We start from the raw sequence: 72,089 nt of genomic DNA, 5'->3' as shown, positions 1-72,089 counted from the left end.
TGGTCAATACTACTTCTCTACATTAATTCAGAAGTTCAAATAGGTTACAATAATCGCATCGCTACCAAGTATAAAATGTTGTGCATGGCAGGGTGTATGCCATGGATTCACTTTAACAATTCAAATCCAACGGGCTTTATACCCAGCATGATGTCTCGGGCTAGCCCACATAAATATGCTTAGGTTTATTATTAATCTTAAGAATATTTAATACTCTGTAGCTGAGTATTTAATTTAATATTGTATGATCATGCATGAAGCGTTCTTCACATTAGATGATTTGTTAATATTCTATATATTGATCAATTTAATATTATCCAACCAAATGCTTATTATTCATTGATAACACATGGATCCCACAATGATCATAATATTTCATGAAACTTACTGATTTACTGTTAACCGGTTCACATTAGAAATCTTCCTAACCTTGAAATTGGGTCGAAATAAGCTTTGCGTGAGAATTATGGGCGAAATATTCTAATGGCACAAAGCACTCCTTAGCTCCTACGGTGTATATTTGAACATGAATAGATACGGTGTCATAGATTTAATAATTTACGTTTGGATTTATTCTTCCATATTGTTTTCATAATACTGAAAGGTGAATTTCAATGTCGAATATATATATATATATATATTTGTATTTTAAAAATCTGTAAAGTTGACACGGAAAATATTCTCTATCAAACATGATTTTGTCTTTTAATTAAACCAATGATTTATATATATATATATATAATATTTTTTTAAAAATATAACATTAATAATAATTTAAAATTTTATTAATTAAATTTTAAAAAATACCTGAAATATATAAGTATTTTTTATATTAATTAAAATGTTAATACAAACTATTATGTTAATTAAATTGTGAACAAAAACTGTTAGAAATAGTAAATAATTTGCTAAACTTTACTTATTATATATTAAAATCTTAAATGTAAATAAGAGAAACATAATCTATTCTTAAACTCAATATGGAAGGTCAACAAACTCATTTTATTTAGCAAAAACATTTCCCTTTCAATCCATTATATTTATGCAATTCTAAAATTTATAGTAACTACAATGTTTATTGAACTTATATTAATCATATAACATGATTAGCAATTGCCAGAAATATTGCATTGTTAAATTTACCTGCAATCAAGTATTTTTATCCATAGAAAATGTTTTATTTTATTAACAATTATACAATTAGAAACTATCACAAAAAATTAAATATTTATTACTCTTTAACTTTTCATTTACAAAACTCATTTTCATAAATACTCACAATGTTGGTAAAACTAAACTAAAAGCTAAAAGGAATGGCTTTATAAAATAGCAAAATTACAAATGATTAATAAACAATTTGATATGACCTTAAATCTTAGATTATTTAGAAATAGTTGTATAAATCTGATACATGAACATGCCTAATGGAAATAAAAATCAAGCTAATTGCAAAAGGATGTTCAATATAAGTTCTCTACAACTTTGAAAGAACATATTGGTTTAATATAAATTAAGGTAGAAAAGATGAAGAAAAAATGGCCAAATCCAATTAATGAGCAACCGTGTTGTTGCCTTAGCTATAAGGAAAGTTCAAAGCACATATTGGCTTAATATAAGTTAAGGTAGGAAAGAGGAAGAAAAAATGACCAAACCCAAATCATGAGCAACCGTGTTGTTGCCTTAGCTATAAGGCAAGTTCAATATGTAAGGTCACTATTTAGATGACTCAAAACTTTATGATTTTTAGTTGAATACTTGGATACTATAATAGTGGGAACTTTGCACTTTAGTTAATTAATTTATTTTGAGAAATAAATAATCACTTAGGTGGATTAGTTAGTTATAAGGATAAACTATGCATTCTCATTTGCCAATAGTACTGGAAAATTAGTATATATATATATATATATATATATATATATGAAGGGAATATATGAAACGGGTGTAGATATAATATTCGAATGAATGCTGCAAGCCACATGAGGCAGTTGAAAAAACCATTTTCCAATCGACACTATTTAAGGAGTAATTACACTCCAAGAGATTGGCAAACAAAGAAAATAGTTCCAAAAAAAAAAAAAACTAGCCAAGGAGAAAGGTAGCAAGGAGAGTAATAGCTGGAGAAAGATGCCACAAGGCTACATATGAACTGACGAAGAAACTAGAAATAATGATGGCTAGAGATAAACACCATTAGTCCAAAATTCTCTTTTCCTTGGAAGCACTGTGGGAGAAAAAGACAATGGCTTCCAAGCCACCGATGGGAGATAAATGCTGGTACAAGACATGTAAAGGATGACAAAGAATGAAACTGAAAAGTGGAGTAGAGATTTCTCTTCTCAAGATTCAAAATGACTAAGTAGATTACATTGTAAACATCAATAATAAATAATTGAAGTAAAACTCGACACCTATGGAGTAGAACTCAATTAGAATTGAATTGTCTATGACACCTAGTAGACAACATACTCAAATGTGATGACACCTAACTCACAACTAACTGACATTGAGATTAATATCTGAACATCCCTTCCTAATCTCAATTGTAGAGAAACTTACAATACCTAATTGTTATCTTTGAAATTCAAATACATTCTTGCCCAATGGATTTGTGAAAATATTTTCTAGTTGATCTTTGGAAACACAAAAATAAAGTATTATGTCTCGATCATTGACAAGCTCAGGGGTGAAATGAAAACGAGTGTCAATGTCCTTGCTTTTTTGTGGAAACATCATTTTTTGATAAAGAAATTGTTGAAATATTATCATAGTATATTGGAGTTGGCTCCTAATGAATACTTGAAATATCTTTCAATAATGTTCTCAACCATACAACTTGACAAGCTGCTAAATTTACTGCTACATGTTCTGCCTCTGTAGAACATATTGATACGATTGATTATTTCTTGGATTCCCATGAAATCAGGTTGGTTCCAAGATGAAAATCATACCCTAAGGTGCTTTTGTGATCATCTAAACTCCCTACATAATCATTATTTGTATAACCTAAAGTGAACAATTTTTAGAATGTGTATACAAAAAACCATAGTCTATTGTCACTACAATATATCTTAAGATCATTTTTGTAACCTTCCAATGAGAAATCTTAGGTGACTGCATAAACCTCGAGACAAAACTTGCTACAAACATAATACCATGTCTAGGTGAAGTGAGATATAACAAGCTACCAACTAGACTTTATATACTGTGTGGAATCAACTAGTGGTGCTACATCATCTTTGCTCAGTTTTGTGCCTCGAGCAATTGATGTATCTGCAAGTTTGCAATTTCTCATTATGAAAACTTTTGGATGATATCAATGGCATATTTTTGTTGACCGACAAAAATTCCATTAGCATATTGATGAATTTCAATGCCTAAGAAGTATTTCATGACTCCTAGATCTATCATATCAAACTTTGTTTGCATCGCTTCTTTGAAATCTTCTAACATCATATTTCCTGTATAAAGAAGATAATCTACATAAAGGCATACAATAAGATTTTTACCTTCTTTCAATTTGGTATACAAAGTTGGCTCATCATTTCTTCTACAAAAACCACTTTTGATGTGATAGGTGTCAATGTGACTATACCAATCTCTTGCAGCTTGTTTCAAACCATACAAAGCTTTTTTCAATCTGTATACCTTATGCTTCTATCCTCGAACTTCAAAACTAGGAGGCTTCTCTACATAAACTTCCTCCTACAATATACCATTTAGGAAAGTAAATTTTACATTAAGCTGACAGACTTTCTATTTTTGTTGATTTGTTGTGGACAAAATGGTTACAACAATGTCTAGCCTTGGTACTGGAGCAAATATTTAACCATTGTTGACACCAAACTATTGTGAGAATCCTTTGGAAACTGTCCTTTCCTTATGTTTCTCAATCTATTCGTTTTCATTTATTTTGGTCTTATATACCCATTTTACACCTATTCTGGTTTTGTCTTTTGGAAGATTATCTCATTCCCAAGTATGATTCTTCTCTATGGCAACCATTTCTTGGTTCATTGCATCTACCCAATGGTTTTTGTTAACTGCTTCTTCAAAGTGAGTTGGTTGAGATGAAAGAAATGCAAACATATTCTGTTGGTCAATCTCATACTCTTGATCATATATTTTTGTGATGATTCTTTTTTTCTTATTTTCTTCTTAAGATGTTTAATCACTCGTGGATTCAGTGCTTGAAGATGTACCATTTTCAGAATGGCGTGGTTTTTATTCAACCTATAATATTGGTGGCTATGGTGGTTAAAAATATTAACTTGAAGCTTCATCAACATGATCAGACCAAGATTTATTTTCAATTTTTTTTATATCTCTTATGAAAACAAACTTCTTTGTAACTGGATTATAAAGTCTATAGGCCTTTGACTGCTCACTATAACCTACAAAAATACATCTTTCACTCCTATCATCAAGATTATATCTTAGCTTCTCAGGAACATGTGAAAATGCTATTGACCCAAAAATTCTAAATTGAGACACATTTACCTTTTTACCATCCCATGCTTCTTGAGTAACTATATCCTGGAGAGTGGTTGTTGGATATGTGTTGAGAACATGCACTTTTGTTGAAACTACTTCAGATACATAATTGTTTTGATAACTTCTTCTCACGAATCATACCTATGGCCATGCTCATGATTGACTGATTTTTCCTTTCTTCCACTCCATTCTGCTATGGAGTATATCTTGTTGCATTATGCATTATGTTTCTTTGTTGTTGACAAAATTCTTTCAAGTGATTGGCATTGTAGTCTCCTTCTCTGTCGGATTTGAGTACTATGAAAGGTTTTCCACTCTTCTTTCCTACTTCTGCTTTGAATTCTTTGAACCTTGAGAATGTATCTGATTTTTTTTTTAGAAAATTTACCCATGTCTTTCTGCTATAATCATCAATCAATGTCAGAAAATAAGTACTACCACCAATAGATTGTGTTTGCAGTGAGAGAAATATATCAGTATGGACAATCTCTAAAGGTTCTTTTGCTCTAGAGGAGGATGTGGGAACGTTGTTTTTTTTATTCTTGGACATAACACAGATTTCACAATTACAGTCTCTTTCATTCATAATAGGGAGACCAATTACGATTGAATGTTTCTGAAGCTGACTTAGACTCTTGAATGGTATGTGGGCATATCTAGAATGCCATAGTTGAGAATCATCTATTCTTGATACACTTTGAACAAAAGTCGAATAGAGATTTCGACTTCTGAGAGTCAAAGGAAACATCCTATTCTTGGTTTTTTGAACCTTAAATATCAGTCTTCTATTGGGAGGTTTGTTATAGATATAACATATGTTCTATTGAAATATTACATCATAGCCATATTCCATCATTTGTCTTACACTAGCGAAGTTATGCTTCAGATTTGGAATATAATAAACATCAGGAATGTATTTCCATTGATTCCATTTAGTAAGAATAGGAATAATACCTTTTCCTTCAACTTCAATGCAAGTACTATCTCCAAGAGTAATTCTTGATCTTATGGAAGCATCAAGATAATAAAGCATATTTTTGTTACTTGTCATATGATTGCTACAACCACTATACAACAACCATAGATCCTTTTTTTTAGTGTCTTTAGAAAGATTATATGAAAGAAACATTGTTTGAGAGGATTCTGCTTCATTGTTGGAGGGGTGGACATTGCCTTTGTGCTGATCTGACTGTTTCCTTTTGCATTCATGTTCATAATGCCCAAATTTATTGTAGTAATAACATTGGACATTAAATTTCCTCCATGGCCTACTTCTCTAAGTTTGGTTTTGTGGATGTCTCCACTACTCTGCTACATGACGATGTTCTGATCTGACTCTGCTCCGGCCTCTGCCTCTACCTCTCTTATTGTTGCCTCTCTATCCTCTATCTCTACCTCTTGCAAAAGAAAGTTGTGCTTTGAAAGCCTGTTCCATGGAATTTTCTATCAAGTTGAGTCTTGTTTCATGTGCTAGAAGCAACCCAATCAACTGTTCTACTAAGAAGGTTGTAAAATCTTTGGATTCCAAAATGACTGTTACAATCATGTCATATTTCTTGGGCAGACTTCAAAGGACTTTCTGAATAATTTTCTCATCTGAAATGGTTTCAATGATGACTTTGATTTGGTTGACTATTCCCATGTCTCTAGTCATGAACTGATGCACATTTTCTGTGTCAGTCGTCTTTAGAGTTTCAAATTGTTATCTCAATGTCCATAATTTCAATGTCTTCACTGTATCATTATCTTGATACACAACTTTCAATATTTCCCAAACTTCATATGTTGTGGATGTGGCAGTTATCTTTTGAAAATAGCATCATCGACTGAGTTTTCTATCCAGCATTTGTCTTTGTGTTCATTCTTTTTGAGTTTTGTAGCTGCATTCCTCTCGTTATTAGTCATGGCCGCCCATGCTTCTTAAGAAACTATACATACGCAAAAGTGTATCCCAACACTATTGGGCTTGCAAAAACGCCTTCATTCTCAAAAACCAAAACTCATAATTTTTTCCGAACAAAATCGGGGTCTGTGGCAAAGCACTAGAGAAATCCATTTCTTGAAATACACATTTCCACCATTTTTTTGTCTTGTTAAAACATCGCTTTTAAAAAGTGAAACACCCTCTCTTTTTATAAAATAATTAAATTAAACATCACCTTCTTAAAAAATCTCTTTTTTCCTGGCTTTTATTTAAAAAAAAAAACTTCAAAAAAATTATAACAAACCATCTTTTAATCCTCCCTTTTTAATACTTCTTTTAAATACATAACATACCTTGCTATACTCTAATCTTGGAAAGAAATATGGTTGACTCTTTTTGGAAGGTAATTATTACAACAATATAACACATTACAAGTGAACGTAATACTATAATTTGTACACCTCTTGTTTAGAACTCGTAAATTACCAATAGATCTTGACATGGTGATATTTAGAGATATAATAAATGTGTTAAGTATATTCCTTTTTATTTAAAAGGGAAAGAATGAGGAAAACAAAAAGATAAATGAAGTGTTGCATGTGAGACTAATATTAATGTCTCCTATCATATGCTAGTAACTCTAAGTTGAAAAAAAAATTGAAGGACAAGATTAGAATGCCCTGGAATTGACCCAATAGAAATTAAAAGTTGTATAAGGTCCTAAACTAAGTTTTTGATATATCAATTTTCATAGTCATTTCATATTTAAGGGTTAGGATATATGTTCCTATCCATGGCTACAGCACAAAGGAAACAAAGGCGAAAAGTATTGTTCCACTATCCACATCATTTCCTTTCTTTTCATTGCATATACGATTCAATTATATAGTGAATATTGTCCAATCCGTTATTTCTCTTTTTAAAGGTTTACATTGCTTCATGTGTAAACTTGATTTATTTATTGTGAATTATCAAATTATTTTAATGTACAAAATGAAATATATAAATCTTGTTATGCTATGGAAGCACATGTAAGAAAAAACTGTTAAAATTATTTACTTATTATTTGTATTTTGGAAACTCATTCGTAATTTTCCATAAACACGTTTCCAACTTGCTAACAATTTACCAAATTCGAGTTACTATCGATTGAAAGGTTAAATATTATACCATGTTGAAAAACTTAAAGTTGAATGGAATGGCATTTGTGATATGATTCACCAATGTTGCAATAAATATATGTTTCACTATTCGATTCGATTAAAAGATTTCTGTTGATAAAAAGTGCTAAACATAAGTAAGTGTGATTGCAAATTCTGTACTCATTATAGTAAAAAATTCTTAAATCCCATAAGACAGATAGAATATTGTGCGGCATGAAAATTATTATATTTTCTAATTATGCAAATTTATTCCATGAGCATATAAAGAGTTATGGAATTACATTCTATGAAATAATTCTCCCAAAAAATATGAAAGATGCGAATTTTTTTTTTTTTTTACAACTCACATATTAGGTGATAGCAAGTATCTTAGTCAATAGATACCTTATTATGAGAAATGGTGTCAATTATGTGAAGAAAATTTGGTTTAACAAACTCTTAAGCAAATGAATAAGAAAATAACTCAACACTAAAGAACTTATAAATTCCAAGAATCTTTAAAAAACTTCAATAATATTTTTATTGATATTTACATTAAACAATAATTCTATCCCCCCACATTTAATGGAAAAAATATTCTTTACAATACTTGAATTGCCTTTACATGTTACATGTATGACCTCTTCTACATGTTGGAATCTCGGACAATACTACCAAGGCAAGGGGTGAATTAATATATATATATATATATATATATATATATATATATATATATATATATATAATTTAACAATTTCTTAGTCAATCAATGATCACATGCTCAAAATTAGGCTCAAAAATCAAAGTGTCAGAATATTATTGAACTTAGCTTCCTATAGAAGAGCTCGTCATTATGATTCCAATGGTGTGAATGCTACTCAAATCCGAGCTTGTATGCAGAAGTTAGAGCAAGTCAAAGTTCAAGGTTGACTTATTCACATGACAAGATTGGATGACGTGGTAGGTTCCATCAACCAATCAGGAGACACCAAGTGGTAGGCCACAATTGGTCCCCAAATTTTCCGAATTGCACGTCGCAATAGGGAAGCAGGTCGACATTACAGAATTGGCCCTGACAGGTTTGGGTTGCGGTGCAATATCATAATTGCAAATCACAACACGGTGCAGAGTCTTGCATATACAAGACCCTAGTACTCCTCTGATTACGAAAGGATTTCGGATGCTTGCAGTTAATACATCTGTCATGTCTACCACATTGCAATCACACATTGTCTGTTGCGTTCAGAGACTATAAAGCCCGCTCATTTCCCCGCCTATTGCGATTTGCGATAAACATTCTCCCAATAGATTATGGTCTGCTGTGTGGTGAAATTTTCACCCAGTTAGTGCATTTTGGTGCTAATTTTTAGGATCACGCCAAAAATGGAGTTATTTGTGGAGCAAATATTGGGGGAAGTAGGAGAAATCATATATACATCATTTTTTCACCACGTTGGATGACAAAAAAGGTTAGATAACCATTTTTGGAAATTATGGACCGATGGGAGTAGGTTTCAAAAGCATTTGAGTATTTTTAACAAATATTTTTACACATTTGAGCATAATAGAGAGGCCGAAGCCATGGGAAGCTAGACCAAAGAGACGTAGCCCAGGAGGGGTGAACTCCTTTATCATGTGCTTGTTGTAATGTGTTTTTGATGATGTTGTGTAAATGTTTATGTCGCTCTTTAGTTTCTATTTTATGTTACATTTCTCATAAAACTAATGTAAAAACTCTTCATTTCAGTTACAAAAATTCAAGAATCCTTAAGCACAATGAAATCATTTTGTTTATAATCCGAGGAAGTTCTTAGCACTACAAATTAGTATTCTAAATCATGTCAATTTGGTATCAGATCACTAGGTTTGCTTTGTAAAAGAAGGATTTAATTGTTCGCAAGTTTACTTCATGCTTACAAGGTTAAAACTCAAAAGACGTGAAGGAAAGCTGGTTGGAAGCCCTGAAGTTGGGTCAAGGGGAAGGAAAGCAAGGTTGCCACAATCTCCAACACCAGTTCAGCCTCAAGTTGCTATTGAGACTCTGGAGATCATGTCTCGTGAAGGAGAACCTACAAACATGACAAAATATGAGAAGACTTTTAGAAAGGATTTCTTTGATATGACAGACATGGTGAAGGTCCTTTATGAAGAGAGGAATACCTTGTTGCAAGGAGAAAGTTGCACACCTCCCAATGGAGAAGGGTCTTTAGGAGGAGATAATGGAAATGGAGACAAACCTCCACCCTCTCTACCATCTTCTTCATCTCGTTCTTCACAAGCATATTCACCCTATTCCACTAATGCAACCCTTACTCATACTCATTATCATTATTCAAAAGGAACTAGTAAATCACATTTTTTAAAACTCAATTTTAAATTCGAGTTGCCCATGTATAATGGCAAAGTGAATGCAGAGAAGCTTGATAATTGGATTCGTCAGTTGGAGGTCTATTACATGATTCAAAACCTTCAAGAGGATGACATAAAGATTCAACAAATTTCCTTGAGAATGGAGGGTGTAGCACTAGTATGATGGGAATAAAAGACCCAAGAGTAGATTAAAAAACATGGTAAGGTCTCAATTTATTGGAATGATTTCATTGCTACAATTAAAAGGTAATTTTACCCTCTAGCTTATATGTAAAAAGCCATCATGAATTAGTAGAAATTTAGAGAGCTTAAAGGTCAGAATGTGTAAGATTACACCCAAGAATTCAAAAAAGGTCTTTGATCTTGGGTGTAGATTTGCAATCACATGAGACTTTGCTGAAGTACATAGGGGGTTTACACAGTTACCTTAGGCATAATATCTTAATGTTTAATCCCAATAATCTATATGATGTGTGTGAGAAAGCCACTCATCTTGAGGAAAGAGAGAAAAACACCCCAGAAGAAGGTAGTAAAAAGCCATTTAAGAGTAAGGGAAAAGAAAAGGCTTTCAAAGCGAAGGCTAAGAAAAATTCATACATCAGAAAAAGAAAGAGAGAAAATTGCATGCAAACGTTGTTCTAGAGAGGGTCATGATGAAGCTCAATGTTATAAGCTTCATCCCGAAATCAGACCAAAAAGAAACAACAACAAGGGAGAAAAGAAGACAACTACAACCACTCAACAGGATTTGGGCTTTGATTTGGGCGATGAAACTAAAATCACAGCCATGGGGTTAAAAGGAATAGAATCCATTTCCACCACTATTTCTTCAAACTCACAAAAAGAAAATCCAAATGAAAAGAGGAGAATAGAACCATTTGACATAAGGGTGATCTCAAAACATAACAATATTGATACATTGTTCAATAACAACTCTCAAGCCAATCTTATCTCTGAAAAAATTGTCAAGAGTTTAAATATGGAAATTATTCCAAATCATAAACCATATCCACTTGAATGGGTATGTGACAACAGACAATTGCGGGTTACTAGAAAGTGTAAACCAAGATTCACTATTATTGCAAATTTCATAGATGAAGGGTACTCTTGCTTGACGTTGTGCCATTAGATATATGTGGCATAGTTTTAGTAGCCCGTACCTTTATGACTGGAAAGCTATCCTCCATCAACATGAAAATAAATATCATTTATTCAAATATGGAGTAGAATATATTGTGAAACCTCACAACAAGAAAACAAATCTTTTACTTGTTAATGTAGAGCAGATGAAAATATTGGTGAACTTGAGCAATAGTTTTGTGCTTCTCATGATCAAACCAAAAAATGATGTTTTAAAGGTAGTGATTCAAATTTGAAAGCTGAATTGGTTGTTATAGTTAACTAATATGATGAAATTTTTCAAGGACCAAAGGGATTACCTGCCAAGGAGGAATCCAACATGAGATACAGTTGTAGCAAGATTTTCCTCTTCCTAACATTGAAATGTACAGGATGTCAGTGATGGAAAGCACAAAAATTAAGGCGAAAATCCAAGAGTTGTTGAATAAAGGGATCATCAGACCATCTTCCTCACCTTGTGGTTCACCTATTGTCTTGGTGCAAAAGAAGAATGGAACATGGCGCATGTGTGTGAACTTTTGTGCATTAGAAAAATTACGGTAAAGAACCATTAACCACTGCCTCAAATAGACGATTTACCGGATCAATTGAAAAATGCAAAGTATTTTACTAAGTTGGACTTAAGAAGTGGCTACAATCAAATTAGAATAGATGAAAGAGACATTTGGAAGACAACGTTCAAGATAAAACAGGGTTTACATGGCGTATGTAATTCTCCTGCTACCTTTATACATGTGATGAATGATATATTGGGGCCATTTCTTGATGAGTTTTTCATAGTATACTTAGATAACATCTTAATTTTCAGTAAATCTCATGTTGAACATGTCATGCATGTAAGAAAAGTACTTGATGTCTTGAAAAAATAAAAGTTGTATCTGAAGATGTCAAAGTGTGAGTTTGGAAAGACTTGTTTAGTTTACCTGGGTCATATTGTTGGAGGAGGTGAGTTGAAAATAAATCCCTCCAAGGCTGACATCATTGTGAATTGGCCAAGGCCCGAGATAGTTACAGAGGTAAGAAGTTTTCTGGTAGTGGCCCAATATTAGAGGAAACTCATTGTTAATTTTTCTCTTATAGCCACTCCTTTGCATGCATTGACAAGCATGAAAAGGGTTTTTCAGTGGGAAAGCAAATAACAAAAGGCCTTTGATGCATTAAAGAAAAATATCAGTACAACTCCCATACTCACACTTCCAAACTTGAGATAATAATTTGAGATTCAGACATATGATAGTGACTACACTATGGGTGCAGTGCTCATGCAACATGGTAAGCCTATCTTTTTTCATTTGGAAAATTTTAATGGTGCAGTGATTAACTATCCTACATATGACAAGGAATTGTATGCATTGGTGCAAACTGTGAAAAAATGGAAAACACTACATGATGGGTAAGGAAACAATCATTCAAACTGATTATCAACCATTGCAATACTTGCAATCCCAATCAAAGTTGTAGCAATCAAGGCACTTCCGATGGATGGGTTTCCTTCAACAATTCCACTTGGTAATCAGGTATAAGAAATGTATCTACAATAAAGATGTCAATATGTTTTCTAGGTCGATTGTTAGTGCAACTACTTTCATTAAGCATAATTTTGTTTTCCATGAAAGTTATATTGAGAAATATGAATTATATAATGACTTTCAAGATGTTTATGCAAGCTTGAGTCAATGTAACCAAGTAAAGCAATTGGATTATCATTTTCATGATAACTTGTTGTACCATGTTGGGAAGATTTGTATTCCACGGGTAGAAAGAGTTAACATCATAAGAAAAGCACATACTTATCTTATTGTTGGTCATTTTGGTGTAAGTAAGACGGTGGCACATCTACAGAGGTATTTTTATTGGCCTAATATGCTTGAAAATATGTCTTGTTTTATTAAAGGATGTTCATTATGTTCAATCATTAAGCCTTGTAATAGGATGTTAGGATTGTACACACAACTTCCATTTCCCTCCTGACCGTGGGAGACTGTCTCGATGGATTTCGTAGGAGTTCTTCCATTGTCAGAAAGAGGTCATCCTTATTTGTATGTAGTTTTGGATAGGTTCAACAAAATGTGTATTTTGATGCCATGTAAAAATCAAGTTACAACCGAACAAATTTTTCAGTTATTCCTTCAAAATGTTTCGGTGCATTTTGGATTTCCTATATCAATTGTTAGTGATCGAGATTCTTTCTTTGTGGGGAATTTTTGGTCAAGCTTGTGGGGATTCATGGCCACCAAATTTGAAAAGAGTACAACCTTTCATCCAAAAACATATGGTAAAATCAAGGTAGTCAACAGAAGAGTGATACATCCTCTGCGTGGTTATTGCAACAAGCATCCTAAGTTGCAGGATGAACAATTGCACTATACTCAACATGCTTACAACCGAGCCAAGAACTCTTTCACTCAAACTTTGTCATTTGAGGCATGTTTGTGATACTTACCTAAATCTCCTTTGGATTTTATTTTTGGAAAATATGTTTCTATTGAAGGTCATAGAAACATAGTAAAGCAATAAAGTTCATTGAACAAATACAATTAGTACACCAAAAGGTTCAAGAACTTCTTGACAAAAGCCAAGGAAAGTACAAAGAAAGGCACGACAAGCATCATCAAGATCACAAATTCAAAGTTGGTAATGAAGTTTGGATTCACATTAGTAAAGAGAGGCTCCAAGGAGGAGGTAAAAATATAAAACCAATTAGATATAGACCATTCAGAATTTTGAAAAAGACTGGTAATAATGCCTTCCGGTTGGATTTGCCTTCATATATGAAAATTTATGTTGTTGTAAATGTTGAGAATTTAAGGTTGCATGAGCCTCCTTTGATTGAAGATAAAGAAGAGAATATTCAAATTCCATCTATTGAAGACTTTTCTCTAGAATTCCTTGATGTGCTTCAGCAAGACACTATACTTGATAAAAGAACAAGGACAAAAAAAGGGGAAGTATCGATTATCTTCGAGTGGCACTCACAGGTACAATTTCTTCAAAAGCAAAATTGATAGAGGTTGGAAAGGTGAGGGAACTATACCCTCACCTGGTGGTCAACTGAAAGTGATGTTTTTGGGTCCAAAATATTTCGAGTGGGCAGGATTGATCAGGTGCTCAAAATTAGGTTAAAAAATCAAGGTGTCATAATCTTATTGAAATTAGCTTCAGATCGAAGAGCGCGTCATTCTAATTTTAGCAGTGTGAATCACACTCAAATTCGAGCTTGTATGAAAAAGTTAGAGCAAGTCAAAGTCTAGGATTGGATGACCTTGCAGGTTCCATCAGTGAATCAGGAGGCACCAAGTACTAGGCCACCATTGGTCCCCAGATTTTGTAAATTGCACATCACAATAGGAAGCAGGTCAACGTTACAAAATCGGCCCTGTCAGGTTTGGGTTACGATGCGATATCGCAATCGCAAATCGGAACACAGTGCAAAGTCCCTACATAAACAAGATCCCGGTACTCCTCCAATTGCAAATTGATCCTAGACGTGATGTGCTTATTAGTTGTGGTTAATACTTCCATCGAGTCAGCCACATCGCAATCGCACATTGCTCGTCATGTTCACAGGCTATAAAGCCTGTTGGTTTCGCTGCCGATTGCAATTTGCAATAAATAGTCACCCAACAGATTATGGCCCGTCGCGCGGTGAAATGTTCACCCATTTAGTGCATTTTTGGGGCTAATTTGTAGGATCATGCCACAAATGGGGCAATTTGTGGAGTGAATATTGGGAGAAATAGGACAAGTTGTAACTTCTACAATTTTCCACTAAATTGAATGCAAAAAGAGGCTAGATAACCATTTTTTGACATTCTGGAGTGATTGGAGTAGGTTTCAGAAGATTTTGAGAATTGTAAATGCATATTTTTACACTTTTCAACATAATAGAGAGGCCCAAGCCATTGGAAGCTAGACCAAGGAGACATAGCCTAGGAGGTGTTGTTCCTCTAAGATGATAATGGTCAATTGATCATGCCAGAGCATCTAAGATATTTGTTTTGGGGTTTTGGGTTTTGGTTTTTATGGAGGACCAATACATAAAAAAGATTATAAGGATGATGTATTTAACCATTTTAGATAATACTAATAAATAACCAAAGGGCTGCTATTTAACTTCACATAGTGATTTAAGTTGATAATATGTGCAGAAAGAATAGTAAGGAGATATGATTACTTTAAATTTCAGATAGAAAGATAAATCATTATAAGTGGGAAAACATTTGACCAATATTTAGAAGTTAAACAAAATATGCTTAAAATTACATAATATACTAACAATTTTATGATTTAGAGGGAGCCTTTTAGACAAACATTCCAATATCTCAATCTCATTATAATAATAACTTCAAAATGAATTTTAAGAATAACTGTAACAAGTTTATTCTCACTTGTTATCTCTATAAAAATTAAACATATGCGGAATAAATAGAATGATAGGAACACATGAAGGATTTACAGAAGAAAATGAGATTGTATGATATCAACTTTAGAATCCTTTGCTTTATTATCAGTGATCTGGAAAGATCTTGTAAATCAATGCTTTACAAAATTGCTAATGGAAAGGTACCATGTTTAATAACTCGTAGAAGAGAGTTATTTATACTAGTTTGGATAGTGAACAAAATATCTTGAAATGATTACAAAAATAGCCTGAAGGAAAATAGGAAAAGAAAACTATTGAATGATGTATCCCTATTAGTAAGGAAGTTGTTGATGATTGTTCCTTCACAAACTGGTGTGTTTTCTTCTTGTTAGGATGGAAAGTTAATTAATTGTTTCACACAATTGATCCCACCTCTACTCAATTGATGTCTCCAGATTTACCATTCTCCTAGATATCTCATCAGCTTCGGTATATCTTTCAAAATTGGGTTTAGTGAGAAAAAGATGTCCAACTTCATATTTGATTGTGAGGTCAATGCTCAAAGCTTGTAAGAAATCTTTGCGAGTATATTCTCTTTTTATCCCTACAAATTGATTGTTGTTTGCTACAATATTATATAATCTTTCACAATAATCATCCAATTCTTCTAGCTGATCGTTTGATGTCACTAACTCTGGTAAACCTTTCTTTTTCAAAATACTGAATTTAAAATGAAACCTTTTGACTGTAATGCTCAAAGCTTCACACTTTATTTTCAGTTGAGTCAGTGGATTCTTCTTCATTAGGACTTTGTTAGTCTCAAAAATAGTAGCTGTCCTATCTCGAATATTTATCTCTTGTAACTATTGCCTAGTCTTAGAGTTTAGTACTTTCATCGTCCTTATTGCTTCTTTGGGTTTTGTGCCCAATGTTTCCCTCTGATTATCTATATCTATCCTACATCTAGCAATCAATTCTTGTTGCTCAAAAATAATTTGAATACATGTCCATACTTATGTTATGGAGTGGTTGATATCTAACCAGATGTCCTCTTTGGCCCGGGCCAAAGTGTCTACCATTAGAGTCTTCCTCTCGAATATTTTGACTTTTAGTTCTAACCTTTGTGATTTTTGCATTTCCTCTACATACAAGGTATCATTCTTTACCTTCTGTGACTCTAGTGCTTGGAACTTCTGCAGTAACTTTTCATTCTATTATATTTGTGCTTCTAGCTCCTGTGATAACCTTGTTATTTCAACTGTTGCTGAAGATGAAGTAATGTCAGTAGGAGATGCGCTTGGCTCTATAATTGCTATGGGAATTGTTGTCACCAAGGTCGCAACAATATGTGCTGCCTCTTTTTCCTTGACTAGTTGTTCTATTTTCTTTTCCATTTTCTTGATCTATATGTTTTTCTCAATAACGAACTTTGACATCTCTTCCCTGTGCTATTAATTTTCTGCCATCTCTTTAGTTTTTGGATCCTCCGTTGAAGGTAATTTTAACTGTTTTTTCAAAGTTGTTATCTCTATATTCTTCTTCTAGAGTATTTCCTCAATTTCTTTACAGTCTTGGGGATCATATCCAATTTTAACAATAATATCATCTAAAGTCTTTAATTTGTTATTTTTAGCTAAAGATGACAGTTTTTCAATATGACGTTGTGACTTCACATTTGACAAGGCAGTTCTGAGCTTGGAAAGAGACATTGTAGTTGTAGTCATTGTTGAAAATAACATTTCACCTGATTTCCTAAGCAAATCCATTTGATCAATAGGATGTATTTGGTTTACATCAAATAAAAATATGGTCTTCTTGTAATCTGTTGTGGATTTTGGAAATGGAAATTGAGCTTGAGAAAATGCCATTTGCATCCTTCCTCTTTCGTTGACAAAGGCAGAGAGAAGTTTATGCTGAGAAGTGGATGTCTGTTTCCAAAACTAACTGTATACTTGTGATTTAAGACTTTCATTATTTTGTTTGATTTCCAAAAATGTTGAGAAGATATTAGTATCTTCTATTGAGCTGATCTGAGTTGACTGAATAATCTTCATAGGTTCGGTAGAAGAAGGAGTTGAAGAAGTAGAAGGAGGTTTGGGACTAGTGGTACATGTTGATGAAACATCTTCTAAATCTTCAAGATCAATTATTTTTGGTGGCTTGCTCTTTGTGGAGTGTTTATAACATGTTCATCTGCTTCTAAGAGACCCCCTTCATACCACTTCTCCTGGTTCATAAACTTCTCCAATTCAGGGCCGAGAGTATGATTGTAAGGTGTTCCCTTCAGCTGAACTCTAAGGGCTAAAATGATCCTAAAAGGATCATAAGACTAGGTGAAGCTTGACTAGAGATGCATGCTCTTCAATAATTTGTTTGCCTCTATACCTATAGATCTAGTATTACAAATGAATGTCCCTAACTTGGCTTTGAGTTTGAACTGTAACTTTTTCTTACTTGAGACAAAATGGACTTCATCCATATTTATCATCTGCCTGATGTATTCCAGTGAGACTATCCTCATTTGCACATACTTAGGCAGTTTGTATGGAGTCAAATCACTACCATATATCCTAATCTTAGTGTAGTTTTGGTACAGATACCATTCACCAGTCTTGGTTTATTCAGATAAGTGCAAAGTCTTCTTAATCTCTTCTCCAATTTTGGGCTTTGCCTGGCTATTGAGTAATTGAAGAGCTGGATGTACAAAAGAATCTATAAACTAGGATAAGGTAAACTTTGATGATGCTTCTTTCACTGACTCTGTTTCGTGAATCACCAATTGATTCACTCCCTACTCATCTTGTGTGTTAAGATCAATGTGAAATGAATCTCCCTCCTGAAACAAAATCAAATTGATTATGACTGAGCTATATCTGAACACTCCTTGTGTTGTGAAATTCATAAATTGTTCATGTATATTATCAACCAGAAATTGGCTATAATTATACATGAAAGTAAGTTGATATTCTTTACTGAAAATGGAAAAGAATCCGAGGGTGGATTCATCAACAAGTTGATCATTTTCATACCCTAGTAGATATGATAGTAGGGAGATGATATGTCTTGCAGCTTCATGGAACATATAAGATGAATAAGGTGGGTTTTTCTTGGCTAATTCATCATTTTCTGGCAGAAAAAGTTCAAAAATAAGGACTCTCTATGGGAAGGTGAGTTTACTATAAAGGTCGATGAGAGATGATGGTGAGAAATAGTTGAGGGAGTCAGATGAAGGTATCATTAACATTTGGTTTATACTCTAAGCGGTAATGGTGATCAAGATTTTTCTATCCTGAGTCATCAGTGTTCTTTGCACATGATCATACCTGGGTTAACACAAAGTGATTGAATCATGTAAGTGATGAGTCTTAGGAAAGGAGTACAAGGGCAAAAGTGTTTCCCGAGAACAAATGGGATCTTCTTTATCAGCATATTTTTGTTTCAACCATAAATGCAATTCATGGAAATCGAATTCTCATTCACAATCAGTGACTTTGAATAAGGAGTTGTTGAGGGCCCCAAAATCGGGTCAACAACAAGGGGGATACCCACCCGGTCGGGAACCTGGTTGGCCGCTCCTTGCTAGTTTGGTGTGGCGGGTCCGACTGGGGATGATGGGACCAACTTCCCAATCTAAAAGATGTGTGTGTGTGTGTGTGTAGATTTTAAAGACACTAATCTAAAGGTAATTTTAAACTAATTTAATTCTAGACTCTAAACTGACTCTATGCTATTGTAATCTAACAAAAACAGCACATCTAATCTATACTAACCCGGGGTAAAGATTCTTTCATTATGCGATCTAAAAAGATTTCATACAACAACTGGTAATAAAGATCATTCAGCTATCATAAGAATATAAATCAATTAAGATGAACCATTCTGCATAAGAAGTTAGGCAAAACAGTTGTGAACAACATATCGCATAATCAGTTATTCATATGTCAAGCACAAACAAATGATTTCACCGTACAAAAGTGCCAAATGGTAATCCAGACATTCATACATTAACAAATAAACAAATCAGTTGTATATCACTCTAAGAATATGAGCAAAAATTAATCAAGAGATAAAAGTACCATTTATGACTGATTTCACTCACAAACTTCAAGCAATAACGATTTATCTCTACTTACTTCTAACATTTACTAAGAGTACATAAGTGCAACATCAGTAGCAGACATTAAAATGCAAACATAAATAAATCTTGATCCATCCATTCATCAAAAACCCCCTCCGAGGGTGCAAAAGTGCATGTTCTGAGGACAAGTTTTTTGACAAATTTTCGGACCCTTCTCCAAATGCCATGAGAAGGGTTAAATACTACTAACTAACTGATCTTAATTACACAAATTTAGGGAACGGTTTCAAATGACCGGCCTTTTACTAAAGCAAATTTATTTCTAAAAATTGAATCTAATTTCTAACCGTTTCTGTATCTGCTCCTTAGTGCTGTAAGCAATGTGAGGTTCGCCTGGAAAGAGTCGGTTGGTTGTCTTTTCCTTTTGCTCGGGTGATGAAAGTAGAAATAACAAAAGCTGGCACCTCTTTCTGACAACTCAGAAGATATTTTTGAAAATCTCCCTCTGACTGGGTGTTTTTTGTTGTGTGTATACTTAGTATAACCCAGATTTCTTTCAAACTGATTGTGCTGTTGCTATTTCGGTTTCCGACCGTGTGAATGACTCAATGAGTTAGGGATTTCATTGCCTGAACAATCTTACGTATTCAAAATTGCTTCCATTCTTTGTTCCAGGCTTTTCTGAAGCATCATCCCTTTTCAGCGTTTTTCTTTTTGCTTTACCCAATCTGAGCTTCAGGATCTTTTGCAAACATGCTGCTTTTGTGCGCCTTTGACTCTGAGTCTTGGATAGTCTATTTTCATCAGTGTCTGTGGAGTGATACTCTAGACTCCGCGGCTCTGCTGCATGCGGCATTCATTTGCGAAGGCATCTCCTCTCTGTTCTTCAAGTATTGGCGCTTTCCCCTTTTCCTTGGATGTTTCCTGCATATAGATTTATATTAGTTGCTGCCTTACAGTTTACACAAAGGAAAAGAGATATGAAAAGATTGACATGAAAGATTTAAACTCTAATGAATGCATAATCATGACACTCATAAGGACTTGACTCTTCGAAAAACGCAACATGATCATCTTTGGATACTCAGGCGTGCCATCATTAATTTCGCTTAAGGTGAGCGCTCGATTTTGGGTTTACAGATCATGCCAAAGAAACTTTGCGATGAGTGGTTTCTGCGATTTGTATTGCAACAATTAATAGTTTCATTCGTCGCAGATCGCAAATCGCAAAATCGCAGTTTGTAGGATCGCAGATCGCAAATCGCAATATCGCAATTTTCATTTGCTCGTTGTGTGTTTCTTTTGTGATGTTTGAGATATGCGACGTCGCACATCGGCCATCAGTGATTCCTTCTCATTTTCTTTTAAGGGCGCTTTCAAAATATGCGATGCGATGAATTTCGCATCGCTTCTTTGCAGCTTATTTATGCGCATAGGAAAACTCTTCACTCTCTCTCTGCGATGCGATATAGCTTTTAGGGAGTTAAAATGCAAAAATTTGGATAAAAATATTTTTGGGATTTTTGTTAAGGGTCCCCCTTTGCTTGATATTATTTCTAATACTAAACAAAGAGGGGGGTTGTTGTTGACCACAGCAATGGCGATTCACTGTGAAGAACCAGTTATCTCTGCTTTTCTATTGACATTTCCACTTCCGAAACAGAAAATTTTTCATATGTCTAAATTTTGTTATGGACAGATAGAGTAGATTACCCCTCATCCTGTCAATGATGCTTTGCTTCAACCCTTCTCTTATTCCAATTGTCTACTTCCCTAGGCTTAGTTCTTGCATTCATACCAGACATTACTCGGTTCTTTTTAAAAGATAAAATAAGGTCTTCTCTGTGTGCTGGCTTTAAAATATGCTCATTTGTCATAGGTAGAGCCTCTGCTGCCCGCAAGCGTCCATAGGCTCGACAGGGTTACCATGTTATCCAGCAATGATCCTTTTTTTTTACTCTCTAAAGAACAATGTCTTGGTTTTGTGGCCAAATTATGACACAATCATTCACTTGATTTACACTTTTGCTGAACAAGCTGGCTCGTGATGAGACCCCTTGTCTTTTGATTGCAACAATCTTGAGTCGTTGCCCTGTTTTGATAGACAGTTTTGGCAAAGTCAACAAGTTATAATATCTGTGATCATGATAAGTCGGCTCGTGATGAGACCTCTTATTCTTTGAGATATAGTGCTTTCTCGGATTGTTTCTCTGAATGCTGCGGTTTCCTTTGGCAGGGAGGAAGTCATTGTTTTTCCTTAAGAAATCTCTGGACGACAATAATAGAGCTTTGAAAATTACAGCTTTGCAGAGAATATTTATTTTATTATTGATGATACCTTTCATTATGCTGGGATAAAACAATTTTTAACCAAAGGTTGATTTCATCAAAGTCTTTCGAGAGGTTGAAACTAATATCATTATTCAGGCTAAAGTTAACTCTATTTGTCAATAATAAAAATCAGATTTTTCGAAAAGTTTTGCTATTTGTACAAGTGAAATCAAAATCTGATAGAGAGTTAGTGTGCTCTTTCATGAATCTTATTCAATGATCATTTACAACCGGTTTTATTTATAAGAAAGAGAAAACAAAAATAAAAGAAACTAAAACTATCCTACATAAAATAGAAGAGTGATCTTCTATGGAAAATACATTTTAAGAATCTGTCCATTCACAGGCAAAGAATCTCTTCTACTTGCCAAATCCTGCAACACAAACGTCGATGGGCCTATGACTTCTACAATCTGAAAAGGACCAAGCCACAGTTTCTGAAATTTCGTATGTTTGCCCTTTTCTTCATGAGCCTTATCCCATTTCAAAACTAAATCTCCCATATGAAAGTTCTTTTTGGTTATGATGGCTGAGTCAAAAGAGGATTTTATTAGCGCTTGGTGGTGAGCATGGGTTTTCTTAGCTTGTTCTCGGCGTTCTTCTAGTTTGATTATTTCCATTTGTCTTAATTGCAAAGAGGAAGTAGATACTTCATCGATGTGTTGTACTAGAGACAAAGAGGGAATGACTAAGTGAGTTGGAAGAACCACTTCTTTCCCATAAACTAAATTAAAGGGAGAAGTGCCGATTGAAGCTTTCTTCGTGATTCTATCTGCCCATAAAGCATTTACCAGTGCTTTGTGCCAATTCTTTTGGTTTTGGTCGACTATTATTTTGATAATCCTGATTAGGTTTTTGTTTGTTGATTCAGCCAACCCATTACCTTGCGGATAGTAATTAGCAGAATATTTCAATTTGAACCCTCTTTTTAATGCAAACTCAGTCATTGCATTTCCAGAAAAGTATGATGCATTATCAAACATTAAGGCCATTGGCAATCCAAACCTAGTGATGATAAATTGATCTATGAATTCAATAATGTTTTCAGAATTAACTATCTTGAGAGGAACTGCTTCTACCCATTTAGTAAAATAATCTGTTGCCGTGAGGATATACCTATGCTGCTTAGAAGAGTGAGGAACGATCTCACCTATTATGTCCAAGCCCCATTGGTTGAATGGTTGCTCGATGTTGACCGGCTGTAGTGGCATGGACGATTTCCTTTGTTTCGCCACGGCAGTCTGGCAGATTTGGCATTTCCTTACGTAATTGTATGAGTCTTTGAACAGCGTGGGCCAATAATATCCTGCATGTAAGATCTTATGCGCAGTAGTCTCTCCAGCATAGTGTCCACCTGCTGGTCCATCGTGGAGTTCCTGCAAAACCTTTTCGGCTTCAGTTTTCTCAAGACACCTAAGAAGTACATAATCATAATTCCTTTTAAAAAGAACATCATTTATGAGCTGGTATTGTTTAGCTTTCAACCTCAGAGCTCTTTTCTTGGTGTGATCCAGGTGTGACGGAGCATACCCGTTCTTAAGATAATAAATGGTGTCCGCATATAATGATTCTGCGTTGTTTAGGCTTACCTCATACGTGTGTACCTCTTCAGTTGAGTTCTCTGGAATTTGCGATGCTCCAGCTAACATCTTGCAAAAGCCTTGACCTCTTACGATGCTTGCTGGTTTGATCTCAAGATCGTATTCTTGTAGCGCGGTAATCCAATTTTCTCTCTTTTCGCCCACATCCTTTTGTACCAAAAGGTTTCTTACCGCTGGAAACGGTACTACGACTTTGGTATGGGCTTTAAGTAAGAAAGGTCTGAAATATTTGTTCGCTTTGAAAACAGCAGAAGCCTGTTTCTCCACGTCTGAGTAATTGAGTTCAGTACCTTGTAAGTTCGAGCTAAAGAATGCGGTTGGAGCTTCCGCCTTTTCTTGATTTACTTGAGTCAAAATCGGGGCATAATATTTCTCTGAGGCAAAAGTGTATAAGATGAAGGATTCTAAAAAATTTGGGGTAGCTAAAGATGGAGCGTTGATGATAGCTTGTTTGATCAAGTTGAATGCTTCGTGCTCATCTATGCCCCATTTAAAATTTGAATTCTTTTTTATCATATTTTGTAAAGGAGAAATAATATGTGAAAAATCGGGGACAAATCTTTTTACAAAATTGATTTGTCCGAGGAAAGATTGCATGGCCTTTTTGTTATGGGGTATGGATATTTCGGAAATTTCTTTGATTCTGTCAGGTTCAATGTGAATACCAGATTTCGACACTATGAATCCGAGCAATTTCCCTTCACTTAATGGGAAAAAAGATTTCTTTGGGTTAAGTGAAATTCCATACCTTAAGCATCTTTGAAAGATCTGTTTCAAATCTTTGAGATGGTCGCTTCGCTTCTTGGAGTACACTGTTATATCATCCAGGTAAATCACTACCGATTTATTGACTAAACCTTTAAACGCAATGTCCATGGCTCTCTAAAAGGTAGCGCTGGCATTGATCAGACCAAATGGCATCTTCTGATATGCGTATGTGCCCCACTTGTTTCGGAATGTGGTTTTCAACTGATCATCGGGATGCACCAGCACTTGATTGTATCCTGAAAATCCATCCAGGAAAGACATTAATTCTGAGCCCGCTACTGCCTGTAGTATTTGCTCCATAGGTGGGAGGGGAAAGTTGTCTTTCTGAAAGGCTTTGTTGAGATTCTGGAAATCAATACAGATTCTAATATCTCCGTTTTTCTTCCTAACAGGCACCATATTGGATACCCATTTGGAGTGTCTGATGGGGAAAATTATTCTGGCTCTCAACAATTTATTTAGCTCGGTCTTTATCTGGTTTTCTAGGTTGGGGTGGATTTTTCTGAGCTTCTGCTGGACAGGTTTTTCATTGTCAATCATAGGGATAGTGTGTTGAATGATAGAAGTGTTGTATGTTTTCAGCTCATCGTAATTCCACGCAAAAACGTTTTTGAATTGTCTCAGAAGACGGATATATGCTGATTTTTCTTCAGGAGCTAGGCCGTGGCCCAGATTAACGTTTTGCGGCTTCTGATCGGTTCCTAGGTTCATTAATTCATAGTTCAGAGTTGAACTGTAGAGTTTAGAATTGGCAGACCTTTTAAACCGACTTTTCAAATCATATAAATCTTCTAACTTAACCACCGATTTAGGTATAGCGTTATCAGTGCTGTTTTGCTGAATTTGGTGATCATGATGGTCTTCATCAATTATTTGATTTGATTAGGATCCTTCAGAAGTGAGGAAATTTACGATGTCTGGATCGTCATTGAATACTCTCCAGTTGGTGATGTTGTCAGGGATGGATGGTTTAAAGATTAACTCTATTGAAAACCTATTGGGACTAAAATCTTCGGAGGGAATCAATCTAGAGGCTACGTTAGCTAACAGGTCTGCGCTCGCATTTTGGAGTCTTGGGATTGACGAAATATTGAATGCTATGAAATGTGAAGTCAGATCTTGTACTAAAGATTGATAGTGCTTTAAATGACTTGATAGGCAATGTATGGTGTTACGTACTTGTTTGACGATAATTTTGGAATCTCCAAAGACTTGAAGATACTTAACATTCAAGCCGATTGCTTTGTATAGGCCTTGCACCAAGGCTTCGTATTCTGCTATATTGTTTGTGCAATCGAACTCAAGTCTGCATGTAAGCATGGTCTTGTTCCCATCTGGGTTTATCAGAATGCATCCTTCTCCTGCTCCCTCGTTAGATTTAGAGCCGTCAAAATATAATTTCCAAAATAAAGATGTATTTATAGAACTATCTAAAAAATTAAAACACTTTGAATCATCAGTTTGGGAAAAATTTTCAATTTGGGACACAACTGAATTTTCTAGGTAAGGTGAAGTGTGAGCATTGAAATTTCCGAGGAAAGAATCTACCGAGTAATTGCCTATGATACTGCTGTTGTATACTATCGCTTCGTTCTCTCCTTCCAATTATGTCACTATGTACTTTTGGTGCAATTCTCGTTCAACCTTTATTTGATTGGGTTTGCCATTGTAGGGTAACCACATGTGCGACCAGTCGGTCGAGAAATATCCGTGGAGTTTCTCGGACCAATCCCTGCTAAGAATTAAACCATAGAATTCAGAGATATCACCTACTAGAATGTCGATAACCTGACATACTTTCGGGTTAGACGACAATCTTATGGTCACCTGGTTAAGTTCACCAATCACTTCGACTTGAGATCGATCAAGTTGAACTATGCGCACTGCAGATTTCTGAGGTTGAACATTCAATTTGGCACATATTGATCTGGGTAGAATATTCGTTGAAGCACCAGAATCAATCAGGCAATTGTGCACGTTTTTATTGAAAATTTCATAAGTGAGGAGAAAAGGAGGAGTATGGGATCTTGACCTTCCTCCAATCAAGGCAATGTCATTTGGATCAATCTTATTGATCACGTTGGTCGGAGGTCTTCCCATGTTGTGGGAAGCTACAGCTGTAGGTAAAGATGTAGTAGGCACGGCATGTAGTTCTTTCATCATTATTTTCTGTTGATGTTTCAGTTTGCTCAATTCGTAAAGAGTGATATTAACCCTAGTCTTTTTCATGTCGTCGATAATGTTATACTCCATTTCATCTGACACTATCAGTGTTCTTGATGGAGGTGCTTGATCTGATTGGACTGGGCTAAGTTGGGTCGCTCTAGTGGTTGTTTTCTTCGTTGCGACCTTATCTTTTGTTGCAGGGCTTGCGCCCTTCTGTTTAGGGGTAGTTTGGGGAGGATCACGTTGATTTTTGCTTCGTGTGCTAACCGGAAATGCTTCTTGATCCTCTTCTTGTGGGAGGATGAAATCCCACATTCCTTTTAGTTCCACAACTTCTTCATCATCGGTCTACCCTTCAGTGGTATTCTCTTCTTCTTCTTCTTCTTCAAATTCGACGTTTGAGACAGCATTGGGTGGTTTCACCTCTGTGGGAAGGTTTCTTTTAAAAGATCTGTAGGGCTTCTTTGAAGAAGTTTCTGCTACTTGCCTTCTTATTTCAATCATCTCGTTGGACATGGCCTTTAACACCTTTTGTAATCCTTCCATATCGAAAGGATCTTTCGTTTGCTTCTTCTTGGTGTCTTCTTTGAAAGAGATCTTCTTAGATTTGTGTTCTTCTATTGCAGATCTCTTTTCTAGGGCAGCTACGTGTTTTTCTACTGCTAGTGCCTCAGTTAAGTTTTCAACTAAGGTCGTCTTGCTTGCCCTATCTACGAAGATAGCCAAGTTAGATGGTAAGGCCGTGATGTACCATTCACATCTTACTTCCTCGCTGGGTTGAGAAGCAGCGAGAATCTTGTTGAGGATCTTATTGAACTGTAAGTTGAAATCTTTAATGGGTTCTCTAGCCTCAGCTTTAAGGTTAGATAGGTCATTGATCAATGTAGCTGTTGATCTGTCATCGCCGAACTTGGTGAGGAATTGACTTTGAAAAATGTCCCAACTTGTGATGGACCCGGACGGTAACGAAAAATACCATGACTCGGCTATTCCTTGCATTGTGTAAGGAAAAAGTCGGACGACAGCATCTTCGTTGGTAACTTCGTTGAGATTAACAGAAAGCATGAAATTATTGATATGTTCTTCAGCTAGCATGCCTGTTTTTGGATTGAATTTAGGTAGCCATTTCTCAGGATGGGCCAGTATTGGGCTCAGGGGTGGAGGCATTAAAACTGCCCCAGGATTGTTCCATGGAGACTAGGCCATCGTTGAGCCGCTAGTTAACGAGAGTGCAAAAGATGGTCCCTGATGCTGAGAAGATGAAGGTATTATGATAGTTGATGATTGAAGAGGAAGTCTGGAAGATGGATGAGTGATTTGTGATGAGGATGTGGGTGGTTGACTTCGCGGTGAGGTTGTTGAAATGGACAAAGTGGATGAAAGAGTCTCACGGTCAAACTCTGGTGGTGCTTTCCTTGCTCTTTTCCTAGTAGGGAGAGGGAGTTCACTTGGTTGAATACCAAATTTTTCACTCTTCAATCTGGTCAAAGGGTGAGCAGGATTGTACTGCGAAGTCACGCTGCTGTTAGATTTATCATACCTATGAGAAAAAATAGAGAATCCCTGGAGTTTACGAATCAAAGTTTGAATTTCAGGGGGTTCAATAATGAGTTGGTCTGATATATTGGAGTAGGTAGCAGCGGTGGATACTCGAGCGACTTGTAACTCCGGGTTTAACCGTAGTGGAGAAGTCGGGGGAGTTGGTGAGGGTGATTTACTCTCAGAATGGCATTTAGATTTTCACTTAGTTGCCATTCATAGTTCGTGCCCTCCTTCTAGCGCCAAATATGTTGAGGGCCCTGAAATCGGGTCAACAACAAGGGGGATACCCACCCGGTCAGGAACTTGGTTGGCGGCTCCTTGCCCGTTTGGTGTGGCGGGTCCGACTGGGGATGATGGGACCAGCTTCCCAATCTAAAAGATGTGTGTGTGTGTGTGTGTAGATTTTAAAGACACTAATCTAAAGGTAATTTTAAACTAATTTAATTCTAGACTCTAAACTGACTCTATGCTACTGTAATCTAACAAAAACAGCACATCTAATCTATACTAACCTGGGGTAAAGATTCTTTCATTATGCGATCTAAAAAGATTTCATACAACAACTGGTAATAAAGATCATTCGGCTATCATAAGAATATAAATCAACTAAGATGAACCATTCTGCATAAGAAGTTAGGCAAAACAGTTGTGAACAACATATCGCATAATCAGTTATTCATATGTCAAGCACAAACAAATGATTCCACCGTACAAAAGTGCCAAATGGTAATCCAGACATTCATACATTAACATATAAACAAATCAGTTGTATATCACTCTAAGAATATGAGCATAAATTAATCAAGAGATAAAAGTACCATTTATGACTGATTTCACTCACAAACTTCAAGCAATAACGATTTAACTCTACTTACTTCTAACATCTACTAAGAGTATAGAATTGCAACATCAGTAGCATACATTAAAATGCAAACATAAATAAATCTCGATCCATCCATTCATCAAAAACCCCCTCCGAGGGTGCAAAAGTGCATGTTCTGAGGACAAGTTTTTTGACAAATTTCCGGACCCTTCTCCAAATGCCATGAGAAGGGTTAAATACTACTAACTAACTAATCTTAATTACACAAATTTAGGGAACGACTTCAAATGACCGCCCTTTTACTAAAGCAAATTTATTTCTAAAAATTAAATCTAATTTCTAACCGTTTCTGTATCTGCTCCTTAATCCTGTAAGCAATGTGAGGTTCGCCTGGAAAGAGTCGGTTGGTTGTCTTTTCCTTTTGCTCGGGCGATGAAAGTAGAAATAACAAAAGCTGGCACCTCTTTCTGACAACTCAGAAGATATTTTTGAAAATCTCCCTCTGATTGGGTGTTTTTTGCTGTGTGTATACTTAGTATAACCCAGATTTCTTTCAAACTGATTGTGTTGTTGCTATTTCGGTTTCCGGCCGTGTGAATGACTCAATGAGTTAGGGATTTCATTGCCTGAACAATCTTACGTATTGAAAATTGCTTCCATTCTTTGTTCCAGGCTTTTCTGAAGCATCATCCCTTTTCAGCGTTTTTCTTTTTGCTTTACCCAATCTGAGCTTCAGGATCTTTTGCAAACATGCTTCTTTTGTGCGCCTTTGACTCTGAGTCTTGGATAGTCTATTTTCATCCGTGTCTGTGGAGTGATACTCTAGACTTCGCGGCTCTGCTGCATGCGGCATTCATTTGCGAAGGCATCTCCTCTCTGTTCTTCAAGTATTGGCGCTTTCCCCTTTTCCTTGGATGTTTCCTGCATATAGATTTATATTAGTTGCTGCCTTACAATTTACGCAAAGGAAAAGAGATATGAAAAGATTGACATGAAAGCTTTAAACACTAATGAATGCATAATCATGACACTCATAAGGACTTCACTCTTCAAAAAATGCAACATGATCATCTTTGGATACTCAGGCGTGCCATCATTAATTTCGCTTAAGGTGAGCACTCGATTTTGGGTTTACAGATCATGCCGAAGAAACTTTGCGATGAGTGGTTTCTGCGATTTGTATTGCAACAATTAATAGTTTCATTCGTCACAGATCACAAATCGCAAAATCGCAGTTTGTAGGATCGCAGATCGCAAATCGCAATATCGCAATTTTCATTTGCTCGTTGTGTGCTGCTTTTGCGACGTTTGCGATATGCGACGTCGCACATCGGCCGTCAGCGATTCCTTCTCATTTTCTTTTAAGGGCGCTTTCAAAATATGCGATGCGATGAATTTCACATCGCTTCTTTGCAGCTTATTTATGCGCATAGGAAAACTCTTCACTCTCTCTCTGCGATGCGATATAGCTTTTAGGGAGTTAAAATACAAAAATTTGGATAAAAATATTTTTGGGATTTTTGTTAAGGGTCCCCCTTTGCTTGATATTATTGCTAATACTAAACAAAGAGGGGGGTTGTTGTTGACCACAATAGGAGTCTACAAGGTGGAGGTGATCCAGGCCAAGCTAGGTTTTAGACAAATTCCCTTCTTTGACAATTTGATGTGTTTTAGCTTTGGGATCCATCTTGCTGCATAGGGGAATTCAGAAACTGTTTTAGCTGAAAGATAGATGATAGGGGAAAAAATATACACAGAGTGAATAAAGCTTTTGGTGATTGGATGGAAGTAGAAAAGTGGTAAAGAGTAGAGCCATGGGATATTTATAAGTGAAACTAGGCTTAATTTTCCATTTAAATATAGCCGTAGGTAATTTATTGCAGAGGAGCGGGATTAATGTTTAACGGGAGGGTGAACGGTTAATTAAGGTTGGCAATACTATAGGAGCGTATCGCGCAATGAGTTTGTGAGATGGTAGTTTGTGAATGGGTGAGAGATAACACATTTATGATGTGGCAGGTTCCGTATGGAGAAGGGGATAACGAGGTGGATGACATGGCATGGAACGAGGTCAACGATTGCAAAAGAGGAAACAACTGGCAGGTTTTTGAGGGTGTGACATGGTTTAGGTTTTGTGCTTTGGGGGCCCGAAACATTACGGGAGTGCCACGTAACAAAATAGGGTAGCCATTAAAACTACTTTGCAGACCCCCCCTCGCTCATGTTAACGAGAAATGACTGAAGGGGAGCCAAAATGCTTCCTCCGCCATTGATCCGGGCAGAGTGAATTATATCCATTGAAAACTACCTGATGTATATTTAGCACTGATTTAATGTTTTGTTGCTTTTACCCATATGAAAAAATTAAGCATTATAAATATTAACGAGGTGATCAAGTTTATCACAATAATCAAATGCTGATTAAGGAATTTAAGCATTATTTAAACTAAGCAACAAATTTCAAAGGCGTGTTGAACTAGCAACCTTAATTTTTAATTTTATAAAGTAAATATTTTCTTTCATTTCTTATCTAACATTTTATCATGTGCCTTCATTTTTTTAGAGAAACTACCCTATCATTTTTTATGATATGGACCTGAAATAATAATAAATCCTAACATTTTTTATTTTCAATTTTCTTTAGGGTCCATATGTTAACTTATCATTTTTCTATGGAATTTTGATCTTTTAAACTAATGGCAAACTTATCATAAAGAAAAGAGCTAAAACATCGGCTCCAACTAGGGATTGCTTTCTCTTGTAGAATGCAGAGAACTTGTAGATCCATGTCCCTTCTCCTTGGGCTCCAACGTCTTTGCTGTAAAAATCATACTAACAGTTGGAAAAGTAAAATAAAAGAAAACTTATTACAATGATGGTAGTAACATCTATTTCAAGCTTCTCAATACTGAATATAGTGCTTCATAAATCTTCCATTAACAAGAAATGTAGAATATTGTCCCTATAGATTTTGTAACACAAAACTGTTGTTCCTTTTACTTCAGCAATAGCTAGAGGTCTGAACCATAGGTTGTCAAAGTTTCCATGTTTTACTTTTTCTTCTCTTCTAAAATTCCATCTTAGAACTAAATGTTCCTCCTTCAAGTCCCTTTCTGTGGCTCTTCTATCAAATAGTCCCTTCATTTCATTTGTTGGCAATATGACACAGGTTTGACACTATGGCACGGGTGTTGTCCTTGATGGCAACTCTCTCGGATGACAGATTACAGTTCAGGCTCTCAGAATGAAGGAAAAATAGATATATGTAGGTTCCTCTTAACCAAGCCGTGTATACACGTGGGATATCCTATCAAAAGGTGCATATCTATATGCACGCACTTTCACACAAAGGAAAGCGCGTACATGTGGGAAAAGTTGTTTTTGGTCCATGGTTTTTAGTCCTTGATATTTGGACCTATGGTTTTGGACCATGATATCTCGTCCAAAGTGTTGAACCTAGGTATTTGGACTCAGATATTGGCTGTAAGTGGTTTTGGACCATGGTATTGAGTAAGGCCTAAGACTATAAAAGGGGAAGGAGATCATTAGGCAAGGGCATTCACTCAAGGATTGAATATCTTATGAACAGCAAGATCTAGAATACTGGTCATTGGGTTATGGTGCATAGCCGGATCTCAACCAAGGAGGAATCTAAGTGCTAGAAGAAGGATAAGTTCTATTGATGGGTCAAGATCTTAATGCTTGAATAGAAGTATATTTGCGTGATTTTGATCTTTTATATTAGGCGCATGACTTGATCTATAAATTTGATAATCTGGGTATATCTGATGTATGAATAATTGAAAAGGGTAAATTATCTTTTATAGATCTATACGTAGGTTCGGCATAGCAAAGGCCTGTATACACACTAGTTCGGTAATTCAAAATTGCGTATACGCTGGTTTCCCTTAATATAGAAGTGTATGCACGTAGGTTCTTTATCTTGAAGTAGTGTACATCTCATAAAATATGTTTTAGCTACTTTTGTTTATTGTTGCTGATTTCTAGGTTTAGGATTGGTGTATGGTTACTGTTATAGCATTCAGAGAAGTGATTGATTAATTCCTTTTTGGTTGGTGCAAAGGGGATCGGTTGATGCTGATACATTTTATGTTTGATTGATGTTATTTTATGGATCAAGTCTGAAAATTTATGAAACATGGTCCCTGTAGGAATGACAAGGTTGTAGCCATTTGCAGGTAGAAGCCTACGTACTGGTATAAGACTGCACTAGTACAGAAATATTGTAAAAAGAATTTTCCTATAAAAGGAAGATAGGGACGAATTGCAGCAGGTGGCTTTCACCCATGTTGGGTTTCCACCTTATATCTTATGTTCATATGTGTGATGATCTGTTCTGTTTTACTGCACCTATTTACTGTTCTTATGGTTAATGAAGTTTTGATGCACTAATTAAAGATCAACTTTTAATGGATTAACTAAATCATAAGTTTATTGGATATACGCTAGTTGCTTTAGACACAGTTGCGTATATACGTGGGTTCCCATAACTGAAGTAGCATATATATATATATATATATATATATATATATATATATATATATATATATATATATATATATATATATATATATATATATATATATATATATATATATATATATATATCTGAGTATGAAAATAAAAAATTGTTTGATTTGATAACACTGATTCACCCCCCCTCTCAGTATTATTTCCAGCAATTGGTATCAGAGCAGGTCCTTCAGAAGAAGCTTGATTACTTGAAGGAAGATCTATCATCATGAGAAACTACGAAAAGGAGGCATCCATCAGGCCACCAATCTTTGATGGGAGAAACTTCGTCTACTGGAAGGTAAGAATCACAGCCTATCTTCAATCACTTGGAGCAGAAGTTTGGGATATCGTGGAAGTAGGATACACATTCCCATTAGCAACTCCTATAGATACAACTGGTAAAAAGCAGTATGAAACAAATGAAAAGGCTATCAATACTCTATTAGGGAGTCTATTTCAATCAGAATTCATTAAGGTTATGCAGCTCAAAACTACCAAAGAAATATGGGACAAGATCATTCTAAGCTATGAAGGAGATGATCAGGTAAAATGTGCAAAACTACAATCTCTTAGAATTGAATATGAAACTCTCAGAATGCACAATGATGAAAGTGTGGCTAATTATTTCTTACCTATAGATGAGATTATTAATCACATGAAAAAATTGGGTGAAGAGATAAAAGAGGTTACTTTAGTTGAAAAGGTTTTAAGATCTTTGTCTTCTAAGTTTGAATGAAAAGTTTCTGCCATAGAAGAAAAGTAGAATCTTCATAGTATTACCATGTCACAGCTGCATGGAATCCTAACTTTTTTCAAAATGAGAAAAGGGGGTCCATCAAAAATTAGAGAAGCCACATTTAAAAATTCAAAAGGAGAATACAATGAGTCAGGACATACATTAGAAGGAGAGGAAGAATCAAACTTTGTCACGAACCTTCAACAGGGCTCTAGAAGATTCAAAGGTAAGCTACCTTTCAAATGATTTGCTTGTGGGAGAGTTGTTCACTATGCAGCCAAATGTCCTCATAAAGATAAGCTTGATAAAGGTAAGGAATCAGTTAAATGTAACAGAAAATAGAATGTAAGTAGGAAGAGCTATTATAGACATGAAGACAACGATTGACTTTCAGATAGTGATGAAGATGAACATGGTAACGATTATAGACTTTTGATGGCTTTCAAAGATGATGATTTATTGGATGCTATAGATTAAGATGATCTCTATGAAGAAATTTCTAAACTTAAATTTGTTTAGAAGAAAAGGGTATCGTCATAAATATTCTGACATTCCAACTTGCTAAAAGGGAAAAACACAAGGAAAAGTTAGAATGTGAAATTGTGGGACATAGAAAAGATATTGAGAAAACAAAAGCTCTTAATCTTAGATTTGCTAAAGGATTTGAAACTTTAGATGAGATTATCAAAGTGCAGCATTCTCCTCTAATCAAGACAGGTCTTGGATATACTGAAGCAGCATCTCAAGCGCAAAATCCATCCACCTCAAAAAGTTATCTTGATGCAGCAAGCAGAAGTTAACAGGTTGACAATCGTCAACAAAGGCATAAAGTAGATCACCAAGTAAATCGAGGTCAATCTAATTCAAGGGTGAAAAAAAAACTACAACCAACCATAGGTAAATAATTCTCAAAGTGCATCAAGAATGAATCACTTGGATGGTAGATTTGATAATCGCGGGAATTTATTTAATGGCCAATGTTTTTCATTTCATAACTTTGGACACAAAGCTACTCAATGTGTTGCCTACAAGACCATCATGACTTGAGAAGCACAAAATCAAAGGAGCATGATTGGGATCATGAAGAGGACCTACAATAGCTTTTCTGATCTTGAAAATGAAATAGAATGCTCTATTTGTAACAACTTCGGTCATGAAGATTCTGAATGCAGGAGTAAGTTTTGGAAAACATATCAGAAGGAGCAACCTTCATTGGGTCTCAGAACATGGAGAAAGAAAGAACCACAACCAGAAGGATGTGGTATAGCCTTATATGCGAAAGGACAGGAAAATCAGTGGAACATCGATAGTGGATGTTCGAAACATATGACAGGTGATAAAGAAAAACTTCAGTCATATAGTGCCTTAGAAAAGGAAAGAAAGGTCTCATTTGGAAATGACACCCTTGCACTCATAAAAGGTAAAGGTTCTGTTCTTTTGAGGGAAAAATTCAAAGATGGAAATGTTATGTATGTCGATGGCTTAAATCATAATCTATTGAGTGTTAGCCAAATGTGTGATCAAGAAAATGAGGTAATATTTTGATCAATTGGATGTATTGTTCGCGAGCTTGATACTTGAGAAACAATGATAAAAGGCATAAGAACTCCAAATAATATATACATACTAAAGGGAGGACAACAACAATCCTATCTAAGCAAGAATGATGAACACTGGCTATGGCACAAAACATTGGGGCATCTAAGCTTCTCTCAGATAAGGAATTCTTGCAAATATAAGGCGGATCATGATCTCCCTGACATTAGAATTCCAGACAATACAATATGCAAATCATGTCAGTTTGGTAAGCAAACCAGAATTGATTTCCCTGAGAAGGAAGGATCATCTAGTAAACCACTTGAACTTGTCCATACTGATTTATGTAATCCATCAAGGAAAAAGTCACCTCAAGGAGAAGAATACTATATATTTTTCATTCACAACTTTTCCAAGATATGTTGGATAGGAATTCTGAAGCATAAAGATGAAGCTTTCGAAAAGTTCAAAGCTTTCAAAGCCTTGGTTGAAAATGAATTAGATTGTAGAATCAAATGCCTCAGGTGTGGTTGAGGAGAGGAATTTACCTCGGATGAATTTTTCAATTTTTGTGAAGAACATGTAATAAGAAGGGAATTTTCTACCACAAGGACTCCTCAGCGAAAAGGAGTAGTGGAAAGGATGAATAGAACAATTCAACAAATGGCTCCTATTATGTTTGATGAATATGGAACTCCAGCAACCTTCTGGGGTGAAGCTGCATTTTCTGCCATTACTATTCTCAACAAAACAAGCATTCGGGTAAACAACACTCAAACTCCTCATGAACTATGGTATGGTAAGACTCCTACCGTAAAATACTTCAAAGTTTTTGGAAGCAAATGTTACATCAAAAGGACTGATGAAAATCTTGGCAAGTTTGAACCTAGAGCAGATGAAGGCATCCTCCTTGGTTACTCTTCCTGAAGTAAAGGTTATAAGTGTTAGAATAAAATACTTGGAAAAATTGTTGAAAGTATTGATGTGGTTGTTGATGAAGCAGGCACAATTCCAAAGCAGATAAAAATCGAAGGTTTTGAAGATGAAGAGGAATATCCTTCAACTTCAAATCAGACTAATGATGAAGAAGAAACCTATGAGGCACCAGAAGAATACATAAGGGTAGAAGAAAAGACTCCATCCAAGTACGTACAAACGAAGCCATAAGAATGTTCCTTTCCCTTTCTAGATTCAGAAGTTCAAAGTATATCAAATGGATGTGAAATCTGCCTTTCTAAATGGAGACTTAGAAGAAGAAGTGTATATTGAGCAACCAGATGGATTCATCCTTGGAAATGATCCAAAACTTGTATGATGACTTAGGAAGGCACTTTATTGTCTTAAACAGGCTCCAAGGGCTTGGTATTGTCATCTAGACAAGTACGTCCATCAACAAGGTTTTTCAGAAGGATCAGCAGATAGCAATATATATATATAAAAAATGATAATGATAAATTTGTAATACTTGTTGTGTATGTTGATGATATCATCTTTGGTAGCAATGAAGAAGCCATGAGTCAAAACTTTTCTTTGGTGATGCAGAAAGAGTTTGAAATGTCCTTGTTTGGTGAGCTCACATATTTTCTTCATTTACAAGTTCAACAAAATAGAAACGGTATCTTTCTATCACAAAAAAAGTACCTCAAGCAGATCTTGAAGAAATATGGCATGGAAGATTTGAAACCAGTACGCACCCCTATGGTAACAGGATGCAACCTCAGTGAAAATGATGAATTAGTAGCAGTACATCAACCAACCTATAGATCCATGATTGGTAGTCTGCTCTATCTAACAGCTACCCAACCAGACATCATGCATGCATTGGGAATAGTCAGAAGATTCTAGGAAAATCCAAAAGGAGCATACCTTCAGGAATTTAAAAGGATTTTCAAATATCTTCAAGGAACAAAAAACTATGGCTTATGGTATCCTAGAGATATAGATCTCACACTTCATGCATATACAGATGTAGATTGGGCAGGAAGTGTGGATGACAGAAAAAGCACTAGTGGTGGTGCATTCTTTATGGGTTCCAGATTAGTACCTTGGTTTAGATAGAAACAAAGTTCAATTGCATTATCTACAACTGAAGCAGAATATGTGGCTGTTGCATCTTGCTGCACACAACTCCTTTGGATGATGCAAACTTTGCAAGACTTTCAAATCACATGTACTCCACCTATCTCCATTTTATGTAATAATACAAGTGCAATTAGTATTTGAAAGAATCCAGTCATGCATTCAAAGGCCAAGCACATACTATCAAATATCATTTTCTCCGGGAACAAGTGCTTGAACAAAAGGTCAAATTGGAGTATGTTCCCTCCAAGGAATAGGTTGTTGATATATTCACCAAACCACAGCCTAGGGAGACATTTGAATACCTCAGACAGAAGCTAGGAACAGTTGATGCATCATCTTGCTGTTGAAACTTATCTGTTTCAGAGAAAAGTGGTTGTACACGAGTTTCATGAGGAGCATCAACGTACATACGCCGGTTTCTATGGATAAAATTGCGTATATGTTAGTTTGAAGACAAACGGTGGGCTAGACTCAGGATGAAAAGAGTCTGATATGGGTTTGATAGGGACCATCTGGCACAGGTTCAGGAGGACCATATACTTCTAATAATGCATTGTTGGGATTATCTTAGAAGATCTTGGTTCAATTTTATAGAAGTTTTGGTGGAACAGGTGTAGAGGGAGAACATCTTTACTGGTATAAATAATGATCGATAGATGTTGATGATGATAGTTGTTGATGACTATCATAGTCTTGTTTTAGATATTTTGTTTCTATGTCATGAATATCTTTTATCATCAATGTCATGTAACAGCCTATTTTGGTTTCCCCACTATGCCTTCGATGGATGAGGTAAAGTTCTTGTTGAAAACAAAGCAAGTGAATATCATAACAGAGGAAGAGCCAAAGTATGCTATGCTAGGGGACTATTGGGATAACACCATGGTGGAAAAGGTTGTCGAGTTGCTCAAAGAATACCAAGATTTATTCCCTAAAAAAGTTACGGAGCTGAAAGGGATTCTAGGAGACATAGGAATGATGAATATAACTTTGAAGCCAGATAAGAAGACAGTGAAACAATGACCCTACCAATTGAATCCAAAATACAAAGCAAAGGTCCGCAAAGAATTGGACAAGAAGAGGGCAGTAAGAATTATTGAACCAGTTGAGGAGTCTGATTGGGTAAGCCCTATGGTGATGCAGGAGAAGAAATACAAGGGTGAGATCCACATCTATGTATATATGCGGAAGCTCAATGATGCTTGAGATAATAATCCATTTCCAACACCCTTTACAGATGAGGTACTAGAAACTGTGAGTGGGTAGGAAGCATACTCTTTCACAGACATGTTCTCTGGGTAACATCATATCAAGATCACACCAGAGGATCGGAGCAAGACAACGTTTGCTACTAAATGGTTTTTTTCAGTAAACGATAATGCCCTTTGGGCTAAAGAATGGAGTCGCGATATTTCCCCATATTGTGGTAGCCGCATTTAAGGAATTTATCCACAAGTTCTTAGAACTCTACCTGGATGACTGGACCGTGTTTTGCTTGGGTAAGAAACATGTCCTGAGCTTACAATTGATGCTAGATACCTGCTGTCGACACCAGATCACGCTCAACCTAAAGATGTGTACTTTCCTCGTCCCTTTCGAGAAATTGCTGGGCCATGTGGTCTGTAAGCAAGGATTGATGGTGGATCCAACAAAGATCGTTGCCATACTAAATCCGCCAGCACTGTGAAGTGTAAAGCAGCTACACGCTACATTAGGAAACACAGGCTACTATTGCAAGTTTATAAAAAGCTACGCATAGATTACTACTCCAATGGAACAACTACTGAAGAAGGATGCTACATATTTCTGGAATTAGGAATGTAATAAAAGCCTGTAAACGCTTAAGGAAAATATGCCATCTACCCCTATCTTGGTCTTTCGAAAGTGTGACATTGACTTTCATGTACATATTGACGCATTGTGTATTGCATTGGTATGGTACTCACTCAAGAAGGACTGGAGGGAATTGAGCACCCGATTGTGTTTGCAAGTCGCAAGTTGTCCAAAGAAGAAAAGAATTACTCTACTACTGAACGACAGGGATTGACGACGGTGTAAGAGCTCCAAAAGTTCCATCACTATCTGCTGGGAGGACATTTTAAGATGTATATTGATCACTCTGCACTCAAGTACCTAGTGAATAAGCCTGTGTTGGGGGGGTGCATCTATCGATGGTTATTGTTGTTTCAAGAATGCGACTTTGAGGTTGTTGTAAAGCGGGGGGTCTGAATGCATAATGGGATCACCTGTCTTGAGATGAGATCGACGAAGAACCAACAAATCTAGAGGAGGGACTCCCGGATGCCCAGTTATATGCCGTGAGTGTTGTAGATGGCCACTTTTAAGATATAATCCACTTTTTAACTACATGCACTGTGCCATAGGGGTATTCTGTCCAGCAAAAGAAGGAATTGGTGATATGTGCAGTAGATTTTACTGTAATTGCAGGACACCTCTATAAGATGGGCAACGATGAAATATTGCACAAATATGTACCAAAATTCAAGTGTGGATAGATCCTTTCCGAAACACGTGGAGGGGTTTCTGGCAGACATTATGCGGGCTGCGCCACAGCCTAGAAGATTCTTCACGCTGGATTATGGTGCCCCACTCCACATCTAGATTCGAAAGCATATTGTCGGGCCTGTAATGTATGTCAATGGACAAGCAAACCATCATAGAGGGATGAAATTCCCCTTCAACCACAGATCATGCTACAGCCATTTGAGAAATGGGCGATCAACTTCGTCGGGCCTATTGAACCATGAGGAAATACAGGTGCGCACTATATCATCATTGCAACCGAATATTTGACCCAATGGGCAACGATGCAACTAGGTAAGGATTGCACGGTTGCGACAACAGTAGAATTCTTGCTCGAGAACATACTGACTAGGTTTGTCTACCCCAAAATTCTCATGAGTGAGAGAGGAACACATTTTCTGAATGAAATGATCAGTGCACTCACTGAGGAATTCCTGATATATCACCAACAGAGTATGCCCTACCAGCTGCAAGCGAATGGGACCGTTGAGGCATTCAACAAAATTTTGGAGACTGTGTTGACTAAGGTTTGTAATGCACGACGAAATGACTGGGACTTGTGCATCCCTACTGTGTTATGGGCATACCGAACTATGTGGAAGAAGTTGACAGGTCAAACACTATTGTTCTTATTCTATGGCAAGGAGGCTATTATGCCTATGGAATATATTGTGCCTAGTCTGTGGATTGCGGCAATCACAGGTATGGCAGACGGCAGAGCATTGGAAGAGATGCTTGCACAACTAGAAGAATTGGAGGAGGAACAATTTCTGGCTGGATTCCATCAACAAGTACAGAAACAGCGCGAGAAAGCATGGCAAGATCACGGTATCAAGGTGTGCACTTTCAAGGAGAATGATCTAATATTGGTTTATGACAGTAAGTTCATAAAATTCCTAGGTAAACTCTACATGCACTGGTTGGGACCCTATGTCATCAAAGAGGTTACCAATGGGGGTGTAGTTCAGGTTTCTAAACTCAATGGAGAACTCTTCCTAGGACGAGTGAGTGGCAGTCGCCTAAATCTCTACATAGGCAGGCTGACTGCCTGACTAGCCATTGCAAGGATAGTCTCACCGCTCCAACCAGTTGAAAGAGAGCGGGAGATGATAAATCAACCTGGGGGATAGATTCACGAGTACCATGGTGTGCGTACATTTGACCAAACACAAGGGTCACGGTTGCACGCGAAGGATCACGCAGATGCGCTGATAAAAGGAATGACGACTGTTAATGTCACTATTCATGACAAGATGTCTGCATTGTGGCAAAAGGGAGCGGGCGGCGGGAAATTAAGAGAAACAGTATGAGCCAAATATGGAATTAGCGACCACTGATTTTACATGAGAAGTTTACATCAGCTAGAATGGGTGGCAATCAATGCATTTGAGATTTGCATCACTTATAAATCATCAAGGGGAATCCACTGGGTAGCCTACACTTTGGAAACACAAATGGAGCTATTCATCATCTTTGCACAAGGCAGGCGCATGAAGGTAGCAATCTAGTTGATGGAGAAGTAGGACTCTCTAAGGAGTATGTTGTTGACAACTGCGGGCATCCCACAGGCTGTGGCATCACCAGTAGGGGATGTCCTGGAAAAGAGGGAACATTAAGAAAAAATGGTCCAGATAACGTTGCGTCACCCAGGGGCAAGCCGACGCACTACAACAGAACAAAAAAGGGATGGACAAACGACAACCATGGGTAGATATGAAGTTAATAAGTCATCTCTACTGTCCCTCGAAGATTGGGATATTACAGAAAACAATCAAGGTCTTGCAAAATTGCAACACAAGCTGCAGTAGACAGTGTGAAGAGAAGATACGAAGGTTGTAAGCGGTCATGCTAAAATCCTATGAGGGGGTGTTTTGTGTTAACCAAGTAGAGAAAAATGAGCATCATCGGTTGCGAGACACTGAAGCAGGAGCTGGACGGAGTGTTGAAGGAGACAATGAAGGAGCAGTAAGACAACGAGTGTCACCAAAGGGAGTTGAACTACAAAGACAAGACAAAGCATTTATATGTGCAGGCGAGTGACTCAGGATGAGTCACGATGATTGTGTTGGGGGATTGTTGGGTAGCGAAGGTCTCACGCAATGGTTTTGGGGTAGAAAGCTTAGAAAGTAGGATTAAATTATTGTAAAAGTTCCAAAGTATGCGAAGTGCCAATTATAATAGGTTGAGTCAAAGAGTATTCCACTTAAAAATAATGTAAAGAAATATAAATAGAGTTGGCCCACGTAGAGATCGTGGGCCAAGGAAGGGTATAAATAGATCGCTTCTCTATGAGGGAAAGGCAGTTCTTTTGGAATATGAAATGTAATGGGTTTTTGAAGTAAATAGTCTGAAAGTGTCTGTAAGTCTGAGTCAAGGGTTGGGGTAGTAGGTAGAGACTTTGTAGTTGTGTTCATAGAGGCCTAGAAAGTCTTCATCTGTGTGCACGGACCCCTACAACTAAGTGCAAAAGGTGGGTCTAGATGTATTGGTGAAGAGTAATAATAAAGATAAGCTTCTTCTGTAATTTTGTGTTATTGTGTAGATGACTTTATGATTCACTTTTCTATATCTGTTTAAATATGAATGTAATGATTGTATATGAATCTGGGTTCATTTTAAGTGCACAAATAGTTAAACGTTTTCTTAAAGACCCTACTAAGAAAATCTATTATAGTCCATCAATTAGATTACATCAGTAATCAGCACAACAATAGAAAGCGGAAGTTGCCCCAGGCCCAAATCTGCACGGTTGCAAGAGGAGTGCAAAGCAGTAGAAGGGTGCGTGAGTCACCTAAACCACATATTGATAGCCCAAGGGTGTGGAAACCTAGTTCCAGCACCCTCCCCTACTACCTTGGGTGAGACCTTAGTCTGCGCTCCTCAAGATGTTACTGAAAGGGCCAGTAGCTGCGGGATTTGTTTGGCTAAATAACTCTTCTGAACTTGGGTCAGGTCCATATAAGCCAACGCTTCCTTTTGTGACTATTTCAAAGAGGAGAAAATAAGAGATGTGTATGTATAAAATGAGGTTGGAGGCCACTTCCTTTTATAGGAGATGGAGAGGGGTTCAACTTGATTAATTAAACCCAAGCCAACCTTGTTAAATTGCACATGTGTGGGCTTGAATCCAAAAACATATTTCTCCTTGTCCAAAATTGGTGATCTTTAGGTCAATTTGGTCCTCTCGAAAAGAGGAATTCAATGCCACAATTACCTTCTTCAAATAAGCTACCCAAAGTGGAATTTGGCCCTAGTTGCCAATTTTAATAGTGGTGAGTTCCTCATTAATAAAATTCCTTCCTACCACAAAATACGTAACAAAGTTGAATATCTCTTCAATTGTGGCACTAGGAGACTACTCTCACATTCCATATCCTAAGAAATGGATTAATTCATTCTTGAATGCTAATGGAAGCATTGAAATATGGGATTGGCATCCCATGCAAAATAGCATACAAGTATTATGCTACTCGTAGGCTCCCAATGTCTAGTCTAGGTTACTGAGAATTTCATCAATGATGTATTAGTCCTCACATACCTAACTAATCATGGTAACAAGATTTCACTATTGTATGTTCAGGCTTGAACGACATACATGCTTTAGTCAAATATTATACAAATCACCTTGATATAGGCATCCTCAAAAGATCTCATATGATCTGGTTGCATTAACCTAATTAGTAAATTATATCTACAAGTTTTGTTGCTTATGAAACTTTAATTGGCATGGTATCTAGTATGACATTGTGGTGATTCTCATAGTCACACAACATTGTTTGTTTGCATGGTTTTATGCACTAGTCATGAAAATTGAGTGTTTTTCTCAGGTACACCTTGCTACTGCATACACATTCCCTAGTAGTATTTCCATTTGAGCATATGGTAACAATAACATGCAATTTCCTGAGTCAAAATAAGTATATTATCACATGTTGTAGTCCAGCAGCATGCCACATCCCATCACTTATTTAATCCCAATGTATATATCCATTGTCAAGGAAATATTTCCATCTACTTGCATTGATTCATTGTACAAGCATAAGGTCTTGTGGCACTATACGGTTAAATATAGGTCTCCACTCAACACATGAATATCTATTTTTAAATCCAAATCTAGGGTTTTTAAGTCTACCTTCCCTTTAGGTTGATATGAAATGAAGATTGTTTAAGTGTTCTGGCATATTTATATCACTAAAATTTAATCACCGGGGATAGTTGGATCATTAAAGAGATTAGGAAATAAGCTCCATGCCAAGTTCATTGGTTTATTTTGGGTCCAGTTCCCCTGCTTTGGTATAGAGTGTGTATGTGTTAATGGAAAAAGTATGCTTTTCCTAGAATTTGCTGGTGATATGAAGAATAATATTCCAATGCCTCAATTACTTTTTACGGGAGTGAGTCTGCATTAGTTTTTCATTCCATGGGGAACAATTTACATGGTGGATTGTATAGTAAACATACAAGAAATAAAATAAAAATGATGATATCAAAAGTAGGGTAACAAATAATTAATTCAAGCAAAAGAGATACAAAGGATTAAAAAAAACATGTAGAATGTTGTGAATGATGAACTATAAAGGGTTCCCCACCAATGCATTGGAATTTCCAAATATTCTGCCTTATCTGATTTTTTTAAGGGAAAACTTGTGAATTTTGATGCTTGATTATTTGTTATTTGGAAGGATAGGGGCCTGTGGTCAATGTTGACCATGCCACCCACAAAGTGGTTGTCTAATTCACTGGGACAAAAATGCAGATTCAAAAGGCATATATTTTGGCCTATTACTGTGTATTGCTACCATGGTGGATCTTTGTTATGCTAGCCCCTATTTTGACAAAGGATAATTCAAATGATAGCAATTTCCTATCTATTATTGTCAATTGTGTACCTTTTTTTGTGGCCATTGCAACATTCCTTGGTTCAAGCATGTCCAATTTCCTAACTCTTTATGTAGTTGATTGTTGCTCATCTTATCTAGTACCTTTATTTAAGATTTTTTAACTATGAACTCTCGAGTATTCATGGAAAAATGATCTTAAAGAAACCCCATTTCTATGAGTGAAAGGAATGTGCCTCATTCATTCAAGGATACTGGAGAAGCAAAAGCTTAGTGTCTTTATTTCATATCTCACCTTTTGTCTTGACAAAGTCAAGAGTACCATATTGTGTCTTGGACCTGCTAGAATATGGTATTATGTTGGCATGCAAGATGATGGTGATGATTATTGAGAAATCTGGTTTTTTGCAATGGTTGTCATTCATATCTCTTTGAGACCCCACTCCTTAGATCCAAGCCTGTAAGACTTTTGTTATAGGTTGCCCCACTCAAACTCCAAATGTAAACCTTTTGATATTCTTTCACCCAAATGTTGTAGAGGATCTATGATAATAAGTTGGCATTGTTTCCGGACTTACTTCTTCTTAAATGTTGTTATTGGCACAAGAATGTCCCCTATGAATGGATCAATAATGAAAAATCAAATCAGCATTGGTTGAGGAAGGAAGGGGAGAAATTCCTCTTCCCGGGTGGAGGTACAATGTTTCCCAATGGAGTTGGTGAATATGTGGATCATATGGAAGAGTTGGTCCCAGGAATGAAAGATGGAACAATCCAAACTACACTTGATACTGGATGTGGGGTGGGTAACATTCTGACTAGTGTCAATAGTTTTACCAAAATGAATCCAGTCTTTGATACCTTTCTGAGTTTATATTGTCGATCACACGATGTAGTTAGGTTATGAAGGAAGTATACTCAACAAGGAATCTAGAGTCAAGTTAAATTGATGGATGCACCATCAACACACATGGTTGATCCACCTTATGATGTTCACTATACCTGAGAGTCTAAGACATCCAGATTATCAAAAGAAAGCTAACATAAATTTTCATGTCAGAAGCAAGAGGATTAATAGGAATTGATCTAAAGTTATTTTTCTATGCATCATTTTACTTTACATAACATCTGAACCTACTCTTGAGCTAAGTTTAATAGTAAACATTCTGTTAGAGAGACATTTCTCTTCCCTCCTACTAGCTGTGACAAGGTGGATTTATACAATTAGGCCTTAGTGAACATGTTGACATGGTACTTAACAAAGAATAGCTGTAGAATTATAGGTCTTTTCTAGAAGTTGATTCTCAGATAGCCTTACATCCAATATTCATTAATCTATTTGTAATTTCTATTGCTTGTTATGATATGTATATTTTTGTATCTTACATGATAAAGATCAAAATAAGTTACTTAATGTAAATGCTCATAGTTATGTTATTTGAATATGACTTGTGAGATCTACTATATAAGTATACATGTCCTTGTTTATATAAGAGAATACTTTCTATTCAGGTTTCCAGTTGGGGTGGTGATTTTCTAGATCGTGGAATTATTACAATGTCACTGGTGTGAAGAGATAATCATTATGTGCAAGTGTAGTTTGCACTTGAACATGGTATTCCTGCAATGTTGTGTATCATCTCTACACAGTGGCTTCCTTATCCATCCAATGCATTTGACATGGCTCACTACTCTTAATGTCTCATTCCATGGACAAAATTTGGTATGTTTGATGATACCTTCTAAATTTTTGTTTTGTTCTAGATTGTGTAATGGCTTAGAAGTACTCAAATTAACATGGATAAAGTGAGCACAGCAATTTGCAAATCATTACTTGGTAAAAATAAATATAGTTTCATTCTTATTGCACAATCAATATGAATAACCAGTGGTGAGAGTATAAGTGCTACTGCAACTAAGTGTAGGGGACTTCCACCCAGCTCCCAATCAGTTTCTTATTCTTATTCTTCAATACTTTCCCAAATGAAAAATATTTCATTCCCTTTTCCTTATTTATTGAATAGAAATTTTCATATTCACTTTTGATTTGATTGTTATAGTTTAGGAAGGTGTACATACTCTATTTCTTTGGATTTGAAGTAGTGATTTTTTATGAGAAAACACATGTTCTTAACCATTAAACCCATACTAATTATTTAATTAAATTACTTACAATTATTTTAATTTCATTTATTTATTTCATTTTTAGTATTTATTTCAATTCAATCAAATGTTATGGCTACAAAGCATTTTAGATTGATATTCCTATTTAGTTTAGTGGGTTTTGTTCACTGATTTAGTAAGAGAGTGATTTTATGAAAAAAATAATTTCCCTAGAAGACATAGGGAACATGATCCAACTAAGGTGTTTGAATTAGTTTCATTTTATCAAAATTATCCTTGATTGCTCTTCAATTCTTTAATTTTTATGGGAGCTTGGTAGCTATTTGTTGAGTGAAGTTCTGTTGATGCAGGTAGAGCCTACCTTATGGAAATAGATCGAGTACTGCAACCAGGAGGCTTCTGGGTCCTATATGGAGCACCAGTAAACTATGAAAATAGATGGCATTGATGGAACACAACTATAGAGGAGAAGAAGGCTAACTATGATGCCCTTCAAGGTCTTTTGAACAAGATGTTCTATAAACTATACAATTAAAATGATGACATTGTTGTATGGTAGAAATATTTGGACAATGATTGCTACACTATAGATGAAAAATAGTTTAGCCCCCTAAATGTGATGACAATATTTAACCAGATGTTTCCTGGTATGTTCCCATGCAGTCTTCTTCAGTGAAACCAATTCCCAACTTCAAGAATTTAGGAGTAGGACAGACTCCAAAGTGAACACAACATTTGAAGGTAGCCCTAATGTGGGTCCATGCCTTTTCTGAGGGTAGTGATGGTGCTTTCAAAAAAAATACAACTCAATGGGTGGCATAGGGTGTGCGTTAACCATTACAAGGCACTGGTACTGGATCTTGGAACATATAAAATAAGAAATGTTATGGATATGAACACTCTTTATGGGGGTTTTGTTGCAACATTGATAGATGATCTTCTGTGGGTCATGAATGTGGTTTCCTCTTATGGTATAAATTCCTTGAATGTTGTTTATGACCGAGGACTAATTGGTACATATAATGACTGATAAGTTTCTTTCTCTCGATGGTTTGATTAGGAAATATCATGTACTTAACACTGTTATCTTCTCTAATACTTGAGGCTTGTTTTATTTAGGTGTGAGGCATTTTCAACCTATCCAAGAACATATGATCTCCTACATGTTGATGGTATTTTCAGTGCAGAAAGTCATAGGTAGGTACATAGTTTTCTATCAAGTGGTGCTAAATGTTGGTTTTTTAATCTTAATAACCTTGAATGAGGAAAAAGTACATTTGATTATTGATTATGTGTATTTTGTGAAACAAATATGAGATGAAATATGTGTTGTTGGAAATGGACCGTATATTAAGACCTGTTGGCTATGTCATAATGTGTGAATGACCCCATTTTGTCAATAGTGTCAAGAATCTAGCCACAGGAATGAGATGGAATTGCCACTAGAGGGACACTAAGGATGCTAAGAATGGGGATGAAAAACTTCTCATTTGTTAGAAAAAGGATTGGAGGTCTTCAAAAGCTACTTCTGAATGATAAATCAAACCTTAAAATTTCAAGGCCTCTATTCCTATTCTATCCAATCAATCTGGCATTAGAGTGAGTGCCTGGTTGTGAAGGTATTTGTTGATAGGATGCATTTTCTAGCCATTATATATCATGTCAGTGAAATTCAGTGATCCATTTTATTTTCCGAGGATGCCAAGTTATTTATTCCCCTCATATTTGAGAGGCCTAATATTAAAGATTAGAATTACTATATTGAATGAAATCCACTCTTTTTATATTGAAGTTGTAAGGTGGGTAGTTAGGTGCTATTTATATTTGCAGTTTTCATGACGAAGGGATTTTGTAATGCCAAAACCCTTTGCGCTACGGTGTTTTAGAACTCTTTTATTACTTTCATTTCTTGTGTCTTATGATACAAACATATGCCTAGTGATGCGTTGTAAAAGAGAAGGCCATGAAAGTACTCATTGGACCATTTTAATGCCTATCGAGCTATAGGAAATGGACTTTCATGAGTAGATTATGAAGCCTAAGGTGATTATGAAGGTAAATGGAGGGAAAAACTTAGAGCACCATCTGAGAGGGATGAATTTGGTCTTCCACATTGGAGCTTTTCATCTTCTTTGTAGTTTGAGGCTCTCTGGAAACATTCAATATTATGCCCTTCATTTTGAGCTCTTGAGTAAATCTACTCATAGCCCTAGAAGTAAACCTATAATTACCATTTTCCCATTCTACAATGAACTTGGAATTATCCTTTATCCAAGAAAATTTTATACCTCATTCATCAACAATTCTTATCATCAACAAAGTGCAAATATCTCTACTCTATTATTAGTATCAACCCCATATTTTTCCTTTAAAGAAACAACATGGTTGTCTCCAATAATTATATTGCATCCTCCCCCATATTTTGTAGGAATACCTTGAGAAACTCCATCAAAATAGCTGCATGATTTCAATTTATCAATCTTGTAGATTTTCAAATTTCATTAGTTATTCGTTTATATAGGTTTTCAAATACATTGATAGGCATATATGACATGAGGAACTCATGATACCAAACTAATACGTGGTATTTATGATATCCACTCAAATATCTCCTCTTGTTAGCACACCAAAATTCCTATTCTATTTTCCTAAACACTAGAGCAAAGAACACACATCTAGCATTCTACCACCTGATTCTGCTCAAATGCAAATTGAGCCTTCAGGAAAATTTTGCTACACCATGTAACTTCGTTCAATCTTCACTGAAGCATAAATGGTCTGTAAAAACTAGAAGCATGTGTAGACACCAACTATACTTGTCAATACAAAGAAAGCATATGCGATAATTGTCATGTAGCCGAAGTAAAAAATACCAATGACAAGGTTCGTAATATCCATCTTGATGAAGAAGTAGAATTTAGCCTACAGGAATAGGTAAAGTGAAGATGAGCCTAAATTTAGATAAGATCTCCACCACCAATGGTAGTCCTCACTACACAACTAGAAGTACAAAGGACAATAGTGATATTTGCACAAGTAACAATAATGATAACAAAAAAAATGAGAAAATCAAAAAAATGTAATAAAATTGATGTACCCAAATAGATGTTAAGATGAAGAATAATTCAGTGAAAACTACACCAAAGGGTAATATACCATGTTTACTCTGGAATCTACATGGGAATTTTATTTTTCTTAAAAACATATTCAATTACATGTTTCTTATAGCCAAAGTGACTACCAACAAAGACCAAAGACATAGATATCGCAAACCATAAAAATACCAAAGTAGCCATTGTCCCAATTGGTACAACACTAGAGGGCTCTTCACCCTAGATCAGTGCATTGAGGACAAGGAAAATGCCAAAAAATAATGCTAGTGAAGATGAAAGCAGTCTTCAGTGTGTTTGTTTTCCATTCTGTCCCCTTGAACTCTATATTGTGTCTATGAAGTTGAATTATTTTCCAATTGGGAAAAGTTCTTGATTAAATAAGAAAACATACAAAAACTAGGATACAAATTCTACAAAAAGGGAGGTAAATCTTCTGGTGCACTCTTGGATATTTTTTGAATACAGTGGCCCCTTGGGCATTAGAGAAATTCAACCTACAGGTTTCAAAATTCCAACTCTTTGCAAAGTTTTTAGTTCTATCTTTTATCCCCTCTTTCATTCTATGTTCTAGGCTTCTTTGGTGTAACTGTTTTCCATGGAGAGAAAGGCAGATTTTAATGTACCCCTTTGGCCTGTCAAAGAATAATAGCTTATTTGGCTCCAAATTCTATAAATATTTCTTTTTTTTTACATCTAAGATCTAACTATAGTCTTACGTAACATATTTATCATGGTAGGAAAAAGTATTATTCTTCTTACTATACTCATTCCTTAACAGTTTATACAATCTAATAATATCGCATCATTCTTTCATGGTTTATCGGATCTGTAATGGGAACCCTTAGTAAATAGATTATATATAGCAGAATCATCATTGAGTATGAAGGACTAAGCATGGCATGCAATCTATATAATCTTCTATTTAATACACATTGACATTAATAGAGTATTATCCGACATTGACCATGTATCACTCATACAATTAAGCATAATCAAGGTAATTTGACCAACCCTTGGATCAACATACATAACTGAAGAAATTCCTCTACTTGTGCAATTAGAAGCACGGTACCTTAAGTGTCCCACATGCACCACAGTTACCACTTGATGTTAAATGTAACAACTATCTTAACACTATTTATGACCATTTCAGAATAATAACTTCAAGGAGACATTATGGAAATTATTAACATCACACACTGTAGTTATCATTTTCTGATTCCTTAAGTATTGTCAAAGGATTACTGACATGTACCACAACCCATAATAGCTAAAATCATTACATAAGAACACATTAACATCGGTAATTTAGTTATGAATATTTGTTATATGCAAATTCTACCAGGAATGGGTCCTAGAACTGTTATCCATTGAACATGCTTCTATAGTTAACTTCACACTAGAATACAACATGCATAAGAAAGCCATCCTTTCCATAGTAGAGATAAATTTAACCATCCTTATATCTTTGCTAAATGATTTTAATCTCATAACATGTAAGGAAACACATACCATGCAAGTGAATCTCATCAGATTAGAGGGAAACATCATAAGCATATATTATTCATCAAACATTCTCATGAAGAAGAAATTTAAGAACTCTTATCATAAACAACTGGAACAATAATAGAGAGAGAGTAAGAATCATCATACACACATTCCATGCATCTGACACCAACTAAACCTCACTTGGAGGGAGGAGCACCACCACCCAACCATGAATCACCTTCAATTATCCCGGGGACGAAGATCTTTCCAACGATCAAATGTCTTCAATTGATGGATGCACTGGGTATTTAATACCCTCTTTCATTATTTAGTTACCATTACTAGCATCGTGCTTTATAAATTTTTCCATTTTGCTAGGTCTTATCTAGAAAAGCTCATCTTTATCTCCCACGACTCTTTTCCACATAAAATCTTTCCTTTATCTCTCACAAAGCTTTTATGTCTGATGGATATTTCTCCCATCCATCCAATGGATGTCAAATCCATCCAAGCTTATATGGAATCACATCTAGAATCTTATCATGAAAGATTCATCTCTATCCCATTCCTCATGGGATTTGGCAAGCATCTCCTCTTTCTTGGTGCTCCACCCTCCAAGTGATTTATTTTATTAATTTATTTAAAAACACATTTGATTTTCATATTACATATCACCTAGCTTTCCTCAGCTTAGGTTTTGAATAGTTTAACCCACAGAGGAGGGTATCAAACCTAGCTTTCCTCAACTTAGGTTTACAACATTAACACACAAGGGAGGATATGACACCTCACTTTAACTTAGCTTAGGTTTACAATAATGTATTACACAAGGGAGGGGTGTTACATACTTCCCCCCTTAAATTTTACAATGTCCTTAGTGTATCATTGCATCATGTTCTTGTTTAGAGGTAGCTAGTTTCTGAATCAACAGCTCTCATGGCTCTGTCATCTCATGCAAAAAAAAATTCCGATGTACATCGGTCACAAGGAGTTCTCCCAACGTCTCTCCTCCCATAGCTACATTGCTCTAAAGGAGTGCTTCTAGCATCTCTCCTTCCATAGCTACATGTCACACTTTTTTTGACAAACCATTTGTGAGAATTTATCGTTGCAAAGTTTAACTATGAGAAATATCATAATATGTTACTTAATAGTATGAAAGTAGCTATTGCTTATCATTTGTTGTATCTGAAGAATGCATGTTCTTTGATTGTATTCTTTCAAGCCTTTGTTTTCTTTGTCAAACACTTGCTTCTTGTATTCTCTCTACATACAATACATCAGTTAGCATATTTTCCACCTTAATATGCATGCAAGGTCATAATAGATTATTTCACATCACAATATATATTCGTATACATATTTTCATCGTAATTGTATGTATTCCAAACTGAAATTAACCATAGTTGCTTATAACAAACTTACTTTCCTTCTTCTGGGTAACCTCTAGGTTTGTTTACCAAACTAGACACCAATCCAATGACTAGTACATACTTGCGTGAATATATGCTATACACACCAATACACATTTCATTTTTCAACCTTGTAGCATATGTAGCCACACGGTTCCATATATACTATTGTACATAGTCCAGCTATGGTACAACCTGAAATACCATCCTCATGGTATCAATTCATGACATAAACTTTATCCACATATTTTCCCACCATGTTAGTATCATACCAACATTCATTTTTCATGGTTCATCTATGTAATTAAGGAATTTTTTTATGTCATGTGTAAATCAATTCTAGATGTCATGTCGTTACAATATCAATCACATAATATTGGATTCATGCATATTTTAATCTTAATCATACCTTATGCTTAATGTCCTAAAGCAGACTATTAACTCATATCTATTGAAGTTTAATATTCACCAGATTAATTCACCCCTTATGTTTTACTTTTCCCCCTTTTTGCCTCAACAATCAGTTGGCCATGTATAATTCAGTATGGTTATGCATGAAAATTTTTACTACTTTCAATCCTACACTCCTTGTAGTTGTAAGTGTTTATGATCTCAAGGTATTTACATGTTAGCTCATCCTTAACATTAAATCACTCTTTACCAAAAGATGAATTATCTATTTTATGAATTCTTAGTTGAATCAAGCAACATTTCCTTATGATGTCAAGACACCTCATCCATGAAATCATCAACAAGTAATCATCTCAAAATTGCTTGGTGCAAATTATGATACCAATCTATTTTATTGACCCAGGGGTCCATACCATTTGTGCTACTTCACCAATTACTATGGTTTTGACTCAAGGATACTTCTAGGTTCTATTATGTGTATCCTTAAAAATATGCATATGTCCTGGAGATAGGTTTAAGTTAAATTTCCCCTTTAACCATACCTTCTTCCAACCGAAGAACGAGTCATATTGTAAGCAGATGCATTAATCAAAGGATTAATTTGACCACAATTTGTACAATTATATAGTATTTAAACTATAAAATTCTCTCACCATCCTTTACTTTGGTATAAGAATTTTATAGCAATTATATCATTTATAAGTTGCTTTTATAGCATGATGACTATATTTTAATCTTTGATTAGAATCATAGTCTAGTTTTATGAGAATTGTGATTCTTGCATTCATGAAGGCAACATATGTAAGTATTCCACTCATGTAATGATATATTCCCGCCATATGCATTATTGGTTATTAATCTTAAACAAAATCAAACAACATTACCTTTAAGGAATTTTCTCCCCATTGCATGCGATAACACTTTAGTTATAAGGTTTTTCCTGTGAGTAAGATTAATATCCTTCAATTTCCCTATCCAACATGACCCTTAACATAGTCATCCATAGCTTGCCTATGCCCAAGTATGTATGCCAGCAAAATATAACTTTAATACAATTCAAGCAACTCAAATCCCCTGCATGGAGGAAAAACCAAATGTTTACATGCTATGCATATTTGTAAGCATTGATAGCAGCATAACATTGATTTTACAGGTCACAAACCACCAATGTTTTCTTAACACAACTATGCCCAACATCTAATCAAAAAATACAGTCTATCGCAACATAATAACAACTACAGCTTACCTTACTAATATAATCATTACTTCAATCATACTCCCCTTTAATAGGCATTGGGGTAACCAACATATTATGATTGTTGAGCAATGACTTTTACTTTATTTCAACATGTAAGAGACTATCAATACTAGAATTGATTAGGAAGTGCTTAAATGGTGAATTATATGACTCTTTACTATGCATGGATATTAAGCATGATCCTTTCTAAAACATGTTTATCTGAATGACCATTCATCTAGACTATGGTAACACATATAATTCATGATAATGCATTGATATATGTATCATTACACAACAATCAAGAAAAATTCCCATAAACCAAGGAAAGTGAATGGCATAATAGAAAAGTCTAATTCGGACCTAACACACCATTAATCTTCCCTTAAAAACTACCATACACTACACCACATCACAGTAATTTTCAGTTTTTATAGGTCCTAATATCAAAAGACCTCTGCAATTTTCATATTTACTAATTGATGGGGTTCAAACCTCAAAATATTTCTTTATACTTTCCTATTGGAAAGATGCCCAAAAATCCTTTTAGCACCAAAATCTCTGTAAGACCAACATGTTTGAAGTACAAACGATGGAAATAATTTATGCCGGATGCTGGAAAATTCATTGTCAGTTAATAGGTCTGGGACACCAAGATATTGAGATATCGGTGGATTCAACATTCACTCCACTAATAAATAGCATGTAAAATTCCAAAAGCCCCTCATTATAATCTGTGAGGATGATAGTGAATTAATGTTTTACTCTATAAGTTTTGAGGAAAATAACAACACATTAATCAAAAAGAGCATAAGACAATAAGGGTGAGTGGTTGTTTGACTCGGTTATTTTCCGTAAGCGAATAATATTGCTTTCCAATCATGTTTCATTGATATTCAAATTAGTGCACCGACTACGCTTTGGAGGCGATAGCCACAGGAATGCAAAAATATAACTTCTTGACGATACATTTTAAATACGGTGCTGACATGTATATAAGTAAATGTGATTGTAATTGATAGGCAATTTGTGATTTACATCGGAGATGGTTTACAGCCACTTTATAGTTCAAAATAGGTTTTTTGAACATTGTGCTGCTACATGCACTAATTATGTTGCTTAGTAGTGATGCCACTCGGAACCATTCCATCCCTCGACCTTTTGACTGTGAAAACCGACCAACAAATGTAAGCACACTTAAAAAAAAATCGACATTCCCATCATTAGTTAGTTAGCTTTTTGTTTTTTTTCTTTGTCGAAACTAATCTTATGTGGCTTCAAAACAGAAACTCTTAAAACCTAATATAGTCAATAGAATAATAAACGAAAAATTTATATATACCATTGATAATGCGTATCAGGTTATAGGATCAGTATTTACGACTCTAGTTCAATATTATTATTCTTAAAAAAAGCTTGGAAATAACTAGAAATAAGTGACCCTTTCCAACTATCTGAGCTCGCACAAGAAAATTATGAGCATCAATTGTTACATCCTATCAACTTCTGCAGGGTGAACACTATCGTGCCTTTGACTACTATGTTTTTTTTTTTTCTCATAGTTCTATTTATAAGTGGAAATCTCTTATTGCTGCCTTAGCATCCAAATATCATTTGCACATTGTCCTTAGGTAATATCCAGCTCCAAGAAAGAGGACAGATTTGAAAAGGTGATTGAAGATAGTGGTTTGTTTATGAAGCCTTGCATGATCTAAAATTAACTAGAATTGGAATGCATATGCTTATACATGTGCTTGTGTCTCCTTAAAAGAAATTAAGCCGACCATATTGAAGAGTTGTTGTAACAAAAGAAGCGGTCCTAACCTATAGGGACAATATTAAGAAACTTGGCATAATAAGGAATTGAACATGCCCTACATTCACATTTCCATATCAGAGAGCCAGAGATCCTCACATACTCACATACAGAGACACGTTCCTACTTTCGAGGTTTTGACATAGCACTTTGATTATGCAATTCTACAAGACAGAGAAGGGGTGACTACATCCTACAAAATTCTGACAGCTCCATCTGACAGAACATATTCCAGGGAAGCGACCATGGTTGGAACTCTTTGCAAGTAGTCACTGCATGGATATAACAGAAGAAGTGGTTTGATTATGCAAAATATTTTCACTAGACCCGATTTCACTCACTATACTCACCTCATATGGAAGATCACCGCCAAGGTACAATTTATGATCCACCAGCAAACTATGTAGCAACCAAGTTGTAATGAAAAGAACTAAAAGGAATCTTGTAATATATCAGATATGAAGACACAACTTTCAACACTAATATTCTAATTTATTCATTTTCTGCTCATGTACACACTGTTTTGGAGCATCCCACATTATCTCTTTATAGCAACTATAAAACACAATAGTGAAGATACAAATAAAATTTTAGTTTAGAAAACAAGGAACCCTCAGTCTCTTAATTAACTAGTGACATATTTGTTCATAGACTTTCTAAGAACATATAGACACTTTAACAACTTACCATCCCAGCTATTGTAAACATCATGAAATGGCATTATTCAGAATAACAAACCTAACATTTAGTGCCGAGATCACTATTATTTCATGTATGGTAAAATCCAGCACCTTTGCCTAAGATCAAAAGTGGGATAGAGGCAATAGTGAACTCATAACACTGCAACCACGACGTAGATAATTTTGATATCCGAAGGAGCTCCATATTTATTCAAAAATCCTTCTATTTCCTTCTAATTTCCTATGGACTTGGGAAGAGTTTCCTTACATTACCTAAGACTTGGTTCGATTTTTTTTCCACCCATATTGGCTATTCTTTTCTACCAATAGTTCACTACGAAAGGCGAGCTTTTAGGAGTGGATTTTTCCATATATATATATATATATATATATATATATATATTATAGTAACATTGTTTCTTTTATAGTAGCCTTTTCTTGTTGGCAGGACTAGAAAGGCTATGACTTTTGTCATTGCGTCCTCATAAAGCAATCAAAATAGAAGGAACCTGCTCTACTTTGGCAAGGCTAATCTTCTAGATCCTTGTCTTATCCTTATCTTCCACCTAGTGGAACGTTGCTACTTTTACCAGTGTGTGAGTGAATAACATCCTTATCTCTGTAACATAGAAAGTCTGCTTTTGGAATCTAACCTCTCCAAGTCATTGGATGAGTTCGAACTTTCCTCGATATTTCCCACTATGCAGATGTGCTCGTGCCTATCTTAAATTCTTATTAGAACCTAGCATATGGCCATAATGTCAACCTATCATCTTCAACCAAGTAGATAGGATATTTCTATGATCCCTCATGGAAATGTTATCATTAGTTGTATGCCCAACTCACACACTTCTAACTGAAATCGTGGTTTTCTTCCACTTTTAATTGCGCATGCATTGTTGTTTTATCCCTAAAACAAGTAGCATATCTAGATAATTACCAACCCACTATGTGTAGACCACGAGAAAGCAGCTCAACAGGAGGAAACATGCATATATGTGATCATATTTTAGTGGAATTTTCTCCAGCATCTTATTTGAGCCTTCATGTGTCGAGCCTCATTCCCCTCTTAATTCTGATCAGAACTCTCCCTATGAATTCATTTGCCTCCTCCCCTCTTCTATAGATGAGATTCTCTACAAGTATCTCTTCGTTGTCTTCCTTCTGTGAGTGGGTTATCAGTAAAAAGTGTTGGTTATCATTTTTTAAGGAAAAACTCACACTCTCACAATTCTCTGCGTACACATGTTATAACAAAGATTCCCATTACCTACTATATTTTTCCTATTTTGTCTTCAGTGTTTTCTAATCACACCTTTTTTATACCGTCAGCAATAATGAAGCTTTCACTGCTTGATTTTTATCTCCGCGCATATATATGTCAAACATGAATCAATTGAAACGCTTATTTATAAGGATTGTATACCTAAAAATGCCCACTATGTTTACTAAAATGATATTATGTGGTGAATATATATATTATGGATCCCTCAATAGTCATGTTAGTATTGGAATCCCAACTTTCGTTGATGACAAAATGTCAATATACATGTTGTATTTTACTTCCCCTTATCGATCCTCGGTTATTTTATTTAATTTTAAATTATTATAGTCAAAGCCCGTCAATGAATTACTACAGTGGCCGATGAGTTCATAGGTCTCAGTGTTTGAAACTTAGATCTGATACCATTTGTAATGTACCCCTCTAGGCTATCCTAGAATAATAGCTTATTAGGCTCCCAATTTTGTAAGTTTTTCTTTGTTTTTACAGCTAAGACCTAACTATAGTCTTATGTAACATATTTATCATGGCAGGAACAAGTATTATTCCTGTTACTATACTCATTCCTTAATAGTTTAGACAATCTCATAATATCGCATCATTCTTTTATGCTTTATCAGATCCATAATGGGAACCCTTAGATTCATATAAAGACTTATATATAGCAAAATCATCATTGAGTATGAAGGAATAATAATAGAATTCAATCTATATAATATTTTGTTTAATACACACTGGAATTAATGGAGTATTATCTGACATTGGCCATGCATCACTAATATAATTAAGCATCATCAAGGTAATCTGACCAACCCTTGGTTCAACATACATAAGTAACTAATTAAACTATTCTTATATGAAGCAATTCATATACTTATGCAATTAGAAGCATTATACCTATGTGTCCCACATGCACCAAAGTTACCACTTGATGTTAAATGTAACAACTATCTTAACACTATTTATGACCATTTCAAAATAATAACTTCAAGGAGACATTACGAAAATTATTAACATCACACACTATAGTTATCATTTTCCGATTCCTTAAGTATGGTTAAAGGATTACTGACATGCACCTAAATCCCATAATAGCTACAGTCATTACATAGGAACACATTAACATCGGTAATTTAGTTATGAATATATTTTTATATGCGAATTCTACTACGAATGGGTCCTAGAACTGTTATCCACTGAACATGCTTCTACAACTAACTTAGCACTAGAATACAACATGGATAAGAAATCCATCCTCTCCATGGAAGAGGTAAGTTTAACCATCCTTATATCCTTTATAAATGATTTTAATCTCATAACAAGTAAGGAAACACATACCATGCAAGTGAATATTCATCAAACATTTTCATGAAGAATAAATTTAAGAACTATTCTCATAAACAACTGGAACAATAATAGAGAGAGAGAGAGAGTAAGAATCATCATACACACATTACACACATCTGACACCAACTAAACCTCACTTGGAGGGAGGAGCACCACACCCCAACCATGAATTACCTCTGATTCCCCCCAGGCCGAAGATATTTCCAAGAATCAATTATCCTAAATTGATGGATGAATTGGGTATTTAATACCCTCTTTCATGATATAGTTACCATTCGCAGCATCCCACTTTATGGATTTTTCCATTTGCCTAGGTCTTATCTGGAAAAGCTCGTCCTTGTCTCCCATGACACTTTTCCACATAAAAGCTTGCCCTTATCTCCCGCAAAGCTTTTATGTGTGATGGATCTTTATCTCCCATCCATTTAATAGATATTGAATCCATCCAAGCTTATCTGGAATCACATCTAGAAGCATATCATGAAATATTCATGTCTATCCCATTCCTCATGGGATTTGTAAAGAATCTCCTCTCTCTTGGTGCTCCACACTCCAAGTGGTTTATTTTATTAATTTATTTGAAAACACATTTTCTTTTCCTATTACATATCACCAAGCTTTCCTAATCTTAGGTTTTCAATAGTTTAACCCACAAAGGAGGGTATCAAACCCAGCTTTCCTAAGCTTAGGTTTAAAACATTAACACACAAGGGAGGATATCACACCTAGCTTTAAATTAGCTTAGGTTTACAATAATGTAGTACAGAAGGGAGAGGTGTTACACAAATGAGGTGTCTTGAGGAGGATAGTCACCTAACAGAGGGTCTCAATTGTCTTAGAAAATAATGTACTTTGTTGGCATTAATTTTCCATTAATTCCTACATTTATATCAATTTGTGAGTTGTCTTATCTATAGTCATAAAGTGAAGATGCTATTATTGTATTTCCAAGTATTTATTCTGAATTCCATTTGTCATTCTGAAAATACTATCCACTCAATGAATGTATCAACATCCATTCAGAAATTGATTGATGGAATGCTTTATGAAGCAAATGACAAATGTTTTTTCATAGCTTGTTTGTCTGTATGAATGCACCTTTGTTGCTCATCTCATCATTTTAATTTGGAGCTGCTTCCCTTGACCTTTCTTTTTGTTTCTGCATAGGATATACCAACACTGAAGCTTGAAACAATGGAAAACAATTTATTTATTTATTATATATATATATATATATATATATATATATATATATATATATCTGATTCTATTTATTGTTGTTAATATGGCCCTCATATGTTTCTAGTTTACTAGCCATGTAAATTTAGTAGCAACATTTGAAAATGAATCCAACCCAACAACCATATTTCAAATTCTGAGCGAAGTCCTTTATTGGAAGGCTGGTTGACATCCTACCAACCATTATTTTAATCCTCCTTTTCTATCTAGTGTAGAAACATGCCTATGCCCTAAGGACATACACCAGTAAATCCTAAGAAGTTGCCGCTATCTTCTAATAGATGAAATTAAAGATCATGGGATTTCATGTTTGCGCTTACTCGATAAAAGTTGCACAAAATTCACTCTTCCTTACCCATCACTTAGTGCAACTCAATATTTCTACAATTTGGGAGAATTAGTGGACTCCATGTTTTGCACAGTGATTCTGGGTACATTCTCTTAAATGATTTCCAATGAGAAAATTATTCAAATGAAGGAATAAGTTGTCTTCAAGTGAGAGGGAGCTGGAATTTGATTGATAGTGTTAGTGTTGTAAAAGCTTCAAAAATAGAAATGCCAAATTAAATACAATTTGTTGGATCTAGCACTAGCATAAGGAACACCATTATACCACAAGATTATACCGATGTCATAATGTGAAGAAACAAAAAAGAGCTTGCATTTGACAACTACAAGAAACATTCAATGATGCCTATTGGCTCTAGATATGAAGGTACATTTATATTCATTAAATATGCAGGGCAAGTAGATTGTTGATGCTTCGTAATGCTTGTAATAATGGGAATATAATTGCTGACATAGTTAGGATCAAGAGGGCTTAAGAATTCATCTACTCTATGCCTTTGTGGGTCTTGTTGGTACTAATGCAACCAATATTTCTACAAATGCAATAGAGGCAAACATTCAGACTAAGATTACAAGAGTTATTTCTACTTTGAACATCTTACCCAACACAATACACTTTGAACCTCGATATGCGTATATGACATGACGAACTCATGATACCCAACTAATATGTGATATTCATGATATCCACTCAGATATCTCCTCTTGCTAGCACAACAAAATTCCTATTCTATTTTCCTAAACACTAGAGCAAAGAACAAACATCTAGCATTCTACCACTTGATTCTACTCAAATGCAAATTTGAGCCTTGAGGAAAATTTGGCTATAACATGTAACTTCAGTCAATCTTCACTGAAGCATAAATGGTCCGTACAAACCAGAAGCATGCATAGAAACCAATTGTACTTGTCAATACAAAGAAAGCATATGAGATAATTGTAATGTAGCTGAAGTACATAATACCAGAGACAAGGTTCATAATATCCATCTTGGTGAAGAAGTAGAATGTAGCATACAAGAATAGGAAAAGTGTAGATGAACCTGAAGTTAGATAAGCTCTCCATCACCAATGGCAATCCTCACTACACAATTGAAAGTACTTGAGGAAAATAGTGATCTCTGCACAAGTAATAATAAGGATAACAAAGACAATGAACATAAACCCAAAAATGTATTAAAATTGATTCAGTGAAATAGATGTTAAGATGAAGAATAATTCAATGAAAAATACACCAAAGGGTAATATGCCTCTAATGAGTACTAAGAGAACTGGCTACATGTACCATGCTTGCTTTGGAATGTACATGGGAATTTTATTTGTCTTAACAGGATCCTCAATTACAGGTTTCTTATAGCCAATTAACTACAAACAAAGACCAAAGGCACAGATATCATAAACCATAAAAATACTAAAGTAGCCATTGTCCCAATTAGTACGACACCAGAGGGCTTTTCACCCTAGATCAGTGCATTGAGGACAAATAGAATGCTAAAAAATATGTGAGGGAAGATGAATGTAGCCTTCAACGTGTTTGTTTTCCATTTTGTGCCCTTGAACATCTTATACACACAAGAAAAGGAGTAACTGACAAGCAAACCCGTGAACACCCAGAAGAGAACAATAATTGTCATAGGTCTACCACAATTGGATGGTGAAATAAATCCAACCATGGAAAATATCACTGTGAGAAGTGTCATCCCAAGTGTCATCCAGTTTCTTCTTGGGCTTTATCCCATGTTTCCAATTGATTGTAATTTGAGATTCTAACATAATCCTCACTTAACTAAACTCCGAATATGACATGTTCTTAGAATGGCATGATCTATTGTTGATCATTTAAGGTTTTCGTCAAACTTTCACACCTCGCAAAGGTTAGTCATGAATGTCTTACCTAACCCTCTAATATTTTCCATCAAATTCCTCTTGCAATGGGATTGTAGAGAGTTTCATCCATATATTTTCACCTTGTTATGATTGAGATAATAAGTCTATGTTATGTGTGCCCTGATTATGACATGTATAAGCCAATTGTCTTGTATTTGATCAAATCTACTATAGCATGTGTTTTTTTGATCAATCTCCCAACTACCTTTGTTTAGTGTAACATTTTACTTTGAAGGCAGATGCATAGGCTTCTTGAGGCACATTCACGAATGTTAACATAATTATCCTTTTTGTAACCATGTTCTATTCCCCTGTTTAAGATGTGATACATTTGTCTATCTCATGAAGAATTATGAAGGTAGGGGATATGTGAGGGATGTATGTCACATACTCAAGAAAACGAAACAAACTACCTTTAATTTTACATGCCAATAAAAGGATGTACAACATTTCTTATGGCTGCAACTGCTACCATGGTGGTTACATATTGCTGAATACGATGATGCATTCAAGTTTGGCATGAGACAGTTTCCTGTAGTACTTGTTTAGTCAATTTAGATTCCTAAATTTCTTCCATGAATTATTAACCGACGTTTGCAGACTTATGAAGTGTGATGCTCTATATGTGCTTGGTTAACTTTTCTCTTACTTCATTGTTCTGTACTTTTATGTTTTTTTGGGGGGTTTATGTTCTTTAATGTCTAAGAATATACAATATATGAGAGATTTAAATGTATCTAATGAATTTTAAAGGAAAGAAAACGTTCCTAAGTTATTCTAATCTCCCAAAAATGGTCTAAAAACTGTTAGCTAGTTAGAACCTAATAAGAAAACAGAGCATCTATTTTATCTTATCATTAGTCCTAAAACATGGATCTAATTCTTATAATCGGAAGTGATATTGATGCAAAAGGTAACTCAGTAACTGCATTCATTTAAATATTCAACCATTCAATTTTGGAATATGATGGAATCAATCTCCTTGAAATGATTTTTTGGAATGTCAAGTGATGCAACTAAGTAAGGACCTGAAAGCAGAAAAGAAAAGGAAAAAGCATGATAAACTAATAATGCATTGAGTAAATTCAATCACTGCATGAATTAGATATTTAACCATTTCAGTTAGATTCATCATCATTTTGAAATGGTAATTGGAACATCTATTAATACAACTAATTGACAGTTCTATGCTAAGAAATTGAGTAAGAAAATAGTAAGAAAACTAAGAAACTGTGTATTCTTATTACTTCAATCTTCATTCAGTGATTTTTCCATAAAATATCTCAGAAGAATAAGGTTAAACAGTTTTGATTTTATCCTTACACTATTGGTTACGAACAGAAATGAAACATCTTTCTAAATTAGAGAAAATAGACTTGTGGAAAACAAAATAATAGAAATTAAACTAAAAACAACAAGTGTAAAACCTCCTTCAATGCAGGGGCACTATGAAATTGATGTGGATGAATGTTAGCTAGTTAAATATTCACTTTAAGCCACCATTGAAAAAATGAAGTTTGTATTATGAACAAAATGAACTCTAAATACCGAGTATGAGCAAAAAGCCTGCAATTCCTTCTAGCTTCTAACTACTTCTCGCTTTCATGCAACCATTATTTATAGGAAAATAACATAATTATTTTAAGAGAAAAACTTGCTATATGTGGCTAATTCGAATTAAAAATAACATGATTGTTTATGAGAAAAACTTGCTACAAGTGGTTTAGTTCGGATTATAATAATGTTGTTTAACTTCTGATCAGTTACACATTGCTTAATTCGAATTGTAATAGGACTGTTCAACTTCTGATCAGCTACAGTTGGCTTAATTCGAATAAACTCTTCAACAAAACTGTTAGACTCTTGATTAGCTACGATAGGGAAGATCAAGAGTACTACTACTTCTAGATGACGTATTTGAATCCGTCTTTGACCATGACTTTAAGCACACTTTTCTATCGATCTGGACTAAGTGAATACGATAGAATCCATGTGGAGATGATTCTGGAAATGCCCATGTGGTCCAGTTATTCATTTGACACTTGTAACCTACCAAACCATGAGAGTAGCTATGGAGTCCATAGTTAGCTGTAGAATAGATTGCATTCTGTAGCTAATTTGAAAAAAACTATTAAAATAGAAAGAACATGAAAATATAATATGGTGTTCATTTTAATGCTTTCTTAAGACAAAATCTAGCATTTATCATTGATTAGATCTCATAATGAGAGAAGAAGGTGAGAACAAATATCAAAGAGAAGGTAATTTTGAGGTTCAACATAACCCCACTACAAAATCATTGCATGTCCTCATGCAATTTGTCAAAAATGTGAGTTCTTCTTCTCCAATGTATTTTCTTAGGAACTTCTACTAGTACATCCAATTTTCTTCTTTTTCTCTTCTTTGAAGTGACTATCATTCTAGGTTTTTTCATAAGAAGCATGTACTTGAGGTTAATGACTGTTCTATTCAGAATCTTATTCTTTCTTTTCAACTTCCTATTTTTCTTATACCACAGTCCTAGATGCAGAATGGTATTATCATGAATTGCCTTGTCCAATTTATTTTGTTCCTTCAAGGTTTCATTCTCCTGTTTGATATGTTTGTTCAATATCTCTAATTCATAAATTTCCTATTTGAGAGAGTCAATTAGAGGTTCTTGTGGATTGACAGAAGGTTATGGGTTCATTGAGGCACTTCTCTTCTCCATTGATTCTATATAATCATATTTTTTTGTTGCGTTGCATCTATGCCTGAAGATATTCTGCTTGGGCTACTTTTAAAATGATGATCAAGAGAATTTTGAGGACTATGTGTAGAAGGGATGTTAATAAGAGATGATTCTAGGGGTTCCTCATCTAAGTTTATAAACATTGTCCCTTTTGAGGATGTTTTGTTTACCAAACCTTGGAGTCTAGAGCTTCATCTACATTGTGGATGACTTATATTCTCCTCCTCTCTGACCTTTTTCTCCTTTCTTATTTTTCCTCTTGCCCTGATTTGCTTCTTGATTTCTGTCAGTTCTTCTAAGATCAATTTTTCATCATATGAGGACTCAGGTCTATCTTTAATATCTATACCAGTACTTCCCTTTGCTTCTTTTAACATTATCTCCTTTAGGTGACTCTGGTGCTTCCTAGAAATGGTTTCTAATGAGGAAATTCTCCCAGGTATCTCCTATGCTTTTTAAATGAAACTCAATCAATACCTTAATCAACCTGTGATGATACATGGTTGTATCTATGAACTATATTTTCTTTTGCACATTTGAGACCATCCTTCTTAAGCTATGTAGCAGGAAGAAAGGAAGATTGTTTTCTCTATTTTCTAGGAAATTCATCAGTAAATGGATATGGTAGACATACATGCAACCAAATCTCCCCTCACAGGTGATAATTTTCTATAATATCAAAATCATGTTCCCCCACTTACTTTTAAGAGATAAAATGAGAATTCCTCTTCGAAAAATAGAGACATCCATACTTGGGTTTCTGAGTATTACTTTCCATGATTCACTGTGGAATTCCTTGTTTTTTAACCATCTTTCACCATGGCTTGGAAGTTATGTAGCCTTGGTTATAAATAGCTCAGCTACTGCAAACTTAATATCTCCAATTTCTACCTTTGTGCCATCAAAATATCTAGCAAAGGTTCCTGTAATCTTCTTATGAGAACCATCAAATTTCTTGATGAATTTGAGCCATCCAGCCTTCTTCAACATTTCCTTGAGCTATGGGTATCCTTCCATATACTTTGCTCCTACCAATTTTAATCTAATAATGAGCCCCATGCCTTCTATTATGCAAAGTTCCTCAACCTTTAGAATTACCCTTCGTGGTTTATGAAATGGACTGACTGTGAATATGGTGAAAGGAACTGTGGGTTTATATGAAATAAGTAGATGGTAGGCATTTTGGAGAAATGTGGACAAGTATGTCACATTGTAGTCATGACCATTAAAAACATTGAGGGAGTTAATTATGGACTGTTATGTGACAAAATATGGAGGATGTTGTGGATATGCAATATGATGGAGATTTCAATCAAATCAAATGATGATTCATCATTGAAACATATGAATGCCCATATTATACATGCTTTATGTTCTAACCTTGCTATTTAAAATACATTTTTGCACTTCAAATCTTAGAACTTAACCTTTTTGTTTATTGTTTTCTTTGATGTTGATCTACATATACCCTTTTTAGGATATCGATCTTCAAAAACAAGATTCCTCAATTCCCTACAACCATCATTTGTTTATAATAGAGCTACAGAATGAGATATGGCTATATAATCAATTTAGCTGCGGAATGGAATTAGCTACAGAGCATGATAAAGGTGAAGTATGGCTAGGGAACATGAATGTGAAATGAAATGGAAATGGAATATAATAGTGAAAGGGAATGAAAGTGAAGTTAGATGAAATGAAATGAATTTGCAGATTAGGAATTATAAATGAATGTAGCTTTATGTCACTACTTATTATAGAATGAAATAGGAAATATAGGATGTCAGAAATCTCTATTTTTCACCCTCTATTTCCTGTATAAGTATGCCAATGAACAATTGGTTTTCATACTTATACATTTTATATATATATATATATATATATATATATATATATAACATAATATATATATATATATATATATATATATATATATATATATATATATATATATATATATATATATATACAGGAAAATCTAAGTTAGTGTGGAAGAAGAATCCTTCTTCACCAACTTCATTTCAGTGTTATCTTGGAAAATTATGAAAATATCCTCTCTTGAAATTGGCTTATGATATATCATTAACCAATGACCATTCACAGGAAGAGGTACCTTTCTTTCATTTATTTTCCTTCTTCTCTCTGCTTCATTATTAAATACTTCTTCAATCTCATATGGCCCAAGCCAATGAGTCTAAAAATTCCCTTGAAAATCTTTGGATTTTGAATCAAACAAATTTGCCCAATCCCGTGCTTGAAACTTCTTCTTCTTGATATAATTGTCATTCCATTTAGCCCTTTACTGTTGGAATAAACTGGTTCTTTGAACTGCATCTTTCCTGATTTCATCAAGCTCATTGAGTTTCTCCAATCTATGTTTCTATGCTTTTAATAAATCTTGTCCCAATTGGACTGCTATCTTTAAGGTTCTCATTTGAAACTCTATAGGGAATAGGACATACTTTCCATAAACAAGCTCATAGGGAGTATGTCTTGTTGTGTTCCTCCATGTAGTTTTGTAGGCCCATAAGGCTTCAAGAAGACTTTCTTCCCAATCTCTTCTGTGTAGATGTACAGTCTTAGTGAGAATTTCTTCAATCACCTTATTGGTAGATTCAACTTGATCGTTTTCTTGTGGATGGTAAGGAGTAGACCTTTTATGTTCTATCTCCACATGTCTCTCCACCATTTTATATGTAAATTAAGATCCTTGATATGTCATAATTTCTCTTGGAACACCAAAAGGAGTGAAGATGTCCTCAAAAATAAAATTAACTACATAAGCCAAGGTGACATAATCAATGCATACCAAAATATACTTCTTTTGTTTAGATGTAGGATTAGTTGGTCCAACAAAATCCAAGGCCCATTTTTCAAAAGGTTCAATGAGTACCTGAGTTTGTAGTGGCATTTCATCTAAAGGAGCAGGTTTCCCTACCCTTTGGAAGCCGTCAAACCTTTTGACATATTCCTTGGCATCTTTGAAGATGGACGGCCAGTAATATCCTAAATGAAGGATTTTATAGGTTGTCCTCTTGTCATCAAAGTTTCCACCACAAGGTTCACCATCACATGCCTTAATAATTTCAAGAATTTTATCTTCTCAAACACATCTTATGATCATGATATCTGGACCTATTTTATACAATTCATTAGTAATCCATGAGTAACTTACACTTGTTTGAATGATTTTTCTTTTCTCCTTAGGAAACAAATGTGAAGCTAATTTTCCTCTGACTAAGTAATTAACAATATCTGCAAATCAAGGGGTTTGAGTATTTACTGCAAAAAGATATTCATCGAGAAATTAATCTTGAACTGGAGTGTCATCTTTGATATTCCGAGTTCTAGACAATATATTAGAAACCATGTTTTGTTTTCTAGGTCTATCTAGAATAGTGATGATGAATTCTTATAGGAGTAATAACCATCTTGTAACTCTGCCATTAGTAATAGGTTTATTCATTAAGGACCTAATTACACAGTGATCTGTATGAACAAAGGTTTGATATCCTTTTATGTAATGTTTAAACTTTTTGATAGCATGAGCAACGGATAAGAATCCATTTTTAGTTACAATGTAATTTAACTCAGTGGGAGTCAAATTCTTTTTTGTGTAGTAGATGGCATAAGGGATCAAATATTTTTGTCCTAATACAGCTCCCAGAGTTGTATTTGAAGCATCTGTTGAAATATGAAAAGGTAATTTCCAATTTATACCTCTTAAGATGGGTGCCTCATAAATTCTTTCTTTTAAAGTCTCAAATGCCAATTCACAATCAGGATTCCAATTAAATTCACAATATTTGGCGAGTAGTTTGAAGAGTGGGGATGCTAGTTTAGTGAAATTTTCTATAAACCTTCTATAGTATTTTGTGAATCCTAGAAAACTTCTAACATCCTTTTGACAACTTGGAATTTATAATTTAGAGATGACTTAAACTTTAGATTTATCAACCTTAATTTCATCTCCTGAAATGTGATGTCCTAGAACAATCCCTCCAGTAAACATCATAAAACACATTTCATGGCTTAGTGAAAGGTTTTCCTCCTTACGTATTTTAAGGACATTTTGCAAAATTTCTAAAGCTTCTTCAAATGTATTCCTATAAACTGTAAATTCATCCATATAAACCTCTACACAATCATGTATTAGATCAGAAAAAATTCCTAGTATTGCTCTTTGGAATGTTACAGGTGCATTGCACAATTCAAAGGGGAGTACCTGGTAGGGAAAGTTCCCCAGGGGCAGGTGAATATGGTTTTATCTTGATCTTCAGGTGCTACCTGAATCCGATTATAACCACTAAAACCATCCAAAAAAGAGAAATACTTCTTACCTGCTAATGTATCTAACACTTGATCTACAAAGGGCAAAGGAAAATGATATTTTAGGGTATCTTTATTCAATTCTCAATACTCAATACATACCCTCCATTTACCATTATTTTTAGGCACAATCACTAGAGGAGAAACCCACTGGCTCTCTGAAATTGGGTAAATGAAGTTTACATTCAACAAGTTTTGCAACTTTTCTCTCACAAATTCCCTAAGATTAGGAATCATCCTTCTTTGAGGTTGGCTTGTAGGTTATAATTTTCCTTAATGTAGATGTGATGTATACAAGTCTTAGGACTAATTCCTTTCATGTCAGTGTATTCCCATGCATATGCACAAGAATGTTGTTGTAAAGTTTTGATTAGCTTTTCCTGTTGTAATTTTTCCAAGTTATTGTTTATGATCAATGTTTTTCCTGGAAAGATTTCAACTATAGAGCTACCAAATTCTTCCATAGAATAAAGAGACATCTACCTAGATGAAAATTATTCAATATTGGATTTTTCTTGAAATTTATCATGTTCATATTCTGGAGATGATTCAAAATTTTCGATTCTATTTAAGATTTGAATATATTCACTAATGGTTGTGTTAGAGCCTAGGTCGACCTCATGTTAAATGGAGGCAATCCTAGGATAACCAAAAACCACGTTTAACCTGGTAGCTAGCCCTACCATGTCGGGAGAGGGCTCTATCCTTGTCAATCTCAGTTGAGATGACTGAATTGGATATGGATTTTAGGCAAGGTATAGTAGCTCTAGGGTTTTGGGTTGATTTTGAAGGTTTTGTTGCTAGATAAAATGGAGCAGGCAAACTTGGGTTTAGGAAATCAAGTCAGAATTGCATGGTGTTCTGTGGGGAGAGGTAGGTAGATGTTTCGGCACTTGGAATTGAGTGAGATAGTAGGTCTAATACTGGTGAGAAGCTGAGGATGGCATGCAAGGATCATGAGTCCTCTTCAGACAACTGAAAACATCAAAAACTAAATGTATTCCCAAGGCAGGGCACTATTAACAATGTATTCTACCTATCTATCTTGATTTCATTTAGTTAAGAAGAATGAAATATATTTTGGCACATATGCACATGAGAAAAAATAATCACGAAAGGAGAAACAATGCAAAAACACATTACCACAATAATCCCACAAAGATAGCTGCAAATCCTAGTTTATTTCCTTGCCAAACTGCTATAGAGATGTACAATGTAGCTCAACACATCCACAAGAGCCCAAACTTTACAAATTACTAAGTACATAATATAGGCATCAAACCACCTATGCTAGCCATCAAGGGTAGAATCCACGAGAAGAGGCGTGGTTTCAACCATATCTAAACTAAGAACGAGAATATAGGCAGTGGAACAACTTGCCTCTAAAACCAATGAAACCGATTCATTTACCCCCAAACCACCTCAGAATGATGTATCTACCCTCTAGAGTCATTTTACAATTATATTTACATATCATAGCACCATTTACATTCATAAATTCAACCAAAATGAGAGTAAAAGTCAACTTGTAGAAAAACTAGGCAAAATTTTAATTTTTGAGCAAAACTCGCAAAAATCATCCTATGCGCAGCGCCACTGATCCTATGTTCAACACCTTTTCAAACCCAGCTT

At 35.2% G+C, this 72,089-nt stretch overlaps 1 pseudogene; it reads left to right on the top strand.

Annotated features, from left to right (window-relative positions):
* Positions 1-39,010: 39,010 nt before the first annotated feature.
* LOC149206115 (putative methyltransferase PMT21) lies at positions 39,011-48,168 on the top strand (annotated as a pseudogene).
* The last annotated feature ends 23,921 nt before the right edge of the window (positions 48,169-72,089 follow it).

Source organism: Pinus tabuliformis, chromosome 1_2 (genome assembly GCF_031772625.1).
Source record: "Pinus tabuliformis cultivar Carrire ecotype Pingquan chromosome 1_2, CPIR1, whole genome shotgun sequence".
In the NCBI taxonomy this organism is placed as follows: Eukaryota; Viridiplantae; Streptophyta; class Pinopsida; order Pinales; family Pinaceae; genus Pinus; species Pinus tabuliformis.
The sequence above is the reverse complement of the archived record's forward strand: the minus strand, read 5'-3'. Positions and strand labels throughout refer to the sequence as shown.